At 47.1% G+C, this 72,089-nt stretch overlaps 2 protein-coding genes across 3 annotated transcripts; one reads left to right on the forward strand and one right to left on the reverse strand.

Moving 5' to 3' along the window:
* The first annotated feature begins 13,026 nt into the window (after positions 1 to 13,026).
* On the forward strand, positions 13,027 to 15,218 carry LOC123071396 (probable protein phosphatase 2C 9). Its single transcript, XM_044494938.1, has 4 exons — positions 13,027 to 13,887; positions 13,976 to 14,305; positions 14,391 to 14,496; positions 14,590 to 15,218. Exons 1-4 carry the CDS (start codon positions 13,480 to 13,482, stop codon positions 14,937 to 14,939), a joined length of 1,194 nt encoding a protein of 397 aa, XP_044350873.1. The 5' UTR covers positions 13,027 to 13,479; the 3' UTR covers positions 14,940 to 15,218.
* Positions 15,219 to 66,403: 51,185 nt separating this feature from the next.
* Positions 66,404 to 68,760, reverse strand: LOC123065925 (uncharacterized). Of its 2 annotated transcripts, none has more exons than XM_044489113.1 (2): positions 68,355 to 68,760; positions 66,404 to 68,218 (listed from the first exon to the last, which is right to left on the reverse strand). In XM_044489113.1, exon 2 carries the CDS (start codon positions 67,585 to 67,587, stop codon positions 66,526 to 66,528), a length of 1,062 nt encoding a protein of 353 aa, XP_044345048.1. In that variant the 5' UTR covers positions 67,588 to 68,218; positions 68,355 to 68,760; the 3' UTR covers positions 66,404 to 66,525. The 2 variants fall into 2 exon arrangements, with proteins under 2 accessions (XP_044345048.1, XP_044345049.1); XM_044489114.1 differs by having other exon boundaries at positions 67,886 to 68,218.
* Between the last annotated feature and the right edge of the window lie 3,329 nt (positions 68,761 to 72,089).

Raw genomic sequence — 72,089 nt, forward strand, 5'->3', positions numbered from 1 at the left:
GAGTGGTGGAACGTGGGTGGATGCAATTTGATAAAATCACTGAGTGACACCACGTTAGCCCTCTGATGGTGTGCTGTATTCTGTTCAATACGCTCCAACAAACGGTTTGTCTCCCGCTTGTTTCTCTCAGCTTCCATCATCACCTCGGCTAGTGAAGGAGGATGAGGCAGATTTTCATTCCTGGCTTCACTGCCTTCGGCCTGCTCTTGGGAAGCAGGGTTAGCGCGCGTGTTGACCATCCTAGGTAGACAAGACAATGATTTAGTCAGGATGGTAAAATTCCGACATAGGATATAGAATGTAAGGAATAACTCGAAATGCAAGATGATCATCCGTATGACATGGTAGATACAGAAACTGCTTCTTTTATTCCATCGTCATACACACCATACAGGGTTTAGTACAAGACCAAACAAGTACTATTACGGTGAAAAGAGGATTACATCTCATCGGAGGCATTCCAAGCTCCTATACATTATTTTTCTACATCTCCGGAAAGAGTACAAACTAGGTCATATCCCACGAGTCACGCAGGACGATAGACGACACAGCTAGTGCGAACTAGTGATACTACTACTAACTCAGACCGATCCGTAGTAGTCCTCGTAGAAGTCACCTCCATAGCCTGGAAGTTCAACATGATCATCCGGAAACAGACGGTCTCGCGGAGCTTGTGGACCATAGGGGCTAGGATGAGGCCTTGGACCAGCAAACGGTGGCCTGCGGGGACCGCGAGGTGGGGTGATGCCTCCTACATCACGCCAAACCATCACGTCTGGCAGAGCAGATCTCACAGGATAGAGATCGCGCATATCTGAATATCCAGCTTGCACCGCCGGTGCGAACCGAGTCAAAGTGGCCCAGTGGTCAGCACGGGTATTGAAGAGCTCTAACCTTAAGGCCCGATTTTCACGGTCCTTATCCTCGAGCATCTCAGCAGTGGTGCGAGTCCGTGAATCCTCCTGAGTGGAGTCAGCATAGATAGCCTGGAGATACCCTTGTGCTCCCGGAAGTGATCCTGGCATATACCGGAAGTCAGAGTCCCGAAATAAACCAGATCTGACTCGCATAATGGTCATCATAGAGTAGGCGGCATCCTGCACAGCCATCTCGATAGTAACCCCGAGTCCATAGGAGCAGTGAAGAGGCTCAGTGGATCCAGGATAAGATGGAAATATCCTGACAGTGCAGAGATACTGGCTTTGATTAAAATCTCGGAATTGCTCTTCGACCGTGTACTCAGGATACCAGCGGTATCCAGCCTCAGTCATTACCCTGACCAACTTAGCAGTATGGCCGGGTACATCTAGGCATCGAGTCAGGCGAACCACTTGATTGAGGTCGCGAGTGGCCATCTGAAAGCACAATTATAATGCAAAGGCATTAGAATTTCTAGCAAAATTTCGGCAGCATAACAGCTGTAAATGCTCAAAAGGATTTGAGACATTTGACAAAGGATTTCGTACACACCCAACATCATCACATCAAGTTCTGAAACCATTCTAACAACATAATGTGGTAGTAGAACTGAACTAGGCTGGTAACCATCAAACTTATAAGGTACTACTGATTAGTAACTCGTGATCCTGATAGAGAGAACAGATCCTAATTCCTTAACCCCCGGTGGAAGAATAGACTGACTCAGATCAGAAAGTCATAAGGTATAAGGAGTAAAAAGAGCCTTACGTTCCATCCCACAAACAATTCCCCTACATATAACTAAAGAATTTCTAGACTCAACATCGACCAGTTTGGCTTGGAGAACCTACAGGCAGTCCGGCTCTGATGCCAACGCTGTCAGGACCCCGACTCGATGTCACATCGATCTAGCTGGTAACACCTCATATCACTTTGCGGCCTCACGCACGGTATCCCCACGGGTGTCGTCTTACCTTTTCCCGGGACCGTTTGCGCCTTTTGGCTCACGTATATGATAGTGTCGCTAGCATCCATATGATAAAGAGCCCGGGCTGACATGACTAGTCGTAAACCCAAAGTGGCACAGACTTACAGGGACAGGCATCCATGACCCAGCTTCGAACGTGTCGGTCATCAGCAAGTGGGTCCGGGCTGTAGCACTGGGCTAGCAGGACTCCGGTAAACCGGGCTGTAGCGGGCTAACAGGACTCCGGTACTCAAAGCGTGACATTTCCCCGAAGGGACAGACACAGGAACGAAGAAGGACACATGCCGGCCAGCCTAAGTGTTCCAGAGCAGTAGCAAGCTACCATGGCTCAGCGGTAACACTAGGAGACATTTCCCGGTAAGAGAGGCTACTAAAGATAAACAACTAGATAGTCAGATCCCACACATACCAAGCATTTCAATCATACACACAATATGCTCGATATGTGCAAATACAACGAAGCATCACAACATGACTCTATGACACAAGTACTTTATTTAAGGCTCAGTGAGCCATACATAACATACACAAAGGTACGGGTCTCACGACCCCACATACAAGTCATACAGTCATACAAACCAGCAGCGGAAGTAACTTGTCTGAGTACAGACAACTAGTAAAATAAAAGAGGCTTGGAAAGCCTAGCTATACTACGTGGTCCTTCACAAGCTCAGGGTCACCACCTGGGTCTTTAGCCTACTCGTTGATGTCAACGTCTACATAGAACCCATCAGAAGGGGTTGCAGCGTCTTCTGTAAAAATGTAGATTATAGCAACATGAGTACAAAGGTACTCAGCAAGACTTACATCAGATCCTACATACATGCATAGTATCAAGAAGGGTTGGTGGAGTTATTGCAGCAAGCCAGCTTTGACTCTTGGCTAGACTATCCTACGATACTCCAACTTGAAATGGTTTTGCGCACACGAGTCCACTACTCACCACTTCAATACACTACCGAGGATCCACCTCCGTCTTCCTACGGAAGAGCCATCCTCGGCACTCACACTTATCTTGAGGCTTTTAGTAGTTTCCATTTACTTGTCTATGAACTGTATAGGCAACCAAGTAGTCCTTTACCGCGGACGCGGCTATTCGAATAGATCATGTTAACCCTGCAGGGGTGTACTTCTTCATACACGCTCTCACCACTTACCGTCGTTTACACGACATGTACTCGGCAACCTTCAAGCGGAAGCCCAACGTGGGTGTCGGCCACGACCTACCTAATCACCTAAGCCTCCAGTCCAGGTTTATCGCCTATTCAGGTTCCATCCGCAGGGAGTCCGGCCGAGGTTTCCCATACGGCCCCGAACGATGTGAACAGGGTTCCCGAGATACCTAACGGGTATTCGGTACACCCGGCCACGTACCTACCGCATCACAGCCCACCCCTACGGTCAGCGCTGTCCACGGCCTCCAGTAGGCTACAAACACCAGAAACTACTTGCAACTCCTGGACGGAGAACTAGGGTGAATAAGAAGCCGAGAGGGTCCATTGGTTTCGGGCCCAATGCATGGTAGTAGCTGATTCTTAAATCACACATACAGATCTCAGTGCTTAAGGTCGGCTTCAATGAAACAACCCACCATGTACTCCTACATGGCCTCTCATCGATACCTTTACCAAATCGTGTTCACCACACCACTCTCATTACCGACATAATCATTTCACTCCAGCCCATCACCCCGATGAACCAGACCTGACACGACTCTAAGCATAGCAGGCATAGCAAGGTAGGAACAACACATACATATGGCTCAATCAACTCCTACACATGCTAGTGGGTTTCATCTAGTTACTGTGGCAATGACAGGTCATGCAGAGGAAATGGGTTCAACTACCGTAGCACACAGCAGTTTGAATCGCGTTGTCTTAATGCAGTAAAAGAGAGCAGGAGCGAGAACATGGGATTGTATCGATATGATCAAATGGTTGGTTGCTTGCCTGATGGTTCGATGCACGGATACGGTTCTTCGTTAGGGTAATCACGGTACTCCTCGGGACAGATCCTGTCGCAAAGGACATCGATACACAAGCATCACCAAACAATGTGCAACAATATGATGCATGCATGAAACATGGCAATATGAGTGTGTTGGGCTAATGCAACTAAAACCAGAAGTGTTTGAACAAATTTGAATCAAGGATTCAAATTTCAAATTCAAATATGGCCTTTTAAAGTGCCTTTTCTTGTTCTGCTTAAAACATCAATTTAACTTGTTTGATCATGCATGAAAATAGTACAGATGGATAGATTGGATTTTTCTGATCATTTTTCATATATAATTTGTCCAATTTGGAGTTACAGAATAAAAGTTATGAATTTTTGAAGTTTAATTAATATTCTGGAATTTCCTGATTTAATTTAAATCCAGAAATTCAATTACTGCGTCAGCCTGACGTCAGTGTGACGTCAGCAGGTCAACGGAACAGGTCTGGGTCAAACCTGACAGTGGGTCCCGCATGTCAGGGTGATTATTTTAATTAAAACTTAATTAAAACTAATCCTGTTTAATTAACAGGGCTGGGCCCCACCTGTCATTGACTCAGAGGAGTCAACCAGGGCCCACCCGTGGTCAAAGTCAATGTCGGTTGCCGGCGTTTAGTCGCCGGCGAGCCCGACGCGGCGGCGGAAGTGATTTTGGTCATTTCGGCCACCAAACGGACCGCGGAGACCACCGGAGTGGAGCTGAGGGCAACCCGCAGCTCTTGGCGGAGCCCGTTGGGGTCGGGGTGGCCGGAGTCGACGGCGGCGAGCTCGGCTGCGGCCGCCGGGGTTCGGTCGTGCACGGGAACGGTGCTGGAGCTCGAAGTCGAGCAAAGCGAGGCGCTAGGGATGCTCTACGGGGTTTTGTGAACTCGTTGGACTCGCCGGGGTGACCAAATGGTCACCGGAGCTGCGTCGACGGCGAGCTCGGCGACGGCGGAGGTTCGGCCGTGGTGGGGAGGAGGCTACGGTGAGGGAACGAGGGGAAGGAGAGGGGGAAACGGTGGCGTAGCTCACCGCGGTTGCAGTGGGCGTCGAAGCGGGCTCGGGGACGCGCTGGAGACGGCGAATTCGACGGCGACGGTGGTCGGAGCCCGAAGAGGGGAACGGCGACGTGGCGGCGATGCAGGGCTTCCGGGGAGCTGTGGAGCGGTGGGGAGGAAGAGGGAGTCGAGGCGGAGCTCCTGAGCTAGTCGGGGAAGCGAGGGGTGGTCGGAGACGGTGGCTATGGCGAACGGCGGCGACGGTGGTGTTCGGCCGGGCGAGAGAGAGAGCGAGGGGAGAGCCGGGGGAGAGTGAGAGAGAGCAGGGAGGAGGCGTGGCGTCGTCCAGGGACACCGAGACGAGGAGGGGAGGGCAGGCAGGCAGGGAGAGAGGTGGCGTGGCGCGGTGGCCGTGCGCGCGCGCCGGCCACACGCCTGGCCGACTGGCGCCAGGAGGACGACGGCGGTGGTGGGCTGGGCTGGCTAGCTGGGCCGGCCAGCTGGCTGGGCCGCACAGGTAAGTTTTTCCCTTTTTTTCTGTTTCTGTTTTTATTTAATATATCTGCAACTTTGTTGAATTAAATAAAATACCTAGGCAACTCCAAAAATCACCAAACTACTCCTGGTCCATAGTTGGATTATTTCCAACATGAAACATTTTAGTTTGGAGATATTTGAGCATTTAAATATTTTATATTATTTTAAATGCCCAAATTCAAATATTTATGATTTAAATCAAAAACCTTAGGATGGCCTAGGAAAATGTGCACCACTTTTGGCAGAGGTTCTGAACCAAGGCAAAAATGATGGGCATTTTAGAAGGGCATTTCAGGTTCATTGAAAAATTATTTTAGTAACCCTAGTTGGTTTCAGAGGGGACTGGGGGTTCTGTCATCCCCATTTCAAGTTTCTGATGAAAGAGTAAACATGATGCAACACTCTAATGCATGACTAGCTAGGGTGTGACATTATGGGAAAAAGCTTCAACCTGATAAGCTCGAGCCCAAATCGTAGAAATGTGTCTTCATAGGATACCCAAAAGAAACTGTTGGGTACACCTTCTATCACAGATCCAAAGGCAAGATATTCATTGCTAACAATGGATCCTTTCTAGAGAAGGAGTTTCTCTCGAAAGAAGTGAGTGGGAGGAAAGTAGAACTTGATGAGGTAATTGTACCTTCTCCCGAACTGGAAAGTAGTTTATCATAGAAATCAGTTCCAGTGATCCCTACACCAATGAGTGAGGAAGCTAATGATGATGATCATGAAACTTCAGATCAAGTTACTACCGAACCTCGTAGGTCAACTAGAGTACGGTCCGCACCAGAGTGGTACGGTAATCCTATTCTGGAAGTCATGTTACTAGACCATGATGAACCTACGAACTATGAGGAAGCGATGATGATCCCAGATTCCGTGAAATGGCTTGAGGCCATGAAATCTGAGATGGGATCCATCCATAAGAACAAAGTGTGGACTTTGGTGGACTTACCCGATGATCGGAAAGCCATAGAAAATAAATGGATCTTCAAGAGAAAGACGGACGCTGATGGTAGTGTTACTATCTACAAAGCTCGACTAGTCACAAAAATGTTTTTGACAAGTTCAAGGTGTTGACTACAATGAGATTTTCTCAAACCGTAGTGATGCTTATTTTCGTCCGGATCATGTTAGCAATTGCCATATTTTATGAAATCTGACAAATGGATGTCAAAACTACATTCCTTAATGAATTTATTAAAGAAGTGTTGTATATGATACACCCAGAAGGTTTTATCAATCCTAAAGGTGCTAACAAAGTGTGCAAGCTCCAACGATCCATCTATGGACTGGTGCAAGCATCTCGGAGTTGGAATAGACGCTTTGATGAGTTGATCAAAGCATATAATTTTATACAAACTTGCGGTGAAGCCTGTATTTACAAGAAAGTGAGTGGGAGCACTACAGCCTTCCTGATAATTATATGTGAAAGACATATTGTTGATCGGAAATGATGTAGAATTTTTCTGGAAAGCATAAAGGAGAGTTTGTAAGGAGTTTTTAAGATAAAGACCTCGGTGAAGCTGCTTACATATTGGGCATCAAGATCTATAAAGATAGATCAAAACGCTTGATAAAGATTTTTCAATGAGTACATACCTTGATAAGATTTTGAAGTAGTTCAAAATGGAACAATCAAGGAGTTCTTGCTTGTGTTGCAAGGTGTAAAGTTGAGTAAGACTCAAAACCCGGCCACAGCAGAAAACGAAAAGAGAATGAAAGTCATTCCCTATGCCTCTGCCATAGGTTCTATAAAGTATGTTATGATGTGTACCAGACCTATTGTGTACCTTATGATGAGTTTGACAAGGGGGTACGATAGTGATCCAGGAGTGGATTGGTGGACAGCAGTCAAAGTTATCCTTAGTTACCTAAGAGGGCTAAGGAAATATTTCTCGGTTATGGAGGTGATAAAAGAGTTCGTCGTAAATAGTTATGTCGATGCAAGCTTTTACACCGATCCGGATGACACTAAGTCTCAATCTGGATACATATTGAAAGTGGGAGAAATTAGCTAGAGTAGCTCCATGCAAAGCATTGTAGACATAGAAAATTTGCAAAATACATACAGCTCTGAATGTGGCAGACCCATTGACTAAACTTCTCTCACAAGCAAAAACATGATCACACCTTAGTACTCTTTGGGTGTTAATCACATGGCGATGTGAACTAGATTGTTAACTTTAGTAAACCTTTTGGGTATTGGTCACATGGCGATGTGAACTATGGGTGTTAATCACATACAAATGTGAACTATTGGTGTTAAATCACATGCCGATGTGAATTAGATTATTGACTCTAGTGCAAGTGGGAGACTGAAAGAAATATGCCCTAGAGGCAATGATAAAGTTGTTATTTATATTTACTTATATCATGATAAGTGTTTATTATTCATGCTAGAATTGTATAAACCGAAAACTTAGTACATGTGTGAATACATAGACAAAACAAAGTGTCCATGTATGCCTCTACTTGACTAGCTCGTTAATCAAAGATGGTTATATTTCCTGACCATGGACATGTGTTGTCATTTGATGAACGGGATCACATCATTAGAGAATGATGTGATGGACAAAACCCATTCGTTAGCTTAGCATAATGATTGATAATTTTTATTACTCTGCTTTCTTCATGACTTATACATGTTCCTCTAACTATGAGATTATGCAACTCTCGAATACCGGCGGAACACCTTGTGTGCTATCAAACATCACAACGTAACTGGGTGATTAAAAAGATGCTCTACATGTGTCTCCGAAGGTGTTTGTTGAGTTGGCATAGATCGAGAATAGGATTTGTCACTCCGTGTATCGGAGAGGTATCTCTGGGCCCTCTCAGTACTGTTTATCACTATAAGCCTTGCAAACAATGTGACTAATGAGTTAGTTGCAGGATGAAGCATTAAAGAACGAGTAAAGAGACTTGCCGGTAACAAGATTGAACTAGGTATGATGATACCGATGATCGAATCTCGTGCAAGTAACATACCGATGACAAAGGGAACAACATATGTTGTTGTGCGGTTTGACCGATAAAGATCTTCGTAGAATATGTAGGAGCCAATATGAGCATCCAGGTTCCGCTATTGGTTATTGATCGGAGATGTGTCTCGACCATGTCTAGATAGTTCTCGAAACCGTAGGGTCCGCACGCTTAACGTTCGATGATGATTTGTATTAAGAGTTATGTGTTTTTATGACTGAAGTTTATCGAAGTCCCAGATGAGATAACGGACATGACGAGGAGTCTCGAAATGGTCGAGACATAAAGATTGATATATTGGAAGGTTATGTTCCGACACTGGAAATGTTTCGGAAGAGATAGGACATTTTTTGGAGTACCGGGAGGTTACCGGAACCCCCCAGGGGAAGTAGTGGGCCTTAATGGGCTTTAGTGGAAAGGAGAGGAGGGCCGCAGGGTGGTTGCGCCCCCCCCCCCTTGGCAGGTCCGAATTGGACTAGGAGGGGGTGGTGCCCCCCCTCTTTCCTTCTCCCTCTCATACTCCTTCCCTCTCTCCCCTCTTGGAAAAGGAAGGGGACTCCAACTAGGATTGGGAATCCTAGTCGGACTCCCCCTATAGGCGCACCCTCCTGGCCGCCGACCTCCTCCCTCCCTCCTTTGTATACGGGGGCAGGGGGCACCCCAAAGCACAACAGACAACATTGTCTTAGCCGTGTGCGGTGCCCCCTGCACCGTTTACTCCTCCGATAGTATCATCGTAGTGCTTCGGAGAAGCCCTACGCGGATCACATCATCAACACCGTCATCACGCCGTCGTGCCGACGAAACTCTCCCTCGGCCCTCTGCTGGATCAAGAGTTTGGGGGACGTCATCGAGCTGAACGTGTGCTGAACACGGAGGTGCCGTGCATTCGGTACTTGGATCGGTTGGATCGTGAAGATGTTTGACTACATCAACCGCGTTAACTAACGCTTCCGCTTTCGGTCTACAAGGGTACGTGGACACACTCTCCCCCTCTCGTTGCTATGCATCTCCTATATAGATCTTGCGTGATCGTAGGAATTTTTTTGAAATTGCATGCTACATTCCCCCAACAGCTAGGCTCGTCAAGTTTAACCCGAGTATTCCGCATGTGCAAAACTGTCTTGCACCTGTTGTATGTGAACGTAGAGCCTATCACACCCGATCATCACGTGGTGTCTCAGCACAAAAAACTGTCGCAACGGTGCATACTCAGGGAGAACACTTATACCATGAAATTTTAGTTAAGGATCATCTTATAATGCTACCGCCGTACTAAGCAAAATAAGATGCATAAAGATAAACATCACATGCAATCAAAATATGTGACATGATATGGCCATCATCATCTCGTGCTTTTGATCTCCATTTCCAAAGCATCGTCATGATCTCCATCGTCACCGGCTCGACACCTTGATCTCCATCGTTGCATCATGGTCGTCTCGCCAACTATTGCTTCTACCACTATCGCTACCGCTTAGTGATAAAGTAAAGCAATTACATGGCATTTGCATTTCATACAATAAAGAGACAACCATTAGGCTCCTGCCGGTTGCTGATAACTTTTACAAAACATGATCATCTCATACAATAACATATATCACATCACAAGCATGCCCTGCAAAAACAAGTTAGACGTCCTCTACTTTATTATTGCAAGTTTTACGTGGCTGCTACGGGCTTCTAGCAAGAACCGTTCTTACCTACAGCACAAAAACAACAACAATGAGTTATCAAGTTTGCTGTTTTAACTTTCAACAAGGACCGGCCGCAGTCAAATTCGATTCAACTAAAGTAGGAGAAACAGACACCCGCCAGCCACCCACCAGCCACCTTTATGCCGCCATCCTCCCCTCACCTCAGATGCTCCTCTCCCATCTTCGGCGCCAAAATAGACCCTACACGTCGTCAATCTAGGAATAAGAAATCATCTTCCTGTGGTCGCGGCATCGGCGTGCCTCCGACGGTGGTGGTTGGGTTGGGTGGGGATCGAGCAGAGCAGAGCAGGCAACGGGCTCTGCTTTCTGCTCTCTGTTTTTTTCCTTCCTCATAACGCACTTTTTTTGAGAAAACACACTTTTTTTTTAAATAGCGTGCTTGGTGCTCGCTGCTACAGCCCATGAATCCCAAAACCACCACCACCAGACCACCAAGGCCTGCCTACACTCATCAAAAAAATAAACAAAGCCCAAGACCCAGAGTGCTAAGCAGCCTTTTTTGCATGTGCATGCAACCACCATGGCTTTTTTTGCATGCATGCAACCACCATGGCTTAATTTGCTGAAAAATCAAATGCCATTCTTTTTCCTCCTCCTGCAGTGAAGAATGGAATGACATTCCGTTACGACGCAACTACCAATATGGCCGACATCTCGAAACATACAAGAGAAACCTCGGAGATGTGCAATGTGATTTTAGGGAGTATGCACCCGTGATGAACAGAGTGGTAATTTTTGTCGAAATGCAGACAAGCCGGCAGTAGGATGATGTTGACATGGTCATTCTCGCTAACTTATTTATGGTCCTTGCATTTGTAGGCCGCGAAGCTGAACAGAAACATTTTTGATGGCTCAAATGCGCTAAGTTTTGACCCCGGAACCCTGGAGGATGACAACAAGCTGAGGGGAGTGATGAAGATAACTTTAAGCCTCATAGCATTCTATTCGAGCAATCCCAATTTTGATCCATGCCATGTTCTTACTTACTTACAACTCTAAACTCGATCCAAGCCATCTTCTATATTTGTTTTTGTAGAAGACCATGAACCGTTGCCGCAGGCTAGCGGGCATGCTTGGGTGCGCTGCCTCGGTTGACATGCATGTTCCTCCTTCTGGTCGGTCGACACGTGCCCTAGCTTCCTCAAGCCACGCCGGCGGAGGTTCCTCGAGCCATGCCGCCTCGTCGTCTCGCCTTGTTCACGAGACCGATGAAGAAGAGGACGAGGAGGAAGAGGAAGAAGGGGGAGAAGAGGAAGGAGGTGACGGCGAAGAAGACGATGAGGGAGATGAGGAGGAGTACGACGACAATGACGGACCTCCACCGACTCAGCCAACCCAGGCGAAGAGGGTATCTCATCCGCACCAGGATATTTTGAGCCCATCACCGTTTCAGAAACTAGTTCCTCGTCGTCGCCCAAATAAGCCGGACGAGGGCCGCTCGAAAAGGAACAAGGAGTGTGTCGCCAAGAGGGGGAGGGGGAGGAACTAGTGATGTTGAACTTGCTAACTTAAAGTAGTTGTGTTATGTTGAACTACTCGGTGTCGTGTTATTGCTACCTATGTTACTAATTGAACCTATTTGATATGTTGAACTTATTGGATACATCGATTTACTATCTATAATGTGTGAGGTCATCATATTTTCATATGCAAACACTTTGTTGGTGTGTTTATCTATCAGTGTTTAATTCAAATGGTCAAGTTATTGTAAAAAAAGTTAGAGAAGAGCCTACCGCCAGACAACACGGCGGTAGGTATTCACAGCTACCGCCAGGTACCCTGGCGGTAGCCTGCGTAAACCTATCGTACGAAACTCTCCATTTTCAGTCACAGAACTCTGCCACGCCAGCCGCACCCTACCGCCGTTGGGCGTGGCAGTAGGGTGTGAAACCCTACTGCAGAAACATCCCTGCTTTCTGTCACAGAACTCTACCGGACATGCAGGAGCCCCATACCCTACCGCCACCCCTCGCGGCGGTAGCTTTAGCCACCCTACCGCCGTCTCTTGCGACGGTAGGACAGTTACGAGACGTCAGCCCAGTATCGGCTGGTTGACGGGGGCTGTCGTCAACCTACTGCCGGTGCGCATGGTGTGAGCCTGTTTAAGCCTACCATCATGGTCCTTGGCGGTAGGAAAAAGATCATATCATGAAAACTTTTGTAACTGGGTCGGGTCCGGCTAAACGTGACCACCAAAAAGGTCAAAGGCACAAAATTTAGCCTCCGTCGCTCCACTGCCTCCGGTCCATCTATCCGCGGTAGTTCAGTGGTACCGAATGCACAGTAGCCTCGACAACTGCCACACAACACGTAGTGCGTCCCTCCACTGCAGGAAGCACTGTTCAGCTGCATGCCGCGTCCGTCAGCCCCGCCGAAGTGCGCGCCAATGGTTTCCCACGCCGAGCCGACGATCGGTGGTCACGCACGCCACCCAACGGCGCCAGTTCCGCCACGCAGATCCATCGGCCACGCACGCGCCCCTTTCCCCTAGGTTCACCTCCCCTTCGCCCCCACCGCAACGTGGCCACGCCAGCCCCCAACTACCGGCCGCCATCCCCCTCCCTCACCCCCACGCAACGCAGCGCGGCAAAAGGCTCCCCCGGCCTCCACGCCACGCGTCCCCTCCTCCCACGACCGACCAACCTCCCACCGATCGCGACCGCCCCTCACCACGTGTCCCTCCCCATCCCTCCACCCGCCTCCCCACGTCCATGGCGCCTACCCTCGCCCGCTGCCATGCGGGTCACCGAGCACCCATGGCCCCGCCGACCATGACCCCTCGCTGCATGGGCCGGTCAGAGCGGCCGGAGTAGAATAACCCCGTGATATTTCCGGGCGGCACAGGAGGCACAGCCCATGTGGAGCGGGCCCCGCGGGCATCAATAAAGAAGCTGTCGCGGCGGGCTGTCTCGCCGCGGGCCGCCACGTGTGTGCTGGGCGATAACACCGGCGTCGCCGCCGTTAGCTTCAACCTCCCCGTGGGGCCAAGATTGCGAGCACGTGTCGTGATCTGCCCGCCGGGCGCGCCCACGCGTCCAGATCAGGTGGAGACGGACGGTGAGCACGTCACGGACTCACGGCGACGGTAGCTATCGGGCGCTCCCGGCATGACGGCGACGGGCACCCTCGCTCCCCTTCTTCTACCGCCCCACCCCGCGTGCGTGAGGTTCGTTTCGGCTCGCGCCTCTGCCGCTGCTTAGCTTCTACTGCTGCCATTCGAGCTGGGAACGCGCGCGAAGGCGCTGTCGTCGTGTGTCGAGGTGTTTCGTGTAGGCCTCTGGAGTTCCGTCGCCGACGTGCGGCGGAGGGTGGTGGGAATCTAGGGCGGCGTCGGGGTCGAGCGAGCGAGTAGTTTCCAATGGCCGAGATCTGCTGCCAGGAAGCCAAGTCGCCGCCGGCGACCGCGGCCACGGTGGCCACGGTCTCGGCTTCGGCGGCCGCCGCGGCCGTCGCCTCGTCGGTGATGGACAGGCGGCGCCGCAGGCTGGAGCTGAAGCGTTTCCGCCTCGCGAGCGACCTCGAGCAGTCGGCCGCGGAGTACGCCGGCGCCCGCAAGCGGCCGAGGATACCGCGCACGGTGTCTGGCCCGTGCCCCGACGCTGCCTCGGCGTCCGAGAACACGGAGCGTTACCCAAGGTTCGGGTTCTCCTCTGTATGCGGTCGTCGTCGCGAGATGGAGGACGCCGTCTCCATCAGGCCGGGTTTCCTGCCTGGCTCCGGCAAGTCCCACTTCTTCGGCGTCTTCGATGGCCACGGCTGCTCACACGTACGTCGAACTCTCCTTTCATATGAGCGCAATTCGTGTTGTTTCTGCACAAGAGAATGGTGCTGATGACATGGTTTCGTGTCATCAGGTGGCGACGACGTGCCAGGAGCTGATGCATGAGGCGGTGGCGGAGGAGCACGAGAAGGCGGGGCCCGGCGAGGAGCCTACGTGGAAGGAGGTGATGGAGAGGAGCTTCGCGCGGCTGGACGAGCGGGCCGCGAACTGGGCGACCACCCGCAGCAGCGAGGAGCCCGCCTGCCGCTGCGAGCAGAAGATGCCCTCGCGGTGCGACCACGTGGGATCCACCGCCGTCGTGGCCGTCGTCAGCCCGACCCAGCTCGTCGTGGCCAACGCCGGCGACTCCCGTGCCGTCCTTTCCCGCGCTGGCGTGCCTGTTGCACTCTCCGTCGACCACAAGGTATGTATACCCTCGCGTCACCGCGCATGGCACGCTCTGTTTCGACGCGAATTGTCCATGACCTTACGTGGTTTACTTTCCTCAGCCTGACCGGCCGGACGAGCTGGAGCGCATCCAGGCGGCGGGCGGGCGCGTCATCTACTGGGACGGTGCCCGGGTGCTCGGCGTCCTCGCCATGTCCCGAGCCATAGGTGAGTTTTCTAGTTCAAATTTCGCTCTCGTCAGGAGCTTTGCTCTGCCTCCGGGGTCCCGATCCGAGCCTAACTTGACTTGTACGCGCGCAGGGGATGGCTACCTGAAGCCGTTCGTGACGGCTGAGCCGGAGGTGACCGTGACGGAGCGCAGCGACGCCGACGAGTGCCTGATCCTGGCCAGCGACGGGCTGTGGGACGTGGTGACCAACGAGATGGCGTGCGACGTCGCCAGGGCGTGCTTCCGGAGCAACGGCCCTCCAGAGCCGGCCACGGCTCAGGCGCAGCCGAGCGGCGAGGCCAAGGCGAGCGAGGGGGTGAGCAAGGCGGAGTCCGACCGGGCGTGCTCCGACGCGGCCATGCTGCTGGCGAAGCTGGCGCTGGCGCGGGGGAGCTCCGACAACGTCAGCGTCGTGGTCGTGGATCTACGCCGGGGATCGTGATTCTTGGAGCAGAATTCGTGCTCCATGATTGCTTCTCGTTATCCTATTTTTTTAATCCATGCTAATTTCTTTCTCTCCTCGTTTCTGAATTTATCTTTGCTGCCTCGATGTGGTAGTATAGATCTAGTAGTATAGTTTCTAATTCTGCCCGCCAAAAAGAAGTTGAACAGATAAGCTCAGCTGCTTCAACTGCATCGTGCTACATACACGAAGATATTCGAGATGTTGTTAACAAGTCGATACGCAGATCTTTATTTAGCCCTAAGCTATTCATATCCATCGTACGTACACGAGATAAGCGCGAATTAGGTGGATCGTGACGACGGAAGCTGGCCGCCACTCGCGTCTTACTCCTGACAACTCGTTGATATTCGTGGGTGGGTGATCGCCTCGTACCGTCGTAGGATCGGAGCAGAGAAAAGTCGAAGAACAGATGCTGATCTAGTGTCTATCTATGCACTGTGCGTGGGGCTAAGCTGTACTGAACCCGAATGAAAACGTGCCCCCCTTTTACTGCACGATTTTTCTTCAGTGGGACAACAAAAGGACGCTGATAGAACGGGATGAATGATGCTGGGGGGCTACGTGTCGAGGCCTGTCGCTGTCGTCCTCCCGATGCGTTTCTGTTGGGGGGTGTCGTGGGGAGAAAGAGAAAAGTCTCCACTGACCCCGGGGCGTACACGTCCCGAGTTAGGCGCCGGGGCATTATTGAGCCAGCCCTCCGCGGCACACCCACCGCCACCGGTCCCGTGGCCGCACTGCACGCGTCGACGCGCACTGCTGCGCCGCACGACGCGACCCGGCTGGAAAAGGGGAGGGAGGAAGGAGGGGGATTGTAACGTGCCGTGCCGTCGGTGACTGTTTGCTGACTCGATCTGCACTTGTTTATTGTTGATGAAGATCCCTTCGCGTAACTCCACGGATGGATGCCATCGGCCTTGGCGTGGTTGCACAGCGTGTAGCTCTAGCGCGGCGCACGGTCGGGGAGGGAGGAGAGAAGGCTCCTGGAAGTGGCGGGCACGGTATCTGGGCGTAGGGTTGACACCAAAGGGTGCGCGTCGCCGTCCCGGAATCTATCAATGGGAGATGCCGCACGATCCACCGGCGGTACGGCGGCGGAGAAAGGAAGGGCCGCGACGCCGATGCGACGGGAGGGGAGCGAAGGGCGCTCGGATCGCAAAAGCGGATTCGGAGGCGGAAAGAGAAAAAGGTGCTTGGGACACGGCGACATCGGAGGACGTACGGCCGGTGGAGCTTCATCGGCGACGCATGGTTTTGTTGCTCGGCGACTCGGGAGACTGGCTATCTCGCCACCGGATTTGATTGGTCGATCTTGCCTCCACATGCGCTGTCTACCGAGGAAAGATGGTGCACAGGAGTTCAATCTGGTCCACATCGTGGTTTGCTTCGGCGAGAATCTTGCGCTTTTTTGCGGGTGCTTGTGATTTTTCCTGTGCTTTCTTTGCGTTTGGGCCCATTCGGGGTAATACCAATGGACCCGCGAGTGGCTGCTTTCTGCTGCGGGTGACTCCCCCAAATGGCCAAATCCTATTCAGCGCCGTCGGCGTCATTTATACTTGTTCCCACAAACTGGCCCACACCCACTTCCACCTTGGGGTCGGCCCATTTAGCCTTTTTTTCTTTCTCGTCCGCAAATAGCGCACGCGCTAGGTTTCCGGGTCAACCGATCCACTTTGTGTTTTTTCTGACCAGTTTTTGGGCGGTTTTTTCCAGGATGAGTTTTGTACGGTATTTCTTTCTCCATTCCTGTTTTTGTTTTATCAAATTCGTGAAACATTTCACAAATTGTGAACCTTATTTTTTGAAATGTTGTGAAAATTTTCAAACCATTTGAACCTTTTTTTTAATTCATGGTTTTTATTTTCTTTTTGAGAACCTTTTCAGATTACGATTTTCCAAGTCTTGAACTTTTCTTCTAACTCATAAACTTTTCTCAAATTTACGAACTTTTTCCAAAATTTCCTTTTTTTCATATCTGTGGAAATTCTATCAATTTACTGAACCTTCTTTATTTTGTAAACTTTTCTCTTTTCCTGAAAAAGTGAACGGTCAACTCTCTGTGATCAGCAGTCAATAATTGACAAACGTTCAACGGTCGCTGGCCCATCAGTCAACCGATTTAACAAAAATGCAACTGGGCCAGCCATAAGCTTCTGCGCATGGCGCGCTGTATAGGAGCTCTTGCCTCTTGGTGACTCCTTCCCGTGTGAGAAAGTCCTATTTAATGCGATGGGAAGGATATCACTCAAATCACATAAGCGACGCACAAATTCTAGTTTTAACCTCGGCTTTCAGGTTTTTTATGTTCTCATTTCCTTCTGGTTTTAATTTAAAAATGTTTATTGTGAATTGTCGGGTTTCTTTGGTTATATATGTTTCTTCTTTGTATTCTTTTAATATATGGATATTTTTAATTAGCAAATGATTAACATTCAACGCTTATTTAAAAAAAACTGTGAATCACTTCGAAATTGAAGAGTGATTTTCAAAAAACCATGAACACCTTAAAAATACCTTTGATATATACATTTTGAAACCAACAAATGATACCCCGCACGGTGCTACGGGAATTAGTTGATGAAAATTTTGGTTGATAACTGAAAACCAAACGTAAAACTACATATGACTTATTATATTTAATTATGTATAGTTGAATATTTATTGAATATAGGTAGAATAATTTAATGGAAAATATTTTCTCATGCATGGTTAAATGTTGCGGTGAGGTCTTTTCCCATGCATGATTGTATGCTGAGGCGGATTTATCCCATTCATAATTGTATGGTGAGGTGAGATGTTTGCCTATTGAGATAAATAAGTTAGTGGAGATGATTCTCTTAGGTATATATGATACATTGATTTTTCATCTATGTGTATTTTTCAAATATACTAATTTTGGATTTGAAATAAAATTGGTTTTATTAAATAAGAAAATAGTTACGGAATGATAAAGTGGTGATAGTGAGGTGACCCGTAAGTGGCATCTCTTGTGCGATTTGCCTCGCCAAATGGAGAAATGAAGCACTCACTCCTTTGAGCCTTAGCACAACTACATTACCAACTGCCACGGAGCGCTTATCACCGTAGGCGGCGGCAACAATGTAGCCATCACGATGCGAGGTGCCTTGGTTGTTGTGGCGACGGTGGACGGCGTGATGTCATGGTGGAGCATGTCATGGTGGAGCAACACGGGAGGTGGATGGTCGGGTGTGTGGTGGTGTTGAAGTTAGGTGGTTTGATTGGTCTCGATTTTGAGGCATGGGCCATAATTTTGTGACACGTGGTCAGGTGAAGACCTTTCTTCCCCTTGGTGGCCGGGGCAGGCAACGACGATGTCTGCATGTGTTGGAAATATGCTCTACAGGAAATAACAAAGTTGTTACTATTCTATTTTTATGTACATGGTTAAGTTTGTATTCTATTCTATAATTGCAATAGTTCTTAAATATGATACTCAAAGGAACTAATTACATGTGTAGAATTATAAACACCATACATATCCCTAAGGCCTCCAGACTAGCTCATGTATTGTTTATGGTCTTGTTTTCCTGACCATGGGCATTGCTAATGTAACAATGGTGCCAACAATAATGAGAGCATGTGGTTAAGGTAACAATGATGTTGGGTAGACCCACTTATGAACTATTGTGAGATCATGTCGCCGGTATTTTCTCGTAATGTGTTAACCTTTACGTCTTTGCACCATGAGAATATGGTAGACCCAGATACTGGATGGTTGATTCAGGTTTATCAAGAGTTACTCCGTAGTTGGGTAATTGTAAAGGCGAACTTTTGATAAGTCAAAAAGTATGGCGTGATGCTGGATATGTCAAGACTAAACTTTGCCCGTCCGACGATGGAGAGATACACTCTTAATCCACTTGGCATTACAGTGTCCAACATTGTCGTGCCAAGTATAGTAACAAATTAGTCTCAGGGATACCGAAATACGTAAAAAAGAGTTTGAACCAGTAACGAGGATAACTTGGCATAGTGATCAATGAGTTATTCTTGTTATTGAATTTCTGGAACTGGAGTTTTTCTTGTGTACCAAGGTGGCACTAGAATTTTCCTCATGGAAACAAGCACGTGCGCCTTTCTCCCTCGCCTTATCTTCTGCATCAAGAGTGCCAATAATATTGGCAATAAAAAGTTCTAGTCTCTTGTGCTTAAGGGAAGTATGAAAATTCCCCCACGCGGGAGAAAGTTTAGCAATGATGCATTCGACAATAAACTTATCTTGTAACACACAATTGAAACGCTCAAGTTTGTTTGCATGTTATTGTATCTCACGAGCATGCTCAACTATGAAGTGGTCATCAGTCATCTTATAGCCATGATATTGTTCCATGAGGTACAACTCACCGTGTGTGTTCGAGATCCCAAACTTTCCTGCGGTGCATCCCACATATCATTACCAACCTCAATGGTCATGAGAGGATCGACGATCTTGTCGTCAAGAACACTCAGAATAGCTCCTTTGAGGATGTGTCTGTAGCCTGGAAATCTTTCTCTTGTTTGAGAGTAAGAGTTCCCTCTGGACTGCCTTTAGAGGCGCACAAACAAATCATGGTGGTTAGACAAAGTACTACCCAGCACACACCATCTCTTATAATTCACACTCTCAAACGGAGGCGGTTTGAGGGTTGCATCGAAAGCAATTAAAGAAAATTGCCTACATGTATCATGTTTTTGGATTGTTGAATTGTTGAGCAATTTTTCATTAAGTTTAATCCAGAAGAACACAAGGTAAATATGATAAACATGATAATCGAAACAAGTAACATAGTGATGTTACTAACCATGCAATCAGATACATAAAGGACATACATCATATCCGTACTGATTGCTAGTATGATACATCGAGAAAAAAACCCTAACATAAGGGAAAACAGAACATTTTTCCATACGAGCCTAAAATAGGATCGAGTTTCGGCATAAGTGAGACAATAGAAATTAATAGAGAAAAAGCATCCAAGTGTAAAAGCTCCACCAGTAGGTTTAAACGATCTTACATCATAGTTGCCGCTTACTAAGGCTACCCAACCGATAAACTAAGACATGCAACCAAAAGTAAAAAAGGTCATCTACATCCCATGAATCAGGATGCACACAATTAGATGTAAATATCTTGAAGACAAACTCTACACTATTTTTATAGGCTAGAACATAAGGGGAAAAAGAGAACATACAACATGGTGGAAGAAGAACCAGACGCTTCAGGTCGTTGATACGTATCCAACATATCGATACTTTTTATATATTTCATGCTTGTTATCCTTTAAGTTTATAATGTTTTAAACTACTTTGAGTAACTAACATATTAATTCAGTGCCAAGTGCGAATTTCTGTTTTCTACTGTTCTTGGAATTAAAAAAACACCACAAAAAAGTCCTAAAAAAGAAGAAAAACAGAGGAAGGTTTCAATGCCGGAAGAGGACCAGGAAGCCAAGGCTCAACTCCAGGTGGTCTCATAGGCGACCTATACCACCAACAACCTCATGCATTATATTTCGACCACATTGGTGCGTGTCGACTCAAGTAAGAGAAAATCGGACGAACCAAACACCACTCGTAGAAAAGAAAGAGAAGCAACCTTCCCAAGGACCTCATAACTGACCACAGACAACAGACCAAGATATACTAAGCCATACATGACTTCAAGCGTTATATCTATTGCGTCAAACTATTTCGACTACATTGGCGCATGCCAATCCCATGCAACACCAAACCGGATGAATCAACCACCACAACGTCGACAGAGAAGCATCATCCCCAAGGGCCTCCTAACAGAACACCAAGAACACACAAAAATTGGTCGTCAAATTAGACCTGGAAAGCAAACAACCTTTATTGACCCGACAACATCGCACGAGGGGTACCCGGCATAATCTAACCTAGCATGGGGCATCAACCAAACAAGCAGCAATGATGGCCACTTCAAAAAAGCACAAACCAGACCCGAAAAGCAATGACCTTTGCCGACCCGACAACATCACGTGAGAGTTGTATGACATAATCCAACGAAACATAGACCATCAATCTGTAATAGACACTATCACGAACACACAAGGCGGCAAATGAGTTGCAACGAGAAACACCACAAAAAGATGGCCCTACGTACCCTCAGACTCACAAATCATGGACACCTGAGGCCCCAACTCGACAAGGAGCCCTGATGCCTGATCAGACATCGGGGAGGGCGCCAGGCAAGCAGTGGTGCAAGGCACGCCCGAATGAAATGACTCGGAAGGCACTCACGAGCGAGGATACCTGAAAGTACATGTAGCCCCCATGTGTGGTTTTGGTAATTATTGACAATCCTTATGGACTAATGTTTGCATTGAGATATACATTTGAAGGTTAGTCCCATTGGAAAATGATTGAGGAATAATGGAAGACAACTCCTTTGAAGCAACAATTACATCGAGATGATCAAAATGGAGTTCATTGGAGTATCTTAAGGGTTGCCATGCTTAGAGCTATGGTTTGAGCCATAATGGATCAAGATCTTAAAAGGATGATTTGAATGATGAATTCTAGGAGCGGCTCAAAGATATGATCATAATGGACCCATGTGTTGAGTCATGATTGATCAAGTATTCAAGCAAGCTATTCAAGTGAAGAATTCAATATACCCTTCATAACGTCAAGATTAAACATGGAGTAGAGATATCGGTTGACCAAGATGAAGCTCGGAGACAGAACTCTAAATGGTCAACACACGAGCGCAAACAATGCACCACATAGGATCTTGTGGTATGATAAGAAATCATCAATTGCACTCTGTGTACTAACCCATACTATGTGTTGTCTATGTTTTTGAGTGTTAGGTGATTCTCATGGGCTCAATTGAGAAAGAGAGAGATCTCAAGTGTCCATGAGAGGATGACATCAAGTGTTGATGATCATGGTTGACAAGGGCAAGTTCAAGATAGCCATCCTGAAGGATTAAATGCTTGAAGCTTGAGGATGATCACATGATGAACGTATGAAGATGAATACAATGTAATGCTCCCCACATGGCTTATGGGGGAGCTATTTGAAGCCTTCACCAAGTGTCATGATCAAGATCATCGTTCTAACTTGAGCCAAGCATAAACGTCAACATCAAGCTCAATTGGAATGCTTTAGTCAAAGGTATTAGTTCTTGTGTCTTTAGTTGTGAGGATCGATGACCATCAAAAAGGGTATATGCTCAATAATGAGTTTCCGGAAGCTATATAGTATCTTTTATGATTCTTGAGTTATAGGGATCACGCACTATTAAGATGGTATCAAAGGGGTTAGTGATAGATTTTCTCAAGTCAACATCTTCTATTTCTACTTCCTCACATCATATTCCAACATAGGCATATTTCACTTCTATCCAACAAAATTCCACTCCTATCCTATATACCAAATAAATCCATGGCCAACTAGGTTCCCCAAAGTATATGATCTTACCTTTCCATACTTTGCACCCTCCATTTTGGTTTATCTTGGGTGGTTCTCTATGTGAGGACCTGGATCTTTTCCATAGCTTCAAAACGAGCCCAAGATCATCAAAATCGGAGTCCAGATGGGAAAGTTATGCATGTTTTACTTTTGGGACGACTCAAGTTTTTGTGTTGGACGGATGTCCGGACTTTTCCCCGGATGTCCGGCCACTTCTATCCAGAGGGTGTCTGGATGTCCGGCCCCTGGCTCGGATGTCCGGCCGTAGATGTCCAGAAACCTTACTGAAATGTTGTTTGTATACGCCGGATGTTCGACACTTGGCCAGATGTCCGGGGCCCCAAGTTTGGCCCGATGTCCGGGCTTCGGCCAGATGTTTGGGCCCTGTAACCTGTTTTTCTGCGTACGTGTGTGCACACTTCATAGTGGCCGGATGTCCGGCCCCAGGCCAGGATGTCCGGCCCAGCACAGCCACTTACACCCCAACGGCCATATTTGCACTACCACTATATATATCCCTCTACCCATCCGGTAGACGGTCGACCACTTCATCTAAATCTCCCCAAGAACACAAATGGCTCCCTCTCACTTCTCCTACACCAAATCTTAGATCCCAGAGAGATTAGTGAGTGTTCTTGAGAGTTGTTCCAATCAAAATATAAATCCTCTCCCTCTCCCTCTGGTGACCAAAGCAATTCGTGATTTGAGCAAGTCTTGAGAATTTCCACCTTGATCTTGTTACTCTTAGAGGTTGGAGACTCCTAGGCGGTAGGAGTACTCCGATGAGGAATCAACTTGTGATTTGTCCCCCGGAAAGTTTGTGAAGGTTTGGAGGCCGCCTCAAGGTCTACCACAAGTGGTTGGGAATCGCCTTCGTGGTGATATATCAAGGAGAATAGGGTGAGCCTTCGTGGTGTTGGTGTGCCTTTGTGGTAACACCCATCCCTCCAACGGTGACTAGCTTCCCTCCAAGGAAGTGAACATCGGGATACATCCTTGTCTCCGTGACTTCGGTTATCCCTAACCCTTTCTCCTTACTTGTGAAGGAAATATGCCCTAGAGGCAATAATAAAGTTATTATTTATTTCCTTATTTCATGATAAATGTTTATTATTCATGCTAGAATTGTATTAACTGGAAACATGATACATGTGTGAATACATAGACAAACATATAGTCACTAGTATGCCTCTACTTGACTAGCTCATTAATCAAAGATGGTTATGTTTCCTAACCATAGACATGTGTTGTCATTTGATTAATGGGATCACATCATTAGGAGAATGATGTGATTGACATGACCCATTCTGTTAGCCTAGCACTTGATCGTTTAGTATGTTGCTATTGCTTTCTTCATGACTTACACATGTTCCTGTAACTATGAGATTATGCAACTCCCGTTTACCGGAGGAACACTTTGGGTGCTACCAAACGTCACAACGTAACTGGGTGATTATAAAGGAGTACTACAGGTGTCTCCAAAGGTACATGTTGGGTTGGCGTATTTCGAGATTAGGTTTTGTCACTCCGATTGTCGGAGAGGTACCTCTGGGCCCTCTCGGTAATGCACATCACTATAAGCCTTGCAAGCAATGTAGCTAATAAGTTAGTTACGGAATGATGCATTACGTAACGAGTAAAGAGACTTGCCGATAACGAAATTGAACTAGGTATTGGATACCGACGATCGAATCTCAGGCAAGTAACATACCGAGGACAAAGGGAACAAAGTATGTTGTTATGCGGTTTGACCGATAAAGATCTTCGTAGAATATGTAGGAGCCAATATGGGCATCCAGGTTCCACTATTGGTTATTGACCAAGAATAGTTCTAGGTCATGTCTACATAGTTCTCGAACCCGTAGGGTCCGCACGCTTAAGGTTTCAATGACAGTTATATTATGAGTTATGAGTTTTGATGTACCGAAGGAGTTCGGAGTCCCGGATGAGATCGAGGACATGACGAGGAGTCTCGAAATGGTCGAGACGTAAAGATCGATATATTGGACGACTATATTCGGAGTTCGGAAAGGTTCCGAATGATTCGGGTATTTTTCGGAGTACCGGAGAGTTACGGGAATTCGCCGGGGAGTATATGGGCCTTATTGGGCCATACGGGAATAGAGGAGAGAGGCCAAAAGGAAGGAGGCCTGCGCCCCCCCTCTGGTCCGAATTGGACAAGGGGCGCAGCCCCCCTTTCCTTCTTCCTCTCTCCCTCTTTCCCCTTCTCCTACTCCAACAAGGGAGGTGGAATCCTACTAGGACTAGGGAGTCCTAGTAGGACTCCACACTTGGCGCTCCCCCTCCTAGGGCCGGCCTCCTCCCCCCTTGCTCCTTTATATACAGGGGCAGGGGGGCACCCCATGACACACAAGTTGATCTACGGATCGTTCCTTAGCCGTGTGCGGTGCCCCCCTCCACCATATTCCACCTCGGTCATATCGTCGCGGAGTTTAGGCGAAGCCCTGCGCCGGTAGAGCATCATCATCGTCACCACGCCGTCATGCTGACGGAACTCATCCCCGACGCTTTGCTGGATCGGAGCCCGGGGATCGTCATCGAGCTGAACGTGTGCCGAACTCGGAGGTGATGTACGTTCGGTACTTGGATCGGTCAGATCGTGAAGACGTATGACTACATCAACCGCGTTGTCATAACGCTTCCGCTTACGGTCTACGAGGGTACGTGGACAACACTCTCCCCTCTCGTTGCTATGCCATCACCATGATCTTGCGTGTACGTAGGAAATTTTTTAAATTACTACGTTCCCCGACAGTGGCATCAGAGCCTAGGTTTTATGCGTAGATGTTATATGCACGAGTAGAACACAAGTGAGTTGTGGGCGATACAAGTCATACTGCTTACCAGCATGTCATACTTTGGTTCAGCGGTATTGTTGGATGAAGCGGCCCGGACCGACATTACGCGTACGCTTACGCGAGACTGGTTTTACCGACGTGCTTTGCACACAGGTGACTAGCGGGTGTCTGTTTCTCCAACTTTAGTTGAACCGAGTGTGGCTACGCCCGGTCCTTGTGAAGGTTAAAACAACACTAAGTTGACGAACTATCGTTGTGGTTTTGATGCGTAGGTAAGAACGGTTCTTGCTCAGCCCGTAGCAGTCACGTAAAATTTGCAACAACAAAGTAGAGGACGTCTAGCTTGTTTTTGCAGGGCATGTTGTGATGTGATATGGTCAAGATGTGATGCTATATTTTATTGTATGAGACGATCATGTTTTGTAACCGAAGTTATCGGCAACTGGCAGGAGCCATATGGTTGTCGCTTTATTGTATGAAATGCAAACGCCCTGTAATTGCTTTACTTTATCACTAAGCGGTAGTGATAGTCGTAGAAGCAATAGATGGCGTAACGACAACGATGCTACGATGGAGATCAAGGTGTCGCGCCGGTGACGATGGTGATCACGACGGTGCTTCGGAGATGGAGATCACAAGCACAAGATGATGATGGCCATATCATATCCTTATATTGATTGCATGTGATGTTTATCCTTTATGCATCTTATTTTGCTTTGATTGACGGTAGCATTATAAGATGATTTCTCACTAATTATCAAGAAGTGTTCTCCCTGAGTATGCACCGTTGCGAAAGTTCTTCGTGCTGAGACACCACGTGATGATCGGGTGTGATAAGCTCTACGTTCAAATACAACGGGTGCAAAACAGTTGCACACGCGGAATACTCAGGTTAAACTTGACGAGCCTAGCATATACAGATATGGCCTCGGAACACGGAGACCGAAAGGTCGAGCGTGAATCATATAGTAGATATGATCAACATAGTGATGTTCACCATTGAAAACTACTCCATCTCACGTGATGATCGGACATGGTTTAGTTGATTTGGATCACGTGATCACTTAGATGACTAGAGAGATGTCTGTCTAAGTGGGAGTTCTTAAGTAATATGATTAATTGAACTTAAATTTATCATGAACTTAGTCCTGGTAGTATTTTGCAAATTATGTTGTAGATCAATAGCTTGCGTTGTTGCTTTCATATGTTTATTTTGATATGTTCCTAGAGAAAATTGTGTTGAAAGATGTTAGTAGCAATGATGCGGATTGGATCCGTGATCTGAGGTTTATCCTCATTGCTGCACAGAAGAATTATGTCCTTAATGCACCGCTAGGTGACAGACCTATTGCAGGAGCAGACGCAGACGTTATGAACGTTTGGCTAGCTCAATATGATGACTACTTGATAGTTTAGTGCACCATGCTTAACGGCTTAGAATCGGGACTTCAAAGATGTTTTGAACGTCATGGACCATATGAGATGTTCCAGGAATTGAAGTTAATATTTCAAGCAAATACCCGAGTTGAGAGATATGAAGTCTCCAACAAGTTCTATAGCTAAAAGATGGAGGAGAATCGCTCAACTAGTAAGCATGTGCTCAGATTGTCTGGGTACTTCAATCACTTGAATCAAGTGAGAGTTAATCTTCCAGATAAGATAGTGATTGACAGAATTCTCTAGTCACCATCACTAAGTTACTAGAACTTCTTGATGAACTATAGTATGCAAGGGATGACGAAAACAATTCCCGAGCTCTTCGTGATGTTGAAATCGACGAAGGTAGAAATCAAGAAAGAGCATCAAGTGTTGATGATTGACAAGACCACTAGTTTCAAGAAAAGGGCAAAGGGAAAGAAAGGGAAACTTCAAGTAGAATGGCAAACAAGTTGTCACTCCCACGAAGAAGCCCAAAGCTGAACCAAAGCCTGAAACTGAGTGCTTACACTGCAAAGGAAATGGTCACTGGAAACGGAAATACCTGAATATTTGGTGGATAAGAAGGATGGCAAAGTGAACAAGGGTATATTTGATATACAGGTTATTGGTGTGTACCTTACTAGTGTTTATAGTAGCCCCTGAGTATTTGATACTTGTTCGGTTGCTAAGATTGGTAACTCGAAAGAGGAGTTACAGAATAAACAGAGACTAGTTGAGGGTGAAGTAACAATGTGTGTTGGAAGTAGTTCCAAGATTGATATGATCATCATCGTACACTCCCTATATTTTCGAGATTAGTGTTGAACCTAAATAATTGTTATTTGGTGTTTGCGTTGAGCATAAATATGATTAGATCATGTTTATTGCAATACGATTATTCATCTAAGACAGAGAATAAATTGTTATTCTGTTTACATGAATAAAACCTTCAAATGGTCATACACCCAATGAAAATAGTTTGTTGGATCTCGATCGTAATGATACACATATTCATAATATTGATGCCAAAAGATGCAAAGTTAATAATGATAGTGCAACTTATTTGTGGCACTGCCGTTTGGGTCATATCGGTGTAAAGCGCATGAAGAAACTCCAAAAGATGGATTTTCGGAATCACTTGGTTATGAATCATTTGATGTTGCGAACCGTGCCTTTTGGGCAAGATGACTAAAACTCCGTTCTTCTGAACAATGGAACGAGCTACTAACTTGTTGGAAATAATACATACCGATGTATGCGATCCAATGAGTATTGATGCTCGTGGCAGGTATCATTATTTTCTGACCTTCACAAAGATGATTTGAGCAGATATGAGTATATCTACTTAATGAAGCACAAGTCTGAAACATTTGAAAAGTTCAAAGAATTTTAGAGTGAAGTGGAGAATCATCGTAACAAGAAAATAAAGTTTCTGTTATTTGATCGCGGAGACAAATATTTGAGTTACGAGTTTGGTCTTCAATTAAAACAATGTGGAATAGTTTCACAGCTCACGCCACCTGGAACACCACAACGTTATGGTGTGTCCGAACGTCGTAACCGCACTTTATTGGATATGGTGCGATCTATGATGTCTCTTATTGATTTACCATTATTGTTTTGGGGTTATGCATTAGAGACAGTTGCATTCACGTTTAATAGGGCACCATCTAAATCCGTTGAGACGACACCGTATGAACTATGGTTTAGCAGTAAACCTAAGCTGTTGTTTCTTAAAGTTTGGAGTTGTGATGCTTATATGAAAAAGGTTTTCAACCTGATAAGCTCGAACCCAAATCGGAGAAGTGCGTCTTCATAGAATACCCAAAGGAAACTGTTGGGTACTCCTTCTATCACAAATCCGAAGGCAAAACATTCGTTGCTAAGAATGGATCCTTTCTAGAGAAGGAGTTTCTCTCGAAAGAAGTGAGTGGGAGGAAAGTAGAACTTGATGAGGTAACTGTACCTGCTCCCTTATTGGAAATTAGTTCATCACAGAAATCTGTTCCTGTGACTACTACACCAATTAGTGAGGAAGTTAATGATGATGATCATGAAACTTCAGATTAAGTTACTACAGAACCTCGTAGGTCTTCCAGAGTAAGATCCGCACCAGAGTGGTACGGTAATCCTGTTCTGGAAGTTATGTTACTAGACCATGACGAACCTACAAACTATGAAGAAGCGATGGTGAGCCCAGATTCTGCAAAATGGCTTGAGGCCATGAGATCTGAGATGAGATCCATGTATGAAAACAAAGTATGGACTTTGATTGACTTGCCCAATGATCGGCGAGACATTGAGATTAAATGGATCTTCAAGAGGAAGACGGACGCTGATAGTGTTACTATCTACAAAGCTAGAATTGTCGCAAAAGGTTTTCGACAAATTCAAGGTGTTGACTACGATGAGAGTTTTTCACTCGTATCTATGCTTAAGTCTGTCTGAATCATGTTAGCAATTGCCGCATTTTATGAAATCTGGCAAATGGATAAACAAAACTACATTACTTAATGGATTTATTAAAGAAGAGTTGTATATGATGCAACCAGAAGGTTTTGTCAATCCTAAAGGTGCTAACAAATTGTGCAAGCTCCAGCGATCCATCTATGGACTGGTGCAAGCATCTCAGAGTTGGAATATACGCTTTGATGAGTTAATCAAAGCATATGGTTTTATACAGACTTTTGAAGAAGCCTGTATTTACAAGAAAGTGAGTGGGAGCTCTGTAGCATTTCTAATATTATATGTGGATGACATATTGTTAATTGGAAATGATATGGAAATTCTGGATAGCATGAAAGGATACTTGAATAAGAGTTTTTCAAAGCAAGACCTCGGTGAAGCTGCTTACACATTGAGCATCAAGATCTATATAGATAGATCAATACGCTTGATAAGATTTTTCAATGAGTACATACCTTGATAAATTTTTGAAATAGTTCAAAATGGAACAGTCAAAGAAGGAGTTCTTGCCTGTGTTACAAGGTGTGAAGTTGAGTAAGACTCAAGACCCGACCATTGCAGAAAATAGAAAGAGAATGAAAAGTCATTCCCTATGCCTCAGTCATAGGTTCTATAAAGTATGCTATGCTGTGAACCAGACCTATTGTATACCTTGCTCTGAGTTTGGCAAAGGAATACAATTTTGATCTAATAGTAGATCACTGGACAACAGTCAAGAATATCCTTAGTAAGGACTAAGGAGATGTTTCTCGATTATGGAGGTGATAAAAGAGCCCGTCGTAAAAGTTACAACGATGCAAGCTTTTACACCAATCCAGATGACTCTAAGTCTCAATCTGGATACATATTGAAAGTGGGAGCAATTAGCTAGAGTAGCTCCGTGCAGAGCATTGTGGACATAGAATATTTGCGAAATACATATGACTCTGAATATGACAGACCCGTTGACTAAGCTTCTCTCACGAGTAAAACATGATCATACCTTAGTACTCTTTTGGGTGTTAATCACATAGCGATGTGAACTAGATTAATGACTCTAGTAAACCCTTTGGGTGTTGATCACATGATGATGTGAACTATGGGTATTAATCACATGCAGATGTGAATATTAGTGTTAAATCACATAGCGATGTGAACTAGATTATTGACTCTAGTGCAAGTGGGAGACTGAAGGAAATATGCCCTAGAGGCAATAATAAAGTTATTATTTATTTCCTTATTTCATGATAAATGTTTATTATTCATGCTAGAATTGTATTAACCAGAAACATAATACATGTGTGAATACATAGACAAACATATAGTCACTAGTATGCCTCTACTTGACTAGCTCATTAACCAAAGATGGTTATGTTTCCTAACCATAGACATGTGTTGTCATTTGATTAATGGGATCACATCATTAGGAGAATGATGTGATTGACATGACCCATTCCGTTAGCCTAGCACTTGATTGTTTAGTATGTTGCTATTGCTTTCTTCATGACTTATACATGTTCCTGTAACTATGAGATTATGCAACTCCCGTTTACCGGAGGACCACTTTGGGTGCTACCAAACGTCACAACGTAACTGGGTAATTATAAAGGAGTACTACAGGTGTCTCCAAAGGTACATGTTAGGTTGGCTTATTTTGAGATTAGGTTTTGTCACTCCGATTGTCGGAGAGGTACCTCTGGGCCCTCTCGGTAATGCACATCACTATAAGCCTTGCAAGCAATGTAGCTAATAAGTTAGTTACGGAATGATGCATTACGTAACGAGTAAAGAGACTTGCCGGTAACGAAATTGAACTAGGTATTGGATACCGACGATCGAATCTCGGGCAAGTAACATACCGATGACAAAGGGAACAAAGTATGTTGTTATGCGATTTGACCGATAAAGATCTTCGTAGAATCTGTAGGAGCCAATATGGGCATCCAGGTTCCGCTATTGGTTATTGACCAAGAATAGTTCTAGGTCATGTCTACATAGTTCTCGAACCCGTAGGGTCCGCACGCTTAAGGTTTCGATGACAGTTATATTATGAGTTTATGAGTTTTGATGTACAGAAGGAGTTCAGAGTCCCGGATGAGATCGGAGACATGACGAGGAGTCTCTAAATGGTCGAGACGTAAAAATCGATATATTGGACGACTATATTCGGAGTTCGGAAAGGTTCCGAATGATTCGGGTATTTTTCGGAGTACCGGAGAGTTACGGAAATTCACCGGGGAGTATATGGGCCTTATTGGGCCATACGGGAATAGAGGAGAGAGGCCAAAAGGAAGGAGGCCTGCGCCCCCCCTCTGGTCTGAATTGGACAAGGGGCGCAGCCCCCCTTTCCTTCTTCCTCTCCCCCTCTTTCCCCTTCTCCTACTCCAACAAGGGAGGTGGAATCCTACTAGGACTAGGGAGTCCTAGTAGGACTCCACACTTGGCGCGCCCCCTCCTAGGGCCGGCCTCCTCCCCCCTTGCTCCTTTATATACGGGGGAGGGGGGGCACCCCATGACACACAAGTTGATCTACGGATCATTCCTTAGCCGTGTGCGGTGCCCCCCTCCACCATATTCCACCTCGGTCATATCGTCGCGGAGTTTAGGCGAAGCCCTGCGCCGGTAGAGCATCATCATCGTCACCACGCCGTCGTGCTGACGGAACTCATCCCCGACGCTTTGCTGGATCAGAGCCCGGGGATCGTCATCGAGCTGAACGTGTGCTGAACTCGGAGGTGCCGTACGTTCGGTACTTGGATCGGTCGGATCGTGAAGACGTATGACTACATCAACCGCGTTGTCATAACGCTTCCACTTACGGTCTACGAGGGTACGTGGACAACACTCTCCCCTCTCGTTGCTATGCCATCACCATGATCTTGCGTGTACGTAGGAAATTTTTGAAATTACTACGTTCCCCAACAACTTGTGGTTTACTTTGGTCACTCGACCGTGCATTCACTATATATTGTTGTCCTCATTATATTGTGGTGGCAATTTCCTTGTAGAGATTATTTAGGCCTACACTTTATATTCGCAATTCATACTTGCTACCACTGATATATCTTGTGATTAGTGCGAATTGCTAACTTGTGTCATTCACTCCCATATATTGTGATATTGCTCAAGTAAGTTTGTGTAACTTACTTGTGCTTGGCAGTATCCTTGTTGTCCTCATTATATTGTGTTGGTTACCATATCGTAGAGATTATTTAGGCCAACACTCTCTAGTCCGCAATTCATACTTGCTACTACTGTTCTATTTTGTGCTTAGTGTGAATTACCATCTTATATCTTTCATTTTCATATCGTGTGATATCTTGAGTAAGTTTGTGTAACTTACCTGTGGTTACGAGTATCCTTGTTGTGCTCATCTTATTTAGAATAAGTTGTTGCTTCACTTAGTTGAGCCTAGTATATTTAGAATTTGTGCTTGAAAAGTATCCGCTTAGTTTATTTCCGCATCATGATATAGCCAAATCCATAAAAGTTTTTAAAACGTCTATTCACCCTCCTCTAGGCGACATCGTGGTCCTTTCAATTGGTATCAGAGCTAGGTCTCTCCTTATTAGGCTTCACCGCCTAGAGAGTAATGATGCTGACTAGTGAACTAGTGCATGATGACACATTTTGTTTTTATGGCACAAATTATATCATGTGGAGATTCCACATGCTTTATCACTTTCGGGCCATGGGTCCAAATGCTTTGCGGATTGTTTTTGTAGGGGATTTAAATATAAAGGATGGACAATATCCATCACTTGAGGATATGCATCTTGATAGTCAAGTTTTGAGTACCACTCACCAAGCTATATCCTTTGAGGTGTTCAAGTCAATCTTGACTTGTTCGTTGGCTCATGAGGCTTGGACCAAACTTGAAGTTACATATGGTGGGTCCAACCCTGTAGGAGTCAATTCTATTTGGGAAAAAGTAATGGACGAGTTCTCTACATCTTCATATCATGAGGAGCTCTCTATTGCTTCCACCTCTGATTGGTTGGACATTTCAACATCTTCCACTTCACCAACATGTGGCGTGCCACAAGGTAATGACATGGCGAGTGAAGAAATATCATCTAATGATCCACTCATAAATTCTTGTGATGATAAGCTTGTTCGTTTGTGTTACCATATTCAAAATGCCTTGATTCCCTTTAGTTCTCTTTGAGAAACTAACCATGTAGAGAAAATCAAGAAGAATGGGGCACACTTTATTGATGAAGATCCCTCTTCTCCAAAAGAATCAACATCAATACCCTTTGTTCACATGTGCCTCATGGCAAGAGGTAATGATGAGGTATCATCTTCTCTTAGTGATAATGATGATAGTTGTAATGAGGAAGCTGATGATGACTTGACTCAAAATCTCTATGAGATTGGGAAAAATCTTCATAGAGCTAAAAATAACACTTATAAAAGGTTCCAAGATGTTCTTGCTTGCTTTCAAAAACGTAATGATTTATTTCTTACCGAGCAAGCGAAAAGTGAAGTACTTGAACATGAACTTTCTAAGGCTCATCAATCTCTTAGTGACTTGAAGTCTTAAAAATAAGAGACTGAAGTTACTCATTGTAAACTTAAAGAGGATTTTGAGCACCTTGATATTGGCTACAAGAATGTCAAAGGAGAGCTCACCAAACTCTCTAAGGCTCATGAGGAACTTCAAGCTACTCATGTGGAGTCTCTAGTTTCTACATGCTCCTCACATATTGATTATGATGCTTGTGCTACTAACTCTATCTTGTGTGAGGCATCCATATTAAAAGAAAATGTTGAGCTTAGGACTCAACTAGATTTGCTAATTAGCAATCATGGGAAATTGGAAGAAAGTCATGAAAAACTCTCGGGCACTCATGAGGATCTTCTAATCTCTCATGATGGGCTAAAGTTAGCTCATGAGGCTATGGCCACTAAGGTAAAATCGTGTGAGTCTCAAGTGGATATTAGCACATCTTCTACTCGAAATGCCTTATTGTCGTGTGTTAGTCCTTGCAATTCCTCTCTACATAATATTGGTACATCTCATGATGAATTGCTCACCTTGTCTTGTTGCTCTAACCATGAAGTTTCTACTTCCACTAGTTCCCTTATTTTTAGTGTTGAAACTAAACAAGTAGAAGAAATTAATGAGCTCAAGGCCCAAGTCACTAGTTCGAAGAAAGACTTGGGAAAGTGCGATGATGGACATAGTTTTCACTCCAACAAGGAGAAGTCCAAGAACAAGAAAAGGGGACAAGACCGAGCCAAGAATGAGTCCAACATTTCTTGCTTTAAGTGCAAAAAGAATGGACATCATGTGAGATCTTTTCCATTGAAGAAAATGGCTTATAAAGAGAATCTACATGGGAAGTGGACTCAAGCTCAATCTTAGGTTCAACCTCAAGTTGAAGAACGACCACTATCCATGATGAACCATGTTATTGCTCCCCAAGTGTCACATCCCTAGTTCTGGTATGATCAAGACTAGCTAGTCATGTGTGCATTATGTTTGAATTTCATTTAAATTTGAATTGGCGATTAGTGAAACCCTCAGAAATCATTTCTCAAAATGATCCAGATAAAAATTGCTTCAAAATGGTCCAAGAGAATGTTCACGTTTCTCTCTGAAAATATTGGTCAGAGGTAAAATTCAAACCAATATTTGAGGAGCCCATAAATATTTATTTTGAGCACTTGGAATTAATGAAGTAATTGTTTGCGTGTGTGTGTGTGTCTATATATATATATATATATATATATATATATATATATATATATATATATATATATATATATATATATATATATATATATATATATATATATATATATATATATAAAGTTTCGCCGGCGCGGCTGCTATCACGAGAGTTCATTCGCGTGGGGATCTGGTCTATACTCTTACCTCATTTGCATTTCCTTCGCTTTTCTGATTTGTTGCATTTTTCCTCTTATAGACATAGTGAACCAAGGCGGGCTGTAGCTAGGCTGCCCAGCGCGCAGCGCAACAGGGCTTGGACCACATGCGTTCGGCCCATGCGGTTCCGGGGGAACCCTTGTAAAAAAGGTTCGAACCTTTCCGCTCCACATTTGCCGTGAATCGGGCTGCTATGCATGGCCCATTATGTTCCTGAGTAAACAATGGACAAAACGCCCTGGAACGCTTAGCATCTCCATTACCTTCACGTTTGCCCATCATATCGATAGTCCTGAACACCCTAGCGTCATTTTTCTCAACACCCGTACGACCAACGACAGGTAACGCTATGGTAATAAAAATGGGAGCAATAATTCATAAAGATTAGGTTCTGTCTTACAGGCAATTTTTTGGATTCAGTGCTGACTAACAGGCACAATCTCGATAGATAGGCAGCAACCAAGTCACCAAACATGGCAGATCCAAAATGAAAACTACGAGGCGGTTCGGCATTCATAAGAATTCAGACATAGGGATTTATCAGGGGACTAGTAAACCGGACGGTCCGCATATGAATTAAAAGCGGTCTCTAACTCACTCTTCGCGGCGAATCGACCTCTCTTTCCCACCGTCTGCGTAGATGCGAACGTAGCACGCGTCAGGCCCCACGATCTGGAATGTCAGCATGTCTCCGTTCTGCACGCCGTGCTGCTCGACGAACTGCACCCATCCGTCCGTCAGGTACATGGAGTCGCTCCCATTATTCACCCGATTCATTCAAGCAGACCACACACCATCTCCAGTCCAGAGCTTGATGTACCTTGGGCACGCCCCCTCCATTTGTTCCTCCCAGCCGCCTGGGATCCTCATCCACGGCATCTGCTTTTTTTTTTGAAACCGAGGCAAAAGATTTGCCTCATATATTAATTAAGCAGAGAAGAGGTTTTGTTACAATAGACACCCTTACCCGGCATGAGTGATTACTCGCGCGAAATAATGACCCCTAATTTCTTTGCCCCGGCGGTGACCCAAAGCTTTGCCTCATTGGTAATGGAGGCTAGTAAAATAGGCGGTGGAGCACACTTATGCCGGAAGACCCGTGCATTCCTTTCGTTTCAGACGGTCCACGACACGAGCATAGTCATCGAGGCCATCGCCTTTCTGTCGGGTACTCCTGTGCCGGTCAAATTTTCCCACCAACTCTTGACTGAAGCCTCCAAATGCCATGAAGAGGTGTCCAAATGCGTAAGCTGAAATTTCTCAATGACCATCTTCCAAAGACGGATGGTGTAACGACACTTGGAAAAAAGATGAGGACCGCTCTCTTGTTCCCTTTTGCAAAGAGGGCAAAGACCACAGTTCGGCCAACCCCGCTTGGCGAGCCTATCCGCCGTCCAGATTCTATCTTGGGTTGTCAACCAAGCGAAGAACTTTGCCTTTGGAGGCGCTCAAGCCTTCCAAATCATGTGCTCCATGGGGGAGAGAACTAGCCCGAGAAATTGCGCTTGATATGCGGAGGCGGCGGTGTAGCACCCATCGGCCGTGTGCTTCCATATAATAGAATCCTCGGAAAGCTCATTAAGATGAAAGTTGTGCAAGAGCATCTGCTTGTTTTTCACCTTGAAGCGGAAGGTGCTGTAGGAGGATTCACCGTGGAGACGTCCAACTTCAGCAGCTGCCCCGACGGATCCAGCAGCCCGTGCAGCGTGGGTCCCCCTCAGCCGGCTCGCGATGCTGTTATCAACTTTCACCACGGCCCCGGCTCCCTGCATTTTTCGGTTCCGAAGAAGATCAAGCGTTAGATTGAGGATTCACTGTCTTTCGTTGGTTTTGCATGGACTGCACCGTAACAGAGCACTTACATGATCAGCTGCTCTTGTCGTCATCCTCTCGGCCACCAATACTCCACTCAGCCGGAAGAAATTTGGTCAGCCACCACTGCGATATCGTTCTTCTTGTGAGAGGAGCGGGCGGGGGAGGCCACTGGGAACGGACGGAGAGGCTTAATTATAGAGATACAGGAGGAGAACCCAGGGGTCGCGCACAGTACAGTTGTGGAACGGGCATTCACTTGACGCACCGGAAACCAAGGCGTCAGCCATTAGGCTGGTCATAGTGGAGAGTAACTTAGAGTGGGCTGGAGTAACTTAGAGTGGTCATAGTGAAGGGGCATTCACTTCACTATCTATGTTACTCCCACTATGACCAGCCTTACCCCTCCCTGCAGGAGTTTTTTTTAATTCTTTTCTTTCACGCCAATAATATTTTGAGTCTGACATTTTTCTCGTGGGGACACAAATAGTCGTTTTTTACAGTCATTGACCGATCACGGATTTTCTACCTAGAGCGAAGCATCAAACGGTCTCAAACGCCCATGCTCAACTGCGCCCCGCATGCCCACAAACATTGGGGCTCCCGGGGAACGGTGTTCTGTGCGTGTTGGCCGATGGGGGTTATAATGGTCACCGAGGACTGTATTTTTTTGCGGCCGGAATGGCGTCATGCGCGGGTCGGCACAATGGGCGAAGCCCGACTGTAGACTGTGAAGAACCGGCATAGGAGGACGCACTTTTCGCGCCTCGCAGGGAGAGAATAACCCGACGGTAATGAAGGCGGGCATCTACTGTTGCACGCGTGAAACAAGCTCGGCTATGGATGAGGTTTTGTGTGGGGCAGGGTAAGCCAACAACGGCTGTAGGGGCTATTCGTTTGCGTGCGCGGACACCATCTCTGGCTCCAAAGGCGGGCTTACTGTGTGGGCGGGGGTCCCATGTCTCGAAGCCCAGAAACGAGCCCCCCCCCCCTCGACGACATCAGGTTGTGTGGATCAGTGCTTCCCCCCCCCCCCCTCCCGAAGAAAGTTGCATAGCCCCTGTTGTCTATTCGTTGTTGGTGTGCGGTACAATGCTTTTTGAACATGAGCAGACCATGTTGACTCCAAAGGCGCGCCTTTTTGCCGAAGTAAGTATTGCGGGTGGGGGTTTCCCACATCTCGATGCCCACAAACGAGTCTGCTGGGGGCGACGGGACACATTGAACCGTGCACACAACCCTCTCCGAAGGTAGGTTTCGTGTGGTCCAGGGACAGCCAATAACGGTTGTAGGGGCTATTCGTTTGCCCGCGCGGACACCATCTCGGTCTCCAAAGGCGGGCTTACTGTTAAGGTGAGGCATGCGCGGGAGGGGGAGAGGGGGGGGGGGGTCCCACGTCTCGACGCCCGCAAACGAGCCCGCCGGGGACATCAGGATGCGTGGATCATTGAACCCCCCCCCCCCCCCCCCAAGAAATTTGCACAGCCCCAGTTGTCTATTCGGTGTTGGTGTGCAGTACAATCCTCTTTGCACGTGAGGACACCACGTTGGCTCGAAAGGTGCCTATTTTTGTCGAAGTAAGGCTTATGGGGGGGGGGGGGGGGGGGGGGTTCCCACGTCCGGAACGAGTCCGCGGGGGCGATGGGATGCACGAACCGTGCATGCAACCCTCTCCCAAGGCCAGTTGTTTTTTTTAATCCTTTTCTTCATGCCAACAATCTTTTGAGCCTGCCATTTTTTCACGTGGGGACTCAATAGTTGCTTTTATACAGTCATTGACCGATCACGGATTTTCTACCTAGAGTGACGCATCAAACGGTCTCAAACGCCCGTGCTCAACGCCCCCCCCCCCTATGCCCACAAACATTGGGCTCCCGGGAAATGGCGTTCTGTGCGTGTTGGCCGATGGGTGTTATAACGGTCGCCGAGGACTGTGTTATAACGGAGGATGCACTTTGCGCCTCGCAGGGAGAGAATAATCCGACGGTAATGAAGGCGGGCATCTAGTTTGTTTTCGAGATGCTAAACTACCAATGTCCTTTTAGAAGCGACCTTCTATATGCAGGAAATAGCATAAACGGCAAGATACCCAATCAGTAGCATGGTTTTTCTTGCATGGAAAAAGGAGTGCATCCTACATTTTTTGTCTTGTTATCATCATACGACAGTACCTAATTTTTTACATGTAAACCTGGCATTTTGACACGCCTTCCTGAATTGTTTCAGGTAGATATATCAAGGACAAAGTTGGACCCAAAAGAAGAACGAAGGGGGGCCGACATTTTAACGGATGGCGCGATACGAGCCTTCAACGGTGAGAGGCAGCCCCAACAGTTTTCCATCCCTCCAAAAGAAGTTGGAAAACATGGCTTGCTAGTTGGGAAAGCCAACAAGCTTGTATCGTCTGAATCAGGGGCGTTTTGTCCATTTGGCTTTTCAGGAACATAATGAAGTTAATACTTCTTTATGACCGGATAGTTTCTTCTGGCTCTTCCACCATACATATACCAAAAACAGAAAGCCGCTTTATTTAGTGTTCTATCACATGTACGCGGGGAGGAGAAATACAAGCACGCAAGTGCGTTTGTGTATAAAAGCAGTAATCCCACAACAGTTTTTCCGAAGCATTGCAATTATCTTGGAAAAATAGCAGGCACACGAACATCTTTAAGAAGATGCTTCATAATAAGGATGTCAACGGAACTTTTCCGGCTTACACGCTCATCAAGAGCTAAATTAGATACGAAAAAATAAACTTCTGTCCGCTAGAACATCTATGTATTACTGGATACATAGCTCGCTAACTAGTTAGGAACTGACTGGTAGTTCTACTCACGGGGGAATGTTTTGGGCCATGGCATGCAGACCGTGGTCACGGACAACACGGACACCGGGTTGAACGAGTTGATGAGTTTAACAACCTTCTTTTTGTCTGTATCAATCATGTATATCCATGGGCAAAAGTCAAACGTGATTATTGCGTATGCAAAGTTCTCTCCAGCAGCTCTAATCTTCATGCTGTAAGAAACAGGATCCCCAGCAGAAGATTCACCCCCACGGCCCCTGCTTTCCCAAAATGATGCCGGAATATGGCAATCGAACAACTGCCGCAGGTTGTATGTACTGCGCAAGATCCAGTTCTTGTCTTGGCCAGCCATGTCACAGGACCATTGCTGCATGCTGCAGCCAACGAGACGAACAATGCAAAGCTCTGACTTCCCAGACCTTGCGATCGTGTAATCCATGTCCACGGCCGTGCTAAATGATTCAGGCAGATTCACTATCCCGAACGCCCCCGATGAAAGCTCACACGAGAAAAGCACACCCAGGGCATACATCATATACAGTACCCCATCTATAACCAGACCCCGGGGGTTTTCATGAGGAATGCAAGGGGGGTCATGCATGATAGGGAAAGACACACTGACCCACCATCTGCCCTCCAGGAGTGTGCAGACGCGCAGACAATAAGCACCCGGGTGGATGTACGGTGCATCATGTACCTGGGGGTAGCCGTCGAAGAATACCTTCACGCCGTAGATGACGACGAAGCACGCACAAATAGAAGCGGGGGCTTCTTGGAAGAAGTCGTCGGAAGGCAGAAGGTGGCGAGTTGTGGTAATAGGCTCGACGATCGAGCGCTTGCAGTACCCTCTCGGCGCCATCTTCTCCCTTACGACAACCTCGCCGTAGCCGGAGAAGAGCACGGTGTCGAGGCTGAAGTCGCCGGCGAATGCAGCCTCCACCTCCAAGGCATGCTCATGGACGGGTGAGTCCATGCCCGGCATGGGGGTAAACTCGACATACCTCATGTCGTGCCCCCACACGCCGTACTCGACGACGATGCCGAGAAGAGGAGGCGAGCGGACCGCCATGAACTTCACAAGCATCTCCTCCCTTAGAGCGGCGCTCGCCCACGCCTTAGAGACGACACCACAATGAAGCATGCTTCTCACACCGTCTACCCTAACAAGAACATCTTCTAGCAAGTAGTCTAGGGATAAAACTTGGGACATGGAGCCTCAAAGCCGCCGCTGGGGACGGAAGGCAGAAGGCGGCGCTTTGCTTGGACGGAGCCATGAACTTGGGACACGGGGATGGTGGACATTGCTGGGCTGTTTTTCTGTCCTGGAAGTGTACCCTCAAGGAAGAAGAAGCAAAGTGCGCCTAGAGGAAATGGCTACGCGCCCACGGCGATCCAGTTAAGCGTTTTTGGCCGGTGCAGGGAAGTAAGCTGAGCTGGAGTAAATGTGCTTGCAAGGGCGTCTGCCACCGACAGGCCTACACAAGCAAATAATAGGGCTTCAGCATGGGACGAAGCAACTGTAGGCAAGCTCCGTCATTTTTCTTTCGGCCAGCAGGTCCCAATCTTTTTTCTGGAAAGTTGACCAATGGGCTTTCAAAGGTCTGTTGTGGAACAGGATGCAAGAACGGAGGTAAGCGTTAAAACCAACGGAAACTAACGAACGACCACATGAGATCCGGCCGGCCCCGACGGACACACGCCGCAAGCCGCTTGCACACATGCACCGTGTCAGTGCATGCGGGTCTTCTGCCACGCCCGGCGCCGCGTGCTAACGTTCTTCAGACAGTCCAAGTTCGGGACACGCGGTTTTGGGTCGGACGGTGCATTGAGTGGGACGCAAGGAAAAACGGTCAGACCTTGGTACAATGTGTTGGGAAACCGGGTCATCCGGAGGGTGGCGGCGGCCGCGTGCTAAACGCACGGGCTAGCCCCTCCCGTTCCCCTCGTGTCGTTAAGTGGGTATTTATCCCTTAACCCCCTTTTCTCTATATAAAGCACCGAGGAGCCATTATTGTAACCCCTGATCATTGATTAATAAAGCTGGTCTTCTCCATATCTTTCTGTGTCATTTACTTTCGCGTGTACGACTACTTCGACTACTTCGTCTACGACGCTCGCTCCCGCTCCGCAACCTTGGACCGGACTCGCCGGCAGGAGTTGCGGAACATGTTATCAGCACGCTTCGCTCCATCAACTCTCTGTCAAGCCTGCGTCACACCTGCATCACGCAGGCTTTCGTCGATCCCGCGGAGGTATAAGATTCGATCCCCATCTTTGCAAAAATGGATTCCTCTCGTTACCGCGATTCCGGTTTTTGCGATTAGAATATTTTTTCGGATTTGATCTACATATGGTGCGGATTTTCCTCCCAAGAACCGAGCGGACGAACACGTCGCCGACCAATGTCGATGTTCTTGGACTAAGAGGAACTTGTTGACTGCACTATAGGGAGTCGGTACAGATCGCGATCCAGATGATTGCGGTACCGCCGCAACAGCACCAGATGTGCCATGCGCCGTCGTTTTTCCGGATGAACGCGATGAAGATACGCATCCCGAGGCAGATGACGACGTCCCCGTCGCCGCCGCCATGGCCCTGCTGGCCGTCCAGTCGCCGCGCTCGCGTGCCCGCCACGCGTCGTCGTGCCGCCCTGCTGGCCGAGACCCCGCTGGTAGCCGGCGCCGCCGTGCTGGCCGTGCCCCTGCTGGACGAGCCGTGGCCGCGGCTGTAGCCCTACTGGTCGCGCCGTGGCCGTGGGTGCGCACTGCGCGCTGTGGCCGTGGCCGCGCACTGCGCGCCGCGCCGGGGCCGCGCCGGGGCCGGGCCATGCCGTGGTCGCACCGCGCCCGGGCAGTGCCGTGGCCGCGCCGTGGCCGCACGCCTCGCCGGGGCCACGCCGATGCCGCGCTGTGGCCGCATGCCTCGCCGGGGCCACGCCGATGCCGCGCTGTGGCCGCACGCCTTGCCGGGGCCACGCCGATGCCGCGCTGTAGCCGCACGCCTCGCCGGGGCCGCGCCGCGCCGGGGTCGCGCCGTGCTGGCCGCGCCCGCGTGCGAGCCGCCGTCGCGCGAGCCCACGGGCCGCCGCCGCACCCTGCTGCGGGCGCTAGGAGAAACCCTAGCGTCGCCCTGCGCCAGGCCGCGAGCGGCTGGGTCGGCCCGCTGGCTCCTGGGCCGGATGGGCCGTGGCCGTGGGGCTCCTCCAAAAAAAAAGGGGGGACGGCTGGAGCGCGGCAATTTGCTTTTTAGCCCCCGAGGTTTCCGGATTTTACGCGAATTTTTATTCCTGCTGTAATATTTCACGTAGAAGCCCTTGGAATTCTCTGTTTTCACTGAAAATACGTACTTTGGGCTTAAAAATGCCTCAGGAATTCAATTTTTGGGCTAGTTTTCACATACTAGATGCGCTCAACATGCTATCTTTTGTAACATGATATTATTGTATGATTCTACTGCTGTAGATTAATTGTTTAGCACTCTTAATCATTTAGTAAGTCATATAATAGCATGTTTTAAATATTGGAACGTCTTTTTATTGAATAAGTTTTTCAACATCGCTTTGTGCAAAAGATTACCTGCTGTAATCTCATGATTTTTGCATAAATCGCAGATGGCCGGAATTGTCCACAAGGAGTTTGCTGAGTTGGCCCAGACAGGGCTGAACTACCTGTCATGATCCTCGGACTGCGAGATTTTTCTCTAGGGAAAAACCCTCCTAAGGGCGATCGGTAAGGGGGCCCAGCTGGCCGCCACTGATCCCAAGTTCGAAACTGAGAATGCGCAGTCTCTGCACTTTCTCCCTCATCACCTGTCACCTACTCTGAAAGATGAGTATATGGCTGAGCGCAGTGCTTCTGGCCTTTGGACCGCCCTTAAGCAGCGGTTTGAGCGGCTGAAGTACACTGTGAAGCCACGTGCAGAGGCAGAGTGGATCCGTCTGAGGTTTGCGGACTTCAAGACGGTTGGGGAGTACAATTCGGCTCTGCACCGGATTTGTACGACTCTTCGGTTGTGTGGTACTGAGATTATCGACTCCTAGAAGATTGAGAAAACCCTATCCACCTTCCACCCCGACGCGGTCCAGTCCTCACGGAACTACCGCCAGGGGAACTACACAAGGTATTCAGAGTTGATTGACGTCCTCCAGGTGGCGGAGGCGCGGGATGAGGTTCTCAAAAAGAACTTTGTCACGCAACCACTTGGGGGGAGTTCTCGCCAGGAGGTGAACGCTCTCAAAGTCCGCAAGCCTCAACAGAAGAAGAGGGGCCGCAAGGTCAAGAAGAAGGGCCCTCACCCTCCTGCCCCGGCTAAGCAGAACAAGCCGGGCAAGGGAGGACAGCGGCCTCAGGATTGCTTCCGTTGTGGCTCGGTGGAGCATTTCTCCCGCCAGTGTCGCGTACCACCGGAGGTCGTTGAAGCATACAAGGCTCGGAAGGCGCGTGAGACGCACCTCGCCTTGGTTCAGGAGGGAGCACCACCGGCGCCCAAGGCGGCACCCGTGATGATCGCTACTCCCCCTGCTGCGCCCATAGAGGCGACCCCCGTGGTGCCCATCGCGGCAGCCTTGGCGGTCTCTACCGACGCCCACGTCGCCATGGAGGTTGACCACATGGTCGCCTCGGCGGCGGCGCCGCCACTAGACATTGATGCTGCCTCCAAGATGATTTCTAAGGAGGATCAGCTCACTAGTATGGAGATTGCGGCTGAAGTGAATGGCTTCTTCACCGAGTCCACTTAGCATACCTCTTTGGTTCTCACAATTCCGTGATTTGATACAATAAAATTGAATAAATTCGATTTGGTTGTAAGCTGTATGAGAGCATAAACTTATTCTTTACTTTGGCGATTGGATGACATTTATTCATTTATTCCATTATTTATACATGATAGCATGTTATTTTATGAGATGTGTGCATTTATTTTTAATGTATTTTCTTCCTCATTACATTAATTAGATGTCATATTTTAGAATGAGTGTGGCGCCCGAATGGAGGAAACGTGCCTTGCCGATAGCGCCACCACTCATACCATTTTACTAGAAACTAAGTACTTTGAGTCCATTAAAAAATCTCCGGGAAGTATTATGACAATCGCCGGCTGCGGTTCTCACATAGTTGGCTCCGGACGAGCAACTATTATACTCCCCATGGGAACAACTTTGATCATTAATGATGCGGTGTTGTACCCGGAGTCGACTCGTACTCTTCTGAGCTTTAGAGACATCCGCGCTAATGGTTTCCATGCTGAGACCGATGATGAAAACGGCAAGGAGTGCCTACTCATCACAAAGCGGGATGCCGGTGGTAAACATGTTATCGAAAGGCTTCCTTCGTTTGACACAGGGCTATACTACACTAAGATAGTAGCACCGCCCATGTACACTACCCTCAAGACCGTCTTTAGAAGTTCTGAACTCTTCTGCCTCTGGCACGATAGGTTAGGCCACCCCGGACTTAGGATGATGAGAAATATAATTAACAACTCGCATGGCCATAATGTTAACGTGAAGAACTTCTCGAATCCCGATGATTTCGTGTGCTCTGCATGCGCTAAGGGGAAGTTAGTCATTAGGCCATCGCCCTGTTGGGGAACGTTGCAGAAAATTAAATTTTTTCCTACAGTTTCACCAAGATCCATCTATGAGTTCATCTAAGCAACGAGTCTAGGGAGAGAGTTTGCATCTACATACCACTTGTAGATCGCGTGCGGAAGCTTGCAAGGTGATGATGTAGTCGTACTCGACGTGATCCAAATCACCGATGACCAGCGCCGAACGGACGGCACCTCCGCGTTCAACACACGTACGGGACGGGAGACGTCTCCTCCTTCTTGATCCAGCAAGGGGGAAGGAGAGGTTGATGAAGATCCAGCAGCACGACGGCGTGGTGGTGGATGCAGGGCGTCACAGCAGCAGGGCTTCGCCGAGACTACGAGGGAGAGACGTAACGGGGGGAGGTGGAGGCGCCAGGGGCTGGTGTATGAAGTCCCTCCTCTCCCCCACTATATATAGGGGTGCCAGGGGGGGCGCCGGCCCTAGTAGATGAGATCTACTAGGGGGGGCGGCGGCCTAGGGGAGGTTTCCCTCCCCCCCCAAGGCACCTAGGGGTGCCTTCCACCACTAGGACTCCTCCTAGGGGGAAACCCTAGGCGCATGGGCCTATAGGGGCTGGTGCCCTTGGCCCATGATGGCCAAGGCGCACCCCCTACAGCCCATGTGGCCCCCCGGGACAGGTGGCCCCACCCGGTGGACCCCCGGGACCCTTCCGGTGGTCCCGGTACAATACCGATAACCCCGAAACTTGTCCCGATGCCCGAAATAGCACTTCCTATATATAATTCTTTACCTCCGGACCATTCCGGAACTCCTCGTGACGTCCGGGATCTCATCCGGGACTCCGAACAACATTCGGGTTTCTGCATATACATATCTTCATAACCCTAGCGTCACCGAACCTTAAGTGTGTAGACCCTACGGGTTCGGGAGACATGCAGACATGACCGAGACGCTCTCAGTCAATAACCATCAGCGGGATCTGGATACCCATGATGGCTCCCACATGCTCCTCGATGTTGTCATCGGATGAACCACTATGTCGAGGATTCGATCAAACCCTGTATGCAATTCCCTTTGTCAATCGGTACGTTACTTGCCCGAGACTCGATCGTCGGTATCCCAATACCTTGTTCAGTCTCGTTACCGGCAAGTCACTTTACTCGTACCGTAATGCATGATCCCGTGTCCAACACCTTGGTCACATTGAGCTCAATATGATGATGCATTACCGAGTGGGCCCAGAGATACCTCTCCGTCATACGGAGTGACAAATCCCAGTCTCGATCCGTGTCAACCCAACAGCTACTTTCGGAGATACCTGTAATGCACCTTTATAGTCACCCAGTTACGTTGTGACGTTTGATACACCCAAGGCACTCTTACGGTATCCGGGAGTTACACGATCTCATGGTCGAAGGAAGAGATACTTGACACTTGCAAAGCTCTAGCAAAACGAACTACACGATCTTTTATGCTATGCTTAGGATTGGGTCTTGTCCATCACATCATTCTCCTAATGATGTGATCCCGTTATCAACGACATCCAATGTCCATAGTCAGGAAACCATGACTATCTGTTGATCACAACGAGCTGGTCAACTAGAGGCTTACCAGGGACATAGTGTGGTCTAAGTATTCACACGTGTATTACGATTTCCGGATAATACAGTTATAGCATGAATAAAAGACAATTATCATGAACAATGAAATATAATAATACTTTTATTATTGCCTCTAGGGCATATTTCCAACAGTCTCCCACTTGCACTAGAGTCACCAATCTAGTTACATTGTGATGAATCGAACACCCATAGAGTTCTGGTGTTGATCATGTTTTGCACGCGAGAGAGGTTTAGTCAGCGGATCTGCGACATTCAGATCCGTGTGCACTTTGCAAATCTCTATGTCTCCATCTTGAACATTTTCACGGATGGAGTTGAAACGACGCTTGATGTGCCTGGTCTTCTTGTGAAACCTGGGCTCCTTTGCGAGGGCAATAGCTCCAGTGTTGTCACAGAAGAGTTTGATCGGCCCCGACGCATTGGGTATGACTCCTAGGTCGGTGATGAACTCCTTCACCCAAATCGCTTCATGTGCTGCCTCCGAGGCTGCCATGTACTCCGCTTCACACGTAGATCCCGCCACGACGCTCTGCTTGCAGCTGCACCAGCTTACTGCTCCACCATTCAACATATACACGTATCCGGTTTGTGACTTAGAGTCATCCAGATCTGAGTCGAAGCTAGCGTCGACGTAACCCTTTACGACGAGCTCTTCGTCTCCTCCATAAACGAGAAACATGTCCTTTGTCCTTTTCAGGTACTTCAGGATATTCTTGACCGCTGTCCAGTGTTCCTTGCCGGGATTACTTTGGTATCTTGCTACCAAACTTACGGCAAGGTTTACATCGGGTCTGGTACACAGCATGGCATACATAATAGATCCTATGGCTGAAGCATAGGGGATGACACTCATCTCTTCTTTATCTTTTGCCGTGGTCGGTGACTGAGCTGAGCTCAGTCTCATACCTTGTAACATAGGCAAGAACCCCTTCTTGGACTGATCCATTCTGAATCTCTTCAAAATCTTATCAAGGTATGTGCTTTGTGAAAGACCTATGAGGCGTCTCGATCTATCTCTATAGATCTTGATGCCTAATATATAAGCAGCTTCTCCAAGGTCCTTCATTGAAAAACACTTATTCAAGTAGGCCTTAATGCTGTCCAGAAATTCTATATTATTTCCCATCAGGAGTATGTCATCTACATATAATATGAGAAATGCTACAGAGCTCCCACTCACTTTCTTGTAAACGCAGGCTTCTCCATAAGTCTGCATAAACCCAAACGCTTTGATCATCTCATCAAAGCGAATGTTCCAACTCCGAGATGCTTGCACCAGTCCATAAATGGATCGCTGGAGCTTGCATACTTTGTTAGCGTTCCGAGGATCGACAAAACCTTCCGGCTGCATCATATACAGTTCTTCCTTAAGATGCCCGTTAAGGAATGCTGTTTTGACGTCCATCTGCCATATCTCATAATCATAGTATGCGGCAATTGCTAACATGATTCGGACGGACTTTAGCTTCGCTACGGGAGAGAATGTCTCGTCGTAGTCAATCCCTTGAACCTGTCGATAACCCTTAGCGACAAGTCGAGCTTTATAGATGGTAACATTACCATCCGCGTCCGTCTTCTTCTTAAAGATCCATTTGTTTTCTATCGCTCGCCGATCATCGGGCAAGTCTGTCAAAGTCCATACTTTGTTTTCATACATGGATTCTATCTCGGATTTCATGGCTTCAAGCCATTTGTTGGAATCCGGGCCCGCCATTGCTTCTTCATAGTTCGAAGGTTCATTGTTGTCTAACAACATGATTCCAGGACAGGGTTGCCGTACCACTCTGGTGCGGAACGTGTCCTTGTGGACCTACGAAGTTCAGCAGTAACTTGATCCGAAGTACCTTGATCATTATCATGGTTTTCCTCTTCAGTTGGTGTGGGCATCACAGGAACGGTTTCCTGTGCTGCGTCACTATCCCGCTCAAGAGGTAGTACTTCATCGAGTTCTACTTTCCTCCCACTTACTTCTTTCGAGAGAAACTCTTTTTCCAGAAAGCATCCGTTCTTGGCAACAAAGATCTTGCCTTCGGATCTTAAGTAGAAGGTATACCCTACAGTTTCCTTAGGGTATCCTATGAATACGCATTTTTCCGACTTGGGTTCGAGCTTTTCAGGTTGAAGTTTCTTGACATAAGCTTCGCATCCCCAAACTTTTAGAAACGACAGCTTAGGTTTCTTTCCAAACCATAATTCATACGGTGTCGTCTCAACGGATTTAGACGGTGCCCTATTTAAAGTGAATGTAGCTGTCTCTAGAGCGTATCCCCAAAATGATAGCGGTAAATCGGTAAGAGACATCATAGACCGCACCATATCCAATAGAGTGCGATTACGACGTTCGGACACACCGTTTCGCTGAGGTGTTCCAGGCGGCGTGAGCTGTGAAACGATTCCACATTTCTTTAAGTGTGTACCAAATTCGTGACTTAAGTATTCTCCTCCACGATCTGATCGTAAGAATTTTATCTTTCGGTCACGTTGATTCTCCACCTCATTCTGAAATTCCTTGAACTTTTCAAAGGTCTCAGACTTGTGTTTCATTAAGTAGACATACCCATATCTACTCAAGTCATCTGTGAGAGTGAGAACATAACGATATCCTCCGCGAGCCTCAACGCTCATTGGACCGCACACATCGGTATGTATGATTTCCAACAAGTTGGTTGCTCGCTCCATTGTTCCGGAGAACGGAGTCTTGGTCATTTTGCCCAAGAGGCATGGTTCGCACGTGTCAAACGATTCATAATCAAGAGACTCTAAAAGTCCATCGGCATGGAGCTTCTTCATGCGCTTGACACCAATGTGACCAAGGCGGCAGTGCCACAAGTATGTGGGACTATCGTTATCAACTTTAAATCTTTTGGCATCTACACTATGAACATGTGTAATATTACGCTCGAGATTCATTAAGAATAAACCATTGACCATCGGAGCATGACCATAAAACATATCTCTCATATAAATCGAACAACCATTATTCTCAGACTTAAATGAGTAGCCATCTCGTATTAAACGAGATCCAGATACAATGTTCATGCTCAAACTTGGCACTAAATAACAATTATTAAGGTTCAAAACTAATCCCGTAGGTAAATGTAGAGGCAGCGTGCCGACGGCGATCACATCGACTCTGGAACCATTCCCGACGCGCATCGTCACCTCGTCCTTCGCCAGTCTCCGTTTATTCCGCAGCTCCTGCTGTGAGTTACAAATATGAGCAACGGCACCGGTATCAAATACCCAGGAGTTACTACGAGTACTGGTAAGGTACACATCAATCACATGTATATCAAATATACCTTTGGTGTTGCCGGCCTTCTTATCCGCTAAGTATTTGGGGCAGTTCCGCTTCCAGTGACCCTTCCCCTTGCAATAAAAGCACTCAGTCTCAGGCTTGGGTCCATTCTTTGACTTCTTCCCGGTAACTGGCTTACCAGGCGCGGCAACATCTTTGCCGTCTTTCTTGAAGTTCTTCTTACCCTTGCCCTTCTTGAACTTAGTGGTCTTATTGACCATCAACACTTGATGTTCTTTCTTGATTTCAGCCTCTGCTGACTTCAGCATCGAGAACACTTCAGGAATGGTCTTTTCCATTCCCTGCATGTTGTAGTTCATCACAAAGCTCTTGTAGCTTGGTGGGAGCGACTGGAGGATTCTGTCAATGACCGCCTCATCTGGGAGGTTAATGTTCAGCTGGGTCATACGGTTGTGCAACCCAGACATCTTCAGGATGTGCTCACTGACAGAACTGTTCTCCTCCATCTTACAACTGTAGAACTTGTCGGAGACATCATATCTCTCGACCCGGGCATGAGCTTGGAAAACTAGTTTCAGCTCTTCGAACATCTCATATGCTCCGTGATGCTCAAAACGCTTTTGGAGCCCCGGTTCTAAGCTGTAAAGCATGCCGCACTGAACGAGGGAGTAATCATCAGCGCGAGACTGCCAAGCATTCATAATGTCTTGGTTCTCTGGGACGGGAGCGTCACCTAGCGGTCCTTCTAGGACATATTGTTTCCTGGCAGCTATGAGGATGATCCTCAGGTTCCGGACCCAGTCCGTATAGTTGCTGCCATCATCTTTCAGCTTGGTTTTCTCTAGGAACGCGTTGAAGTTCATGTTGACATTAGCGTTGGCCATTGATCTACAAGACATATTTGCAAAGGTTTTAGACTAAGTTCATGATAATAAAGTTCTAATCAAATTATGAACTCCCACTTAGATTAGACATCCCTTTAGTCATCTAAGTGTTACACGATCCGAGTCGACTAGTCCGTGTCCGATCATCACGTGAGACGGACTAGTCATCGTCGGTGAACATTTTCATGTTGATCGTATCTTCCATACGACTCGTGTTCGACCTTTCGGTCTCCGTGTTCCGAGGCCATGTCTGCACATGCTAGGCTCGTCAAGTTAACCCTAAGTGTTTTCGCTGTGTAAAACTGTCTTACACCCGTTGTATGTGAACGTAAGAATCCATCACACCCGATCATCACGTGGTGCTTAGAAACGACGAACTGTAGCAACGGTGCACAGTTAGGGGAGAACACTTCTTGAAATTTTATAAGGGATCATCTTATTTACTACCGTCGTCCTAAGTAAACAAGATGCATAATACATAATAAACATCACATGCAATTATATAGTTGTGACATGATATGGCCAATATCATATAGCTCCATTGATCTTCATCTTCGGGGCTCCATGATCATCTTGTCACCGGCTTGACACCATGATCTCCATCATCGTGTCTTCATGAAGTTGTCACGCCAACGACTACTTCTACTTCTATGACTAACGTTTAGCAATAAAGTAAAGTAGTTTACATGACGTTATTCAATGACACGCAGGTCATACAAAAAATAATGACAACTCCTATGGCTCCTGCCGGTTGTCATACTCATCGACATGCAAGTCGTGAATCCTATTACAAAGAACATGATCTCATACATCACAATTCATCATTCATCACAACTTCTGGCCATATCACATCACATGATCAATCGCTGCAAAAACAAGTTAGACGTCCTCTAATTGTTGTTGCATCTTTTACGTGGCTGCAATTGGGTTCTAGCAAGAACGTTTTCTTACCTACGAATCACCACAACGTGATTTTGTCAACTTCTATTTACCCTTCATAAGGGCCCTGTTCATCGATTCCGCTCCAACTAAGGTGGGAGAGACAGACACCCGCCAGCCACCTTATGCAACTTGTGCATGTCAGTCGGTGGAACCGGTCTCACGTAAGTGTACGTGTAAGGTTGGTCCGGGCCGCTTCATCCCACAATACCGTTGAGCAAGAAAAGACTAGTAGAGGCAAGTAAGATGACAAAATCCACGCCCACAACAAAGTTGTGTTCTACTCGTGCAAAGAGAACTACGCATAGACCTAGCTCATGATGCCACTGTTGGGGAACGTTGCAGAAAATTAAAAATTTTCCTACGGTTTCACCAAGATCCATCTATGAGTTCATCTAAGCAACGAGTCTAGGGAGAGAGTTTGCATCTACATACCACTTGTAGATCGCGTGCGGAAGCTTGCAAGGTGATGATGTAGTCGTACTCGACGTGATCCAAATCACCGATGACCAGCGCCGAACGGACGGCACCTCCGCGTTCAACACACGTACGGGACGGGAGACGTCTCCTCCTTCTTGATCCAGCAAGGGGGAAGGAGAGGTTGATGAAGATCCAGCAGCACGACGGCGTGGTGGTGGATGCAGGGCGTCACAGCAGCAGGGCTTCGCCGAGACTACGAGGGAGAGACGTAACGGGGGGAGGTGGAGGCGCCAGGGGCTGGTGTATGAAGTCCCTCCTCTCCCCCACTATATATAGGGGTGCCAGGGGGGGCGCCGGCCCTAGTAGATGAGATCTACTAGGGGGGGCGGCGGCCTAGGGGAGGTTTCCCTCCCCCCCAAGGCACCTAGGGGTGCCTTCCACCACTAGGACTCCTCCTAGGGGGAAACCCTAGGCGCATGGGCCTATAGGGGCTGGTGCCCTTGGCCCATGATGGCCAAGGCGCACCCCCTACAGCCCATGTGGCCCCCCGGGACAGGTGGCCCCACCCGGTGGACCCCCGGGACCCTTCCGGTGGTCCCGGTACAATACCGATAACCCCGAAACTTGTCCCGATGCCCGAAATAGCACTTCCTATATATAATTCTTTACCTTCGGACCATTCCGGAACTCCTCGTGACGTCCGGGATCTCATCCGGGACTCCGAACAACATTCGGGTTTCTGCATATACATATCTTCATAACCCTAGCGTCACCGAACCTTAAGTGTGTAGACCCTACGGGTTCGGGAGACATGCAGACATGACCGAGACGCTCTCAGTCAATAACCATCAGCGGGATCTGGATACCCATGATGGCTCCCACATGCTCCTCGATGTTGTCATCGGATGAACCACTATGTCGAGGATTCGATCAAACCCTGTATGCAATTCCCTTTGTCAATCGGTACGTTACTTGCCCGAGACTCGATCGTCGGTATCCCAATACCTTGTTCAGTCTCGTTACCGGCAAGTCACTTTACTCGTACCGTAATGCATGATCCCGTGTCCAACACCTTGGTCACATTGAGCTCAATATGATGATGCATTACCGAGTGGGCCCAGAGATACCTCTCCGTCATACGGAGTGACAAATCCCAGTCTCGATCCGTGTCAACCCAACAGCTACTTTCGGAGATACCTGTAATGCACCTTTGTAGTCACCCAGTTACGTTGTGACGTTTGATACACCCAAGGCACTCTTACGGTATCCGGGAGTTACACGATCTCATGGTCGAAGGAAGAGATACTTGACACTTGCAAAGCTCTAGCAAAACGAACTATACGATCTTTTATGCTATGCTTAGGATTGGGTCTTGTCCATCACATCATTCTCCTAATGATGTGATCCCGTTATCAACGACATCCAATGTCCATAGTCAGGAAACCATGACTATCTGTTGATCACAACGAGCTGGTCAACTAGAGGCTTACCAGGGACATAGTGTGGTCTAAGTATTCACACGTGTATTACGATTTCCGGATAATACAGTTATAGCATGAATAAAAGACAATTATCATGAACAATGAAATATAATAATACTTTTATTATTGCCTCTAGGGCATATTTCCAACACGCCCCTCAAGGTGAGGGATGAAATCCCCGCGTTCTTGGAACGTATCCATGGGGACATATGCGGTCCAATTCAGCCCCTAATGGGGCCGTTTTGGTACTTTATGGTGCTCATTGATGCTTCCTCTAAATGGTCCAATGTTTGCCTGCTGTCAACACGGAACCATGCCTTTGCAAAATTGATCTCACAGATCATACAAATGAGGAATAATTTCCCGGATTATCATATAAAGTCTATTCGAATGGACAACGCCGGAGAATTTACTTCAAAGGCGTTCGATGATTATTGCATGGCAATGGGAATCAAAGTTGAGCACTCGGTACCACATGTTCATACACAAAATGGACTTGCCGAGGCATTGATTAAAAGAATTAAATTCATTGCCCGACCGCTCCTTCAGGGTTGTAATTTACCAACTACATGTTGGGGCCATGCGGTGTTACACGCGGCTAATCTCATCAACTTTCGACCGCCGGCCTACAACATCCACTCTCCTGTTCAACTTGCGCAAGGGTCGGCACCGAAAATTTCCCACCTTCGTAGGTTCGGTTGCCAGGTATATGTACCAATACCACCCCCTCAGCGATCGGCGATGGGCCCGCTCCGTAAGTCGGGGATATACGTTGGTTATGAGACTGTGTCCATAATCAGGTATCTGGACCCCATGACAGGTGACTGTCACACGGCTCGTTTTGCTGATTGCATTTTTGACGAGGATCTTTTCCCGACTTTAGGGGGAGAGAATCAACCCCTTGATGCTAAAAGTCGAGAAATCACGTGGCAAGCCACGGGGATCCACGCTCATGACCCGCGCACTGCTAAGACTGAGAGAGAAGTCCAAAAGATAATAGATTTGCAGTCTTTAGCAAATCAACTGCCTGACCACTTTAGTGACTTAAAGACTGTGACAAAATTGCATGTGCACGCGTGCAATGCACCAGAAAGGGTTGAAATACCGAAGAAAAATGATGGTATACCCGCTCCCGTCCAAAGGCCTAAAAGGACGAGAAATCCGGCTTCTCAAATCCCAAGTACTCGGGGACGCCTGACGAAAAAGGATAAGAGAGATTTATCGCAGCCTGTCGCCAAAGTACCCCAAATTGAAACGGGGAGCCGGTCGAGACCTGGCACAAGTACGGAAAATTCAGTGCACGAAATTCCGGACTTAAACTTTCCCATAGGGGAAACACCCAGCGGAGATGTGAGCGCACACATTGGCGCGGGAAATCTAAAGGACCTTGCTCCCATAATGGGAAATTTGGTAGAGCAAGTGTTTGCGCCAGATGCACTCCATGACGAAATGGCCATAAATTATATTTATACGGGGGAGTCCCTGAACCGAGCAACAGTGATTGTCGACATCAACTTTGCTACGAAAATTGCCTCAATCATAGATCTTGACCCTGAGCCTAACACGCTCGCTGATTGCAAGAAAAGGTCGGATTGGAAAGATTGGCAGCAGGCGATTACTGCCGAATTATTATCTCTCAACAAAAGGAAGGTGTTCGGACCAGTTTATCGAACTCCTCCCCACATTCGCCCTGTTGGCCATAGGTGGGTTTTTGTTCGAAAGAGAGATGAAAATAATAAGGTAGTACGGTGTTGGGGAACGTAGTAATTTCAAAATAATTCCTACGTACACGCAAGATCATGGTGATGGCATAGCAACGAGAGGGGAGAGTGTCCGTCCATGTACCCTCGTAGACCGTAAGCAGAAGCGTTATGACAACGCGGTTGATGTAGTCGTACGTCTTCACGATCCGACCGATCCAAGCACCGAACGTACGGCACCTCCGAGTTCAGCACACGTTCAGCTCGATGACGATCCCCGGGATCCGATCCAGCAAAGCTTCGGGGATGAGTTCCGTCAGCACGACGGCGTGGTGATGATGATGATGCTCTACCAGCGCAGGGCTTCGCCTAAACTCCGCGACGATATGACCGAGGTGGAATATGGTGGAGGGGGGCACCGCACACGGCTAAGGAACGATCCGTAGATCAACTTGTGTGTTATGGGGTGCCCCCCTGCCCCCGTATATAAAGGAGGGAGGGGGAGGTGTGGCTGGCCCCCTTGGGGTGCGCCTGGAGGAGTCCTACTCCCACCAGGAGTAGGACTCCCCCCTTTTGCCTTGGTGGAGAAGGAAAGGGGGGAGGGGAAAGAGGAAAGGGGGGCGCCGCCCCCCTTCCTTGTCCTATTCGGACTAAGGGGGAGGGGGCGCGCGGCCTGCCCTGGCCGGCCCTCCTCTTCTCCCTCATGGCCCACTAAGGCCCATTAACCCCCGGGAAGGTTCCGGTAACCCCCCGGTGTTCCGGTAAAATCCAGATTTCACCCGGAACCTTTCCGATGTCCAAACATAGGCTTCCAATATATCAATCTTTATGTCTCGACCATTTCGAGACTCCTCGTCATGTCCGTGATCACATTCGGGACTCCGAACAAACTTCGGTACATCAAAACTTATAAACTCATAATAAAACTGTCATTGTAACGTTAAGCGTGCGGACCCTACGGGTTCGAGAACTATGTAGACATGACCTAGAACCATTCTCGGTCGATAACCAATAGCGGGACCTGTATGCCCATATTGGTTCCTACATATTCTACGAAGATCTTTATCGGTCAAACCGCATAACAACATACGTTGTTCCCTTTGTCATCGGTATGTTACTTGCCCGAGATTTGATCGTCGGTATCCAATACCTAGTTCAATCTCATTACCGGCAAGTCTCTTTACTCGTTCCGTAATGCATCATCGCGTAACCAACTCATTTGGTCACATTGCTTGCAAGGCTTATAATGATGTGCATTACCGAGAGGGCCCAGAGATACCTCTCCGACAATCGGAGTGACAAAACCTAATCTCGAAATACGCCAACTCAACATGTACCTTCGGAGACACCTGTAGTACTCCTTTATAATCACCCAGTTACGTTGTGACGTTTCGTAGTATCCAAAGTGTTCCTCCGGTAAACGGGAGTTGCATATTTCTCATAGTTACAGGAACATGTATAAGTCATGAAGAAAGCAATAGAAGTATACTAAACGATCAAGTGCTAGGCTAACGGAATGGGTCATGTCAATCACATCATTCTTCTAATGATGTGATATTAATCAAATGACAACACATGTCTATGGTTAGGAAACATAACCATCTTTGATTAATGAGCTAGTCAAGTAGAGGCATACTAGTGACTATATGTTTGTCTATGTATTCACACATGTATCATGTTTCCGGTTAATACAATTCTAGCATGAATAATAAACATTTATCATGATATGAGGAAATAAATAATAACTTTATTATTGCCTCTAGGGCATATTTCCTTCAGTCTCCCACTTGCACTAGAGTCAATAATCTAGGTTACATAGTAATGATTCTAACACTCATGGAGTCTTGGTGTTGATCATGTTTTGCTCGTGAGAGAGGCTTAGTCAACGGGTCTGCAACATTCAAATCCGTATGTATTTTGCAAATCTCTATGTCTCCCACTTGGACTTGGTCCCGAATGGAATTGAAGCGTCTCTTGATGTGCTTGGTCCTCTTGTGAAATCTGGATTCCTTTGCCAAAGCAATTGCACCAGTATTGTCACAGAAGATCTTCATTGGTCCCGATGCACTAGGTATGACACCTAGATCGGTAATGAACTCCTTCATCCAGACTCCTTCATTTGCTGCTTCAGAAGCAGCTATGTACTCCGCTTCACATGTAGATCCCGCCACGACGCTTTGTTTAGAACTGCACCAACTTACAGCTCCACCATTTAATAAAAACACGTATCCGGTTTGCGATTTAGAATTGTCCGGATCAGTGTCAAAGCTTGCATCAACGTAACCATTTACGACTAGCTCTTTGTCACCTCCATATACGAGAAACATATCCTTAGTCCTTTTCAGGTATTTCAGGATGTTCTTGACCGCTGTCCAGTGATCCACTCCTGGATTACTTTGGTACCTTCCTGCCAAGCTTATTGCTAAGCATACGTCAGGTCTAGTACACAGCATTGCATACATGATAGAGCCTATGGCTGAAGCATAGGGAACATCTTTCATTTTCTCTCTATCTTCTGCTGTGGTCGGGCATTGAGTTTGACTCAACTTCACACCTTGTAGCACAGGCAAGAAACCTTTCTTTGCCTGATCCATTTTGAACTTTTTCAAAATTTTGTCAAGGTATGTGCTTTGTGAAAGTCCTATTAAGCGTCTTGATCTATCTCTATAGATCTTGATGCCCAATATGTAAGCAGCTTCACCGAGGTCTTTCATTGAAAAACTTTTATTCAAGTATCCCTTTATGCTATCCAGAAATTCTATATCATTTCCAATTAATAATATGTCATCTACATATAAAATCAGAAATGCTACAGAGCTCCCACTCACTTTCTTGTAAATACAGGCTTCTCCAAAAGTCTGTATAAAACCATATGCTTTGATCACACTATCAAAACGTTTATTCCAACTCCGAGATGCTTGCACCAGTCCATAAATGGATCGCTGGAGCTTGCACACTTTGTTAGCACCTTTTGGATCAACAAAACCTTCTGGTTGCATCATATACAACTCTTCTTCCAGAAATCCATTCAAGAATGCAGTTTTGACATCCATTTGCCAAATTTCATAATCATGAAATGCAGCAATAGCTAACATGATTCGGACAGACTTAAGCATCGCTACGGGTGAGAAAGTCTCATCGTAGTCAACCCCTTGAACTTGTCGAAAACCTTTCGCAACAAGTCGAGCTTTATAGACAGTTATATTACCATCAGCGTCAGTCTTCTTCTTAAAGATCCATTTATTCTCAATGGCTTGCCGATCATCGGGCAAGTCAACCAAAGTCCATACTTTGTTTTCGTACATGGATCCCATCTCAGATTTCATGGCCTCTAGCCATTTTGCGGAATCTGGGCTCATCATCGCTTCCTCATAGTTCGTAGGTTCATCATGGTCAAGTAACATGACTTCCAGAATAGGATTACCGTACCACTCTGGTGCGGATCTTACTCTGGTAGACCTACGAGGTTCAGTAGAAACTTGATCTGAAGTTTCATGATCAATATCATCAGCTTCCTCACTAGTTGGTGTAGTTGTCACAGGAACCGGTTCTTGTGATGAACTACTTTCCAACAAGGGAGTAGATACAGTTATCTCATCAAGTTCTACTTTCCTCCCACTCACTTCTTTCGAGAGAAACTCCTTCTCTAGAAAGGATCCGATTTTAGCAACGAAAATCTTGCCCTCAGATCTGTGATAGAAGGTGTACCCAATAGTCTCTTTTGGGTATCCTATGAAGACACATTTCTCCGATTTGGGTTCGAGCTTATCTGGTTGAAGTTTCTTCACATAAGCATCGCAGCCCCAAACTTTAAGAAACGACAACTTTGGTTTCTTGCCAAACCACAGTTCATAAGGTGTTGTCTCAACGGATTTTGATGGTGCCCTATTTAACGTGAATGCGGCCGTCTCTAAAGCATAACCCCAAAACGATAGCGGTAAATCAGTAAGAGACATCATAGATCGCACCATATCTAGTAAAGTACGATTACGACGTTCGGACACACCATTTCGTTGTGGTGTTCCGGGTGGCGTGAGTTGCGAAACTATTCCGCATTGTTTCAAGTGTAGACCAAACTCGTAACTCAAATATTCTCCTCCATGATCAGATCGTAGAAACTTTATTTTCTTGTTACGATGATTTTCCACTTCACTCTGAAATTCTTTGAACTTTTCAAATGTTTCAAACTTGTGTTTCATTAAGTAGATATACCCATATCTGCTCAAATCATCTGTGAAGGTGAGAAAATAACGATACCCGCCGCGAGCCTCAACATTCATTGGACCACAAACATCAGTATGTATGATCTCCAACAAATCAGTTGCTCGCTCCATAGTTCTGGAGAACGGTGTTTTAATCATCTTGCCCATGAGGCACGGTTCGCAAGTACCAAGTGATTCATAATCAAGTGATTCCAAAAGCCCATCAGTATGGAGTTTCTTCATGCGCTTTACACCGATATGACCTAAACGGCAGTGCCACAAATAAGTTGCACTATCGTTATCAACTCTGCATCTTTTGGTTTCAACACTATGAATATGTGTATCACTACTATCGAGATTCAATAAAAATAGACCACTCTTCAAGGGTGCATGACCATAAAAGATATTACTCATATAAATAGAACAACCATTATTCTTTGATTTAAATGAATAACCGTCTCGCATCAAACAAGATCCAGATATAATGTTCATGCTCAACGCTGGCACCAAATAACAATTATTTAGGTCTAAAACTAATCCCGATGGTAGATGTAGAGGTAGCGTGCCGACCGCGATCACATCGACTTTGGAACCATTTCCCACGCGCATCGTCACCTCGTCCTTAGCCAATCTTCGCTTAATTCGTAGTCCCTGTTTCGAGTTGCAAATATTAGCAACAGAACCAGTATCAAATACCCAGGTGCTACTGCGAGCATTAGTAAGGTACACATCAATAACATGTATATCACATATACCTTTGTTCACTTTGCCATCCTTCTTATCCGCCAAATACTTGGGGCAGTTCCGCTTCCAGTGTCCAGTCTGCTTGCAGTAGAAGCACTCAGTTTCAGGCTTAGGTCCAGACTTGGGTTTCTTCTCTTGAGCAGCAACTTGCTTGCTGTTCTTCTTGAAGTTCCCCTTCTTCTTCCCTTTGCCCTTTTTCTTGAAACTGGTGGTCTTGTTAACCATCAACACTTGATGCTCCTTTTTGATTTCTACCTCCGCAGCTTTTAGCATTGCGAAGAGCTCGGGAATAGTCTTGTTCATCCCTTGCATATTATAGTTCATCACGAAGCTCTTGTAGCTTGGTGGCAGTGATTGGAGAATTCTGTCAATGACACTATCATCAGGAAGATTAACTCCCAGTTGAATCAAGTGATTATTATACCCAGACATTTTGAGTATGTGTTCACTGACAGAACTATTCTCCTCCATCTTGCAGCTATAGAACTTATTGGAGACTTCATATCTCTCAATCCGGGCATTTGCTTGAAATATTAACTTCAACTCCTGAAACATCTCATATGCTCCATGACGTTCAAAACGTCGTTGAAGACCCGGTTCTAAGCCGTAAAGCATGGCACACTGAACTATCGAGTAGTCATCAGCTTTGCTCTGCCAGACGTTCTTAACGTCGTCAGTTGCATCAGCAGCAGGCCTGGCACCCAGCGGTGCTTCCAGGACGTAACTTTTCTGTGCAGCAATGAGGATAATCCTCAGGTTACGGACCCAGTCCGTGTAATTGCTACCATCATCTTTCAACTTTGCTTTCTCAAGGAACGCATTAAAATTTAACGGAACAACAGCACGAGCCATCTATCTACAAACAAACATAGACAAGCAAAATACTATCAGGTACTAAGTTCATGATAAATTTAAGTTCAATTAATCATATTACTTAAGAACTCCCACTTAGACAGACATCTCTCTAGTCATCTAAGTGATCACGTGATCCAAATCAACTAAACCATGTCCGATCATCACGTGAGATGGAGTAGTTTCAATGGTGAACATCACTATGTTGATCATATCTACTATATGATTCACGTTCGACCTTTCGGTCTCCGTGTTCCGAGGCCATATCTGTATATGCTAGGCTCGTCAAGTATGACCTGAGTATTCCGCGTGTGCAATTGTTTTGCACCCGTTGTATTTGAACGTAGAGCCTATCACACCCGATCATCACGTGGTGTCTCAGCACGAAGAACTTTCGCAACGGTGCATACTCAGGGAGAACACTTCTTGATTATTAAGTGAGAGATCATCTTAAAATGCTACCGTCAATCAAAGCAAGATAAGATGCATAAAGGATAAACATCACATGCAATCAATATAAGTGATATGATATGGCCATCATCATCTTTTGCTTGTGATCTCCATCTTCGAAGCACCGTCGTGATCACCATCGTCACCGGCGCGACACCTTTATCTCCATCGTAGCATCGTTGTCGTTACGCCATCTATTGCTTCTACAACTATCGCTACTGCTTAGTGATAAAGTAAAGCAATTATAGGGCGTTTGCATTTCATACAATAAAGTGACAACCATATGGCTCCTGCCAGTTGCCGATAACTTCGGTTACAAAACATGATCATCTCATACAATAAAATATAGCATCACGTCTTGACCATATCACATCACAACATGCCCTGCAAAAACAAGTTAGACGTCCTCTGCTTTGTTGTTGCAATTTTTACGTGGCTGCTACGGGCTTAGAAAGAACCGTTCTTACCTACGCATCAAAACCACAATGATAGTTTGTCAAGTTGGTGCTGTTTTAACCTTCGCAAGGACCGGGCGTAGCCACACTTGGTTCAACTAAAGTGAGAGAGACAGACACCCACCGGTCACCTTTAAGCAATGAGTGCTCGTAGCGGTGAAACCAGTCTCGCGTAAGCGTACGCGTAATGTCGTTCCGAGCCTCTTCATCTCACAATGCCGCTGAACCAAAGTATGACATGCTGGTAAGCAGTATGACTTATATCGCCCACAACTCACTTGTCTTCTACTCGTGCATATAACATCAACGCATAAAACCTAGGCTCGGATGCCACTGTTGGGGAACGTAGTAATTTCAAAAAAATTCCTACGTACACGCAAGATCATGGTGATGGCATAGCAACGAGAGGGGAGAGTGTCCATCCACGTACCCTCGTAGACCGTAAGCGGAAGCATTATGACAATGCGGTTGATGTAGTCGTACGTATTCACGATCCGACCGATCCAAGCACCGAACGTACGGCACCTCCGAGTTCAGCACACGTTCAGCTCGATGACGATCCCCGGGCTCCGATCCAGCAAAGCTTCGGGGATGAGTTCCGGTCAGCACGATGGCGTGGTGATGATGATGATGCTCTACCGGCGCAGGGCTTCGCCTAAACTCCACGACGATATGACCGAGGTGGAATATGGTGGAGGGGGGCACCGCACACGGCTAAGGAACGATCCGCAGATCAACTTGTGTGTTATGGGGTGCCCCCTGCCCCCGTATATAAAGGAGGGAGGGGGAGGTGCGACCGGCCCCCTTGGGGTGCGCCTGGAGGAGTCCTACTCCCACCAGGAGTAGGACTCCCCCCTCTTGCCTTGGTGGAGAAGGAAACGGGGGAGGGGAAAGAGGAAAGGGGGGCGCCCCCCCCTTCCTTGTCCTATTCAGACTAGGGGGGAGGGGGTGCGCGGCCTGCGCTGGCCGGCCCTCCTCTTCTCCCTCATGGCCCACTAAGGCCCATTAACCCCCGGGAGGGTTCCGGTAAACCCCCGGTGTTCCGGTAAAATCCCGATTTCACCCGGAACCTTTCCGATGTCCAAACATAGGCTTCCAATATATCAATCTTTATGTCTCAACCATTTCGAGACTCCTCGTCATGTCCGTGATCACATCCGGGACTCCGAACAAACTTTGGTACATCAAAACTTATAAACTCATAATAAAACTGTCATCGTAACGTTAAGCGTGCGGACCCTACGGGTTCGAGAACTATGTTGACATGACCTAGAACCATTCTCGGTCAATAACTAATAGCGGGACCTGGATGCCCATATTGGTTCCTACATATTCTACGAAGATCTTTATCGGTCAAACCGCATAACAACATACGTTGTTCCCTTTGTCATCGGTATGTTACTTGCCCGAGATTTGATCGTCGGTATCCAATACCTAGTTCAATCTCGTTACCGGCAAGTCTCTTTACTCATTCCGTAATGCATCATCCCGTAACCAACTCATTTGGTCACATTGCTTGCAAGGCTTATAATGATGTGCATTACCGAGAGGGCCCAGAGATACCTCTCCGACAATCGGAGTGACAAAACCTAATCTCGAAATACGCCAACTCAACATGTACCTTCGGAGACACCTGTAGTACTCCTTTATAATCACCCAGTTACGTTGTGACGTTTCGTAGTACCCAAAGTGTTCCTCCGGTAAACGGGAGTTGCATATTTCTCATAGTTACAGGAACATGTATAAGTCATGAAGAAAGCAATAGAAGTATACTAAATGATCAAGTGCTAGGCTAACGGAATGGGTCATGTCAATCACATCATTCTCCTAATGATGTGATCCCATTAATCAAATGACAACACATGTCTATGGTTAGGAAACATAACCATCTTTGATTAATGAGCTAGTCAAGTAGAGGCATACTAGTGACTATATGTTTGTCTATGTATTCACACATGTATCATGTTTTCGGTTAATACAATTCTAGCATGAATAATAAACATTTATCATGATATGAGGAAATAAATAATAACTTTATTATTGCCTCTAGGGCATATTTCCTTCATACGGTACAAAGCAAGGCTCGTCGCTCAAGGGTTCACTCAACGACCAGGTGTCGATTTTGAGGAGACTTATTCCCCGGTCATGGATGGAGTTACCTTTAGATACTTGATCTCGATGGAAGTAAACATGGGCTTGAAAATGAAACTAATGGATGTTGTCACTGCTTACCTGTATGGTAACTTGGATTCGAACATATACATGAAGGTTCCAGAAGGTATCCCTGTTCCGAACCATGATAGAGCAAACAGGGGTCTATACAGTGTTCAACTTCAAAAGGCACTGTACGGACTCAGACAGTCTGGTAGAATGTGGTACAATCGCTTAAGCGATTTCCTTCATGAGAAGGGCTACACGAGCAATAAAGATTGCCCATGTGTTTTCATACGGCGATCCCAAGATGGATTCTGTATAATCTCGATGTACGTGGATGATTTAAACATAATCGGTACACCTGAGGATATTGAGGAAGCGAGTTCCTACCTGATGTCGGAATTCGAGATGAAGGATTTGGGTAAAACCAAGTTCTGTCTAGGTCTGCAACTTGAACATTCCCCTGATGGGATTCTAGTGCACCAGTCGGCCTACACCCAGAAGGTGTTGGAAAGGTTTGGATTTGATAAGGCATATCCCTCTAAGACCCCGATGGTCGGGAGGTCTTTACAGCCAGGCAAGGACCCGTTCAGGCCAAAGGAAGAGGGGGAGGAAAATCTGGGACCAGAGGTTCCTTACCTGAGTGCAGTTGGAGCACTCATGTATCTCGCAAACTGTACACGGCCAGACATTGCGTTCGCCGTCAGTTTGCTTGCGAGGTACAGTTCTGAACCTACCAAAAGACATTGGAAAGCTGTCAAGGACGTCTTCCGTTACCTGCAAGGGACCAAAGATCTTGGCCTGTTTTATAAAAGGAACCAAGACCTATCTATTGTAGGCTATGCCGATGCTGGGTACCTATCGGACCCGCATGATTGCAAATCGCAGACTGGATATCTTTTCCTTTGTGGTGGAACTGCGTTTTCCTGGAAATCGTCCAAGCAAACACTTGTGTCGACTTCCACGAACCACTCGGAAATCATGGCACTATTCGAAGTGTCAAAAGAGTGTGTATCGCTTCGGCGGATGATCGGCCACATTCAGCAGACATGTGGGTTGAGCACCGTACAAACCCCTACCATTATCTATGAAGATAATGCTGCTTGTGTTGCACAAGTCCTGATGGGTTATGTGAAGAGTAACCTCACTAAGCATATTAGTCCCAAGTTCTTCTATGCACATGAGCTGCAGCAGTTGAATGAGGTGAAAGTTTTGCATACTAAGTCTTGTGACAATCTTGCTGATATGTTCACTAAATCATTACCGACATCAACCTTAGAGAGGTGTGTGCGTGGAATCGGTATGATGAGACTTAGAGAGATGCAAGGTTCAGGGGGAGAAACTTCACAAACTCGCCGCTAAAATCTCAATCCCGATGATCGAGTACTCAACTTGATGGTTGAGTGGATTGTACTCTTTTTCCCTTGAGTGAGTTTTCCTGATGTTTCTCACATGAGGTTTTTGACGAGGCAATTCGTGCAATACAACAACGTATACCATGTGCTCTTTCTCCATATTTTTTCCCACTGGGTTTTTCGGAGTTTTGAGGCATGGATATACGGATAATTACCCAAGGGGGAGTGTTGGGAAACCGGGTCATCTGGAGGGTGGCAGCGGCCGCGTGCTAAACGCACGGGCTAGCCCCTCCCGTTCCCCTCGTATCGTTAAGTGGGTACTTATCCCTTGACCCCCCTTTTCCCTATATAAAGCACCGAGGAGCCATCATTGTAACCCCTGATCATTGATTAATAAAGCTGGTCTCCTCCATATCTCTCTGTGTCATTTACTTTCGCGTGTACGACTACTTCGACTACTTCATCTACGACGCTCGCTCCCGCTCCGCAACCTTGGACCGGACTCGCCGGCAGGAGTTGCAGAACACATTGCATTCCAGTTTTTCTCAATCACAATAGGAGCATCTATAGCCGTGATTGGCAAAATCCGCCACCTAGACAGTGGCGGCTCCAGGAAATGAAGGCTGGGTATTCATTCATTTTTTTCCTCTAAATGTAGTATATGAACCAAATAACACAACACTAACAATATATGAACAAAACAACACTAGCATAACGACAATAGCAATATTTCAATGTATCAGACCATAACAACATGAATACATAAGTACCTTTTGATTGATAAAGTGATGATATCCTTCTTACAATATAACTTTGCGGTCGCCTTTTTGGAAGAGATTGATGACATCTTCATCCTTCACTTAATTGAAAAGTTCTCTCTCAACAAATGTAACCAAACAATTGTTCAAATATTCATCACCCATTTTGCTCCTTAGATTATTCTTCACATGGCTCATTGAAGAGAATACCCTTTCAACACTAGCAGTAGCTACTGGCAGAATCAATACCAACTTAAGAAGCTTGTAAACAATATGATATTGTTCATGCTTGTTTGTCTCCACAAGCACAACTGAAAGTTGACATAGATTTTTCAGGTTTTGAAACCTTTCATCTCTACGCACATTAGTAACATACATGTTTAGTTGCCATGGAAGTCTTGCCAGTTCATCACTTGTAAAATCAGAAGCACAAAACTTTGTAGCAAGCCTAACCAACTTCTCTTGGTCATAAGCAGCAAATAGGTGAAATGGACAGAATGCTGCCATGCAAGAAAGTAGCTCTGTGTTTACCTCATCAAATCTGCCATTCAGCTCACTGATTTTCCTATCAATGACACCCACAAACATATCAACCTTGAAGTGGTGATAATTGATCACACCATTACATAAACCCCTTCTAGGCCGGCCAACGGGAAAGTAAGGACCCTCCATATCAACAACTTTGATCTTATACTTTGTACAAAAAGATGTGACCTTTGTGAGAAAATCATCCCATCCAGCATCGGTCCTCAAAGCCTCCAAGTAATACTTTGTGTCACGAACAAGCTCAATAGCATGAACAATATCTTCGTCTTGCTTTTGCAAAGCTATACACAACTCATCTGCGTATCCAAATATTTCTTGCATCAAGTGTGCCATGAAAACAAACTCAAATGATCGAAATATTGTCTCTATGGAGAGAGCCGCTTGTGCCTCCGCACCATGGTACTCATCTCCAATCTTGCGAAGAACTCGTCGTAGTGCACCATACATAGAGATGACATGGTTCATAGTTTTGAAGTGAGAGCCCCAACGTGTATCACATGGCCTTCCCAAACCCATTTCCAGATTCTGCCCACTCCCTGTTTCTACTTCTTCCAATTCCAATGCATCAATGAGTTCTTCAGCCTGAGCTATCCGAAGCATTCTCATCACTAGACTCATCTACAAGTATTGCAAAATGACCACCATCAAGTTCTTCAATGACTAATTTAGTAGTCTCTTGTGCACACCATTTTATCACCTCTTGTTGTATATCATGGTGAGTCATCTTGCAGTTCCGTGGAGCATTCTTGAGAACAACCCTATCAACCTCTTCAAAATTTCCTGCTAGCCAAGCACAGCAAAAGCATGGCAAAATTTCCATGGAAATTCTTTAAACCAAGCACGGCAAAAGCGACGATCTTTCCCACTTTTATTTGTAAACTTGAACTCATGATTCTTTGGTTGACATGACCCCATCTCAATATATCTCCTTCTTACTCTATCTTAGTCATTGACAACATATACTGAGATGGGAATCCGCTTTCCAGGATCATGTTCGAGTGCCTCCAAATCTGCTTGCATCGGTTCATCATCTTCATAAATAGATTCATCATGTTCTACATGAGGTGTTGAGGTTTCGCCTCTACTCTCCGGTTCTTGCCATAACACCAACTACAAATTGCTCTCAAGATGAACAGGAGAAGTACAAGTACTAGATGTAGCTACTGTCTGATTCGGCGTGGATACTTCATTTGTTTTCCTTGCCTTTGAAGCCTTTTCCCACATTGCCAACAATCCCACTCCTCTTCATCTACGTTAGGAAAACAAGGGGAACATAAATTCAAATACTTGTATCTGTTAAATAGATAGACTACCTGCATCTAGAAAATTAGAGCAAATCAAGAAATTCCCAAATTAGGGGAGAGGGCAACGTCGCAGTTGCGCACCTTCTGTTTCTGTGCCACGGGGGGCGGGACGCCGCCGACAGGGTTACCCGTCCCTGCTCAGGTGCTGCTCCCACCGAGCCGAAGAGGAGGGGCGGGTGCGGGGTCGGGCGCCGCCGGCGCGGGTGGCGGGGCGCCGCCGCCAGGGTTGCTCGTTCCTGCTCGGCTGCTGCGCCCTTCGAGCGGAAGAGGAGGGGCTGGCGGGAGGCCGGGGCCGCCGGTGTGGGGGACGGGGCGCTGCCGCCAGGGTCGCCTCCGACGGTTGACATCGGCCTCCGGCGGTGCTGCGTGCCTGCGTGTCGTCTAGGGCGAGCGCTGCGTGCCTGGGAACGGTGCGAGGAGATGCCGAGACGATGGATTAGTGGAGGCGTGTGCGTGGTGTGAACTGGAATGAGCGGAGACGAGTCAACTCGTGGGCTGGGCGCCTGGGCCTGCTCGTTTGCTCTGTATATTTTTAGCCTGAATCTTGGGTATTCCTGTGAATACACAGGCATACACCTGCCGCCGCCACTGCACCTAGAACGCCCGGGGGCGCACGATCGACGTCAAATATATGATGGATATGTCATGGGACAAGTAGATGGCGTCCAGCACGGCACCGGAGAATGTGACCCCGTCGTTGCAGGGCCGCACCTGCCTTCTGCGTCCCGATATCGCACTTCTTTTTTAGCCCTGATATGAGGGTGCGTGGTCAGTAGGGGACATTTGCGGACCATCCGAGGCGCTCGTATGGGTTCATTTTTCGTCTAAGGCTAGACGTCGGCTGGGCCGTCCGGTCCCCGGGGCGCTCATATATCCGCATAAAATCCTTTTCCTGCTAGTTACGAAGCGTGTCCGTCAGTCCGGGCAGTTTGAGGCCCCATTCACGAGGCATCTGCCTGCCGCAGGCAGAAGCTGGAGATCATCATAAGTTCCACTCCCCCCTCGAGGGTGACATCACTGAATTGGAGGTGTTCCACCCCCCCCACCCCACCCTGACCTTTTTGTGGTGTATGAAGAAGGATTTTTGTAAATGTGGGACAATGTGTAGGCTCGTCGCGAGGCGCTGTGAGGAGCACGTAACGCGCCCATCGGTCCGGGCCATTTGAGGCCCCATTCACAAGCAGTCCGGTCGCCCGCGGGCAGAAGGCGGAGATCATCATAGATTGCACTCCCTTGGGGGGGGGGGGGGGTTGCGATGCCGAAGTAGGGGCATTCGTACGGGTCCATATTTCGTCTCGGGCTAGCCGCCGGCTGGGCCGTTCCGAGCGCTCCTATATCCGCATGATTTTCCTTTTCTGTTGGTTATGAAGCGTGTCCTTCAGTCAAGGCCGTTTGAGGACCACGTAACGCGCCCATCTGCCTGGGCCATTTGAGGCCCCATTCACAAGCAGTCCGGTCGCCCACGGGCAGAAGGCGGAGATCATCATAAGTTGCACTCCCCCGGGGAGTCGGGGGGGGGGGGGGTGGCGGCTGGTTGCAATCCCGAAGTAGGGGGCGTTCGTACGGGTCGATTTTTCGTCTCAGGCTAGCCGCCGGCTGGGCCATTCCGAGCGCCGCTATATCCGCATAATTTCCTTTTCTGCTGGTTATGAAGCGTGCCCGTCAGTCCAGGCCGTTTTGAGGGAGGGGTGGGGGGGGGGTTCGGGTGGGGCAATGCCTCGCCTCACCGGGAACGGACCCCGGAGAAACTTATTTTGACGCACACCAACCAAGCGAACAGACCCCAGGTTCCCACTCCCTCCCGCCGCCTAAGCCGCCTACCTAGATCCCCTCGATCGATCCTTTTTTTTCGGACCTCCATACAGAGGGGAGTTTACGGTATGGTTTAAACTACGCCATCTTTTGTCAGTATCTCTTTTGTTACGAATGTTAAAATCATCATCCCGATTTCGCTTTTTTTTCTCAGCAGTACGCGTTCACTACTTGTTCTTCAAGTTTTTAATACTGTATGAGTGGATTTTCGTTTAACAAGGCAAACAACCACGCGGACACAGTTTTCGACCATGACATGAATACACGTTGTCTTATTTCCCCTTTTTTTAATTTCTTTGTTTTTTAGCCAACAGCAAAATTGAACTGGACCCTGCCCCCCCCCCCCCCGCGCCCAACACCGCCCCACCCCCGCCCCCTACAGCCCCGCTCTATAAATCTATTTTTTTTCTTCTTCTTTTTTGGCTTCACACGCGTGTCCCAGCCCAGTCCAGCATCGAAACTAGCCTATAGCACCTACTGCCAATAGACACTCTTGATTGCAAACCAGATTTTCGCCGCACACGAGAAGCTTCGCAGTATCAGTGCCGCAGGCTGGAGTCTAGCCGAGTCTCCGGCCAGCCGTGGCCAGGGCACGCGCATCGGTAACCGGCCCAAACGGATGTGAACAGAATGATAAACTGGTGCACGGCAGCCACGCAATTGTTTTTTTCTAGATCGTTTATGTTTTTATCCCAAATGCCCGTGATTCAAGCTGAATTGTTCTGTCCCCATTCTTTTTTTTCCCGATATGTGTATGAAATTAATTTTTATTAATGTTCTTTGTTTTGTCACAGGCGCCGGAGACGAGATAGGAATTTGAGTCACACCGGAGAAGAGTTGTTTCATATTACCATGTCCCCGCCCATTTCCTTGCGCGTCGGAGATCCCAGTATTGTCATTTCACAAAGACTCTTCTTTTCATCTTTTCCTCTGCTTTATAGTGAGTGAAGAATTTTAAGTTCGACTATGTTGTTTTTTCAGTTACCATTTTTCGTTTTGACAACGTAAGAACCCCCACACATGACCGTGCATTTTAAAGTGATCAAAATCCTCGGCCGCTCAAATTTTATTTTTGAAAACTTTTTGGGGGCCCGCCATCGGTACAAAGCTGTTAAGGCCAGCTACAACACTTATCCGCAAGAACTGTCCTTCATCATTGTCGGAACCGCCACAAGTCCGATTTTTGCGGAACATTCTGTTGCGCGCAAGGAACCCTTCCGAGAAGCCTGAGGAACATTCGCGGGGGCATAGATGACGGACCCATCCCGCATGGGTCTATATGACCATCGTTTTTTCAAGTTCTATATTGTGTCCAATATTACGTGATATCCCGATAGCAAGAACTGTCCTTCATCATTGTCGGAACCGCCACAAGCCCGATTTTGCGGAACATTATGTTGCACGCAAGGAACCTTGCCATACGTGTGTGCCCTAATCCCGTCGCCCACGGGACAGTTGCCCATTCTTTCTTCATTCGCAAACAGTATCACGCGTGCATGATTAGGCATATCCACACTACTACCCACCGCTCCCAAAATAGTGCACTACTACCCACTGCCCCCAAATAGTGCACGACATATCAACAGCAGGAACTGTCCTTCATCATTGTCGGAACCGCCGCAACTCCGATGGGCGGAACCTTCCGTTGCGCGTACAGACCCGTCCAGGATTAGGCACTTCCCGAAAAGAAACCTCCTTCCATATTGTGTTGTAACCTAGCGCACACCAGTCGAGCCACCCCTCTTTAGAATTGCCCCACATTCATGCCACATGCTTGTCACGAAGGAGACATGTCAACACCACCCGTACGTGTATACGGATAGGCGAGTTTTCTTCGTCTCACGGTGAAAAACAATATACATGTGACATGAAACATCCTATACGCATCCGCATACCACCACCCCCCACCACCACCACGCAGTACGCGCCAACTCCTGCAGAGAGAATCTTCATTTTTATTTGTCGGAACATCACCAGTATTGAAGGTGGAAACCCTCTTTTTGC

This window comes from Triticum aestivum, chromosome 3B (genome assembly GCF_018294505.1).
Source record: "Triticum aestivum cultivar Chinese Spring chromosome 3B, IWGSC CS RefSeq v2.1, whole genome shotgun sequence".
NCBI lineage: Eukaryota > Viridiplantae > Streptophyta > Magnoliopsida > Poales > Poaceae > Triticum > Triticum aestivum.

Coding starts and splice junctions, on each gene's coding strand:
- LOC123071396 (XM_044494938.1), top strand. CDS start 13,480: ATGGCCGAGATCTGCTGCCAGGAAGCCAAGTCGCCGCCGGCGACCGCG. Junction 14,306..14,390: donor CACTCTCCGTCGACCACAAG/GTATGTATACCC, acceptor TACTTTCCTCAG/CCTGACCGGCCGGACGAGCT. Junction 14,497..14,589: donor CGCCATGTCCCGAGCCATAG/GTGAGTTTTCTA, acceptor GTACGCGCGCAG/GGGATGGCTACCTGAAGCCG.
- LOC123065925 (XM_044489113.1), bottom strand. CDS start 67,587: ATGAGTCTAGTGATGAGAATGCTTCGGATAGCTCAGGCTGAAGAACTC.